This window comes from Molothrus aeneus, chromosome 1 (genome assembly GCF_037042795.1).
Source record: "Molothrus aeneus isolate 106 chromosome 1, BPBGC_Maene_1.0, whole genome shotgun sequence".
Taxonomy (NCBI): domain Eukaryota; kingdom Metazoa; phylum Chordata; class Aves; order Passeriformes; family Icteridae; genus Molothrus; species Molothrus aeneus.
In genome coordinates this window covers 120,463,490-120,535,578 of record NC_089646.1, presented here as the reverse complement: position 1 = coordinate 120,535,578, position 72,089 = coordinate 120,463,490, and the positions used below count along the sequence as shown (strand labels likewise).

The 72,089-nt window shown below is 36.4% G+C and overlaps 1 protein-coding gene across 1 annotated transcript; it reads left to right on the top strand.

The window, feature by feature from the left end:
- Positions 1–31,371: 31,371 nt before the first annotated feature.
- On the top strand, positions 31,372–63,438 carry TRPA1 (transient receptor potential cation channel subfamily A member 1). The gene is given in 28 exon segments (XM_066547154.1): positions 31,372–31,438; positions 31,441–31,652; positions 34,035–34,197; positions 35,275–35,450; positions 37,169–37,276; positions 37,696–37,804; positions 38,142–38,287; positions 39,594–39,730; positions 42,019–42,067; positions 45,067–45,166; positions 46,162–46,262; positions 47,542–47,711; positions 47,826–47,990; positions 48,633–48,747; positions 49,969–50,135; positions 50,990–51,083; positions 52,020–52,079; positions 53,000–53,098; positions 53,892–53,962; positions 54,392–54,539; positions 55,217–55,306; positions 55,542–55,711; positions 57,817–57,946; positions 58,073–58,255; positions 59,195–59,263; positions 59,883–59,993; positions 60,470–60,567; positions 62,335–63,438. Coding segments are annotated over 28 exon segments (3,540 nt in total). The 3' UTR covers positions 62,567–63,438.
- The last annotated feature ends 8,651 nt before the right edge of the window (positions 63,439–72,089 follow it).

Genomic DNA, 72,089 nt, shown 5'->3' with positions numbered 1-72,089 from the left:
ATCTTAACATTGGAGATTTTTTCTTTGGAGAATGAAAAGAGATTTCACCCAAACGTGATGAGGAATTTCTTTACTGTGTGGGTGACCATTCACTGGAACAGGTTGCCCAGAGAGGCTTTGGAGTCTCCCTCACTGGAGATATTCAAGAGCTATCTGGACACAGTCCTGTGCCAAGCTGTGGCAGAGCTCCTGTCCCATCTTTTGTAACAATAACAGCTGCTACAAAGCTTCATCTCCACCCCTCTAAAAAGAGGGCAGCAGCCTTCTTATGGAAGAGTACAAGATGTGGCTATATCACCATAATGAAAGACTCATAGTAATGAACAGCAAGATACATTCTTTATGTCATCTTTTTACTCATTAAAAAAACCCCAAACCAACCAAAAATAGTAGGAAGTTAGTTTAGGGTAGGCTTTTCTTTAAGGCAATTGTTTAAATAATAATTACAGGTCTCATTTAAATAGGATTAGCTGTAACTTTGGTAATGTTCATTACAATTAAATAAATCTAAAATATTTGCAACCCATTGTGGTTGAGAGGTTTTTATATGAGTGTAAAGTTTGAATCCAGGATCTGTGGATAGTCATTAGATTGAGAAACATGTATAAAATTGTAGTCCAGTCAGGGAATAAGTGTATTTAATTAATTTTAAGCCTTCTGTCATGGTACCAGATAAAAAGCAGGTTTAGCTCTGATGTAACTGGGTGGTGGAGAATGGGCTGCTATGCAAGGGTGGTTTCATGAACCATTAAACAAATCACAGACACAACTGGCCAGTAGCAAGTGGAGGGGAAAAGTGACTTGAGCCTCTCTAGACTGTTGGAGAGCTATAGCTCAGGTGCAGAGATATGGGAAATGCTGTGTCATTGTTTATTTGTCAAATATGCTGCCTCTGGCCACATGTGCTTCATGGAAAGGAAGTTTGTAATAGGAATTTTGTAATAGGAAACTTACACTATGCTGTAAATAAAATTCCTTTCATGTAGCAAGCTGTCACCATGAAATAAGACAACTCTGTGAGGCTTTTTTGGTTTTATGCCCCATTGGAGATGAAATACCACACAGCTGCCCACTCAACTCCACCTCTCTTCCCCTAATCCTGGTGGAATGGGGAGTAAAATCAAAGTAAAACTTGCATGTTGAGGTAAGAACAGTTTAATAATTGAAAATAAATTAAAATGTGATAATAATTGTAAATAATATTAATGATAATGATAATAAAAAGGGATAAAACAAGTGATGCACAATGAAATTGCTCACCACCCACTGACCAATGCCAGACTTCCCTTCCCAAAACTGGATCAGCCCCTCTTTCAGATAACTTCCCCCCAGTTTATATACTTGGCATGACATTCCCTTCATTTGGTCTGCTCAGGTCACCAGTCTCCCAGCTGCATTTCCTCCTAATCTCTTTTGTGCACCTCCTCACTGGTAGAGTGTGAAACAAGTGAAAAAAAAAAAAGTCATTGACTTAGGTCAAAGACAACTTAGTAAGAAAACAAAACATCAGTGTGCCATCAACACCATTTAAATTCTAAATCTAAAACACAGCACTGTAACACCTACTGAGAAGAAACATTAACTCTACCCTTACTGAAATCAGGAGAGATGCAAATATATATATATTCATGTCAAGCTGTGAATATTATTCTATTATTTCAGTTAACATGTAGAAATTAGTAATGGAGTAGCATGACAGAAGACAATAATCATCATATACAGCTGGATTCAGTTTTGAACTTCATGCAAAGGGCCTGTTGCCTCACACACATGAGAAAATCCAAGAGATTCCAGCCTGTGTAAAGGACACTGATCTCAAAGGGAGGGACGTACCAAGTGCTGTCAGAGCAGCTGAAAAGGCAGCACCTTTTCTGGCTCCATTGACTCAGTTTCCCCTGATACCAAGTGATAACATAGCCTGGCTACTAAATTTTCAGGCCTTCATCTCCTGCTTTCCCCTCTCTTCCCCAGTTCCTGCAAAATTTGTGAAAGGCAATGTCCATCCAGTTCTATTCTCAACACATGGCCAATAGCTGTTTTCAGCTTTCTAGTGCGTTCCTTTGGCACCGAGCACAGGGATAGGGTTGGTAAGGAGTGGAGGACAAGGAAGCTGCTGCCCATCCAGAAGGGAACGCGAAGTTCAAGGCTCACTGTGCTTTGCAAGCAGGACACCCACCTGGCAGTGATGGTGAGAGGAAGCTGGGTCTCTGCAGGGGGATAGAAGATAAGTAAATAAAGGTAGTGTAGAAAGTAATCTTACCCCCTAAGGAGTTGCAGCTGAACCAATTACTAAAGATTAGGAGCAGGCCTGATGTTAACAGGCCACACCTGTAGCCAATCAGAAGAGTGTTATAAAAGAGTGGAGTGGTGGGAACTGGAGTCAGTTGGCTGCTGTGAGGACAAGGAAGAGTCAGTGCCTAGAGGAGCTGTCTACAAGAAACATCAAGGAGGTATGAAACTCTGGTAATATGGAACCCTTGCAATGTAATGATAATAGAACTCTTGTGCTATAATGATAGCAGGCCTCTGTCCATCCTCTGAGAGCTGCTCTGTCTCCTGAAGCAGTGGATGAAGGATGGGACCTGCCCTCACCTGAGTGGGTTCTAGGGAGGCACCCTGCTCTGAGCCCATGGGGAGATGGGATGGATGAATTCCTGCTTCCAGAGCTCACTTGGATTGGATTCAGCCTAGTCTGAGCTTCCTCATCAGGAGAGCAGATCCAGAGGAGGCTGGAGGAGGCTGCCTGCAACAGGGGGTGACCTGGGGGCTACAGGATGGCCAGGGTGGCAGGATACCTGGGGCAAGAGTAAGGATATGAGCCCTCTCCTTAGATATAGCTATCTCCTTAGATACAGCCCCCAAAATACATGGGAAAGGACCAACAGAGGCTTTTTCTCCCTTGGCTGATCGAGGGTCCTGTGGCACAGGCAACTAAAGCCATCAGCAGAGAAAAGAGGGTATTTTAAGCACCTTGGTGTCTTCAGTGCTGCAGGGCAGGACTCCTCCATACTTCAGACATCCTTTCTCCCTCTGCACTTGCTGAGCTTCCCCAGGGACAAGGGGATGGATGGGGGCTGGTAGGACAGTCCCCTGTTGCCTTTCCTTTTCCTGCACATCTGTGCACAGCCAGCCATTATTTACTCTGAAATATTTGTTTTGAAATATGACAATAGTGTGGTGACATGGTGCAGAAAGTACTTCAGAGTTGCCTGGGGGACAGCAACAAGATTTTAAGTAAAGCTCTTTTTGTTAAGTAAAGAAGTACAAGGACAGGAATGGATAATGCAGGAATAATTGAAGATTAGAGAAAAAGAAAGACAAAACCCCTGAGCTTTGACCAGGAAATATCTTTTTTTCAACAATATTCTCCTACTGTGTAACTAAATTGTGAAAATACTGCCATCATCTGGATGGTTAAAAATATAGTCCTTTTTTTTTTAATACTGTTTGGAAAAAAAATTGAGAAAGTAGTAGCAAATTTTTGCCTAAAATTTTTTTTTGCCAAATCAGAACAAAGAATAAACAAATAGTTTTTGAGATGGAGGACTGTGGTTCCATCTTTGATAATCTGTGGTTGTAAAGATGCTAGACTTACTGAGCAATTCAGATAGCTGTGTGTTGGGGACTTCTCTGTGAAGGAGGGGGCAGATAACTTTAATGAAGCATAAAGTGCTTGTCTGCCCTTAAAGATCTTGCAGGGCATACCTAATTTTGAGAGCAATTAAAATAAAATGCATGAAGCTTTATAGTTTTATTCTGAATGGAATTTCTCTTCAGAAATATGTTTTTTCAGACTTGGAATCTGATTTTTAGTTGGCATTTCCTCCACACACCTTCGTTTCCTGTATTTCTTATGTCCAGTGACAGCAAAACTTGTAGGTATTTACCCTTTAAAAATTCTTAGTAATAAATATTGTCACAGACTGAAATCTCATACCTACTTTGAGGCATAACACTTGTAAAAATTAGTGTTTCAAATATTTTTAGGTAATGTACAAAACTTGGTTCTGCTTATTACATCTGTACTCAGTAAAAGACAGTGGCTTAATTACATTTTAAAATATGAAAGATCCTTTCATGCTTGTACTTGAACAAGTTTGTTAAATGAACTGAACCTTTGACTTCTTAAATTAACAAGGGTATAAATTTCTTGAAGAAAGGAAGCCTGCTTTTTTTTTGTCAATTAAAGAAAAGCACAACCTTCCTACATTAAAAAATAAACAGACTTCTTAATTCCTTAACATTTGAAGTCAATCCAAATGGCACACTGCCAAGATAGATAAAATGAGAAAACTCTATATTTTATATTCATTCATACTAATCTAGAAAATATATAGCTCCCCAAGGAGGGCTGTGAAAATGTCTTGGGAATACTAAACAGACAAACTGCATAGTTTCAGAAGAAATCTTTTCACAAAGGGACTTGATTACCACAGCATCATGATATTGTCAGCAAGCTTCAATGGATCAACTTTCTAGAGTCTTTCTGAAACTTGGAGTTGTTGACTGCATTTCACTTGCCATGTCTATATTTGAGTGTACAGTAGATTTCTTACACTCAGGATATCACACATACACATATATAAATTATATGAGTAAACAGGAGAGGGGGAGGAACTTAAATCTAAAATATTGGTGGCTCCAGCAGGATAAAAACTGAGAAAGTGATTGCAAAAATTGATCCTCATACGTAGACCCACCATTTGCTATTGCATACTTGTTTAAGAGGAATTTCCTTACCAGTCTGTATAAGTTCAGCTGTCTGAAATAGCTGAACCTTCTTCAATGCAGTTCAATGCACTACTACAAACCTCAGGTGCTTTTTTTTATCTTAGGAAAATGAATGTGCATAGAGGCACCCTGAAGAGAAACATGGAGAAGATCTGACTAAGGGATGGAAGGTTTTAGTTTCCCTGTATCTCATTCATTTACCCATGACGTGATTGTTGAAAAGCTGAACACCCAAACCCCACAGGCTTACTGAGCGTTTACCGTCAATTTGAAAACAGCAATAAAATCAGCAAAACAGCATCCAGTGAAAATATATATATCATGAAAACCAGTAGTTTATCATCAGGGAAAAGTCTCAAGAAAATATGCTGCTTAACTGCTGTCTGAGCACAGCCTTGTGATGAAAATGGTATTGGTGGTGGGAACTCCAGAGCTGGCATGTGTCAGTCTGTCCCACAAGCTGCCCTGGGCTGTGTGTGAAGCCCTTGGTACCCTGAGCTGATTAGGATCCTTAAAATCCAGGAGTTGGATCATCTAAACTAATTTTATTTTTAAACCCTGTAAAATATTATTTAAAACATTTTCTTTCTGCAGAAAATATTAGAATTCTCTATCTTTACTAATTGCAGGTCTCTTTTTTCCCTTCCTAGGCTGGAGTTGAAAGCATCCTGCATCCAGTCACCTCTGTGCAGGGCATGGTGTCCTTCCCACAGCACCCTACCAGCCTTCTTGGCTCCCATCCTGCACTCCCTGCTGGCATTGGAGACTGCATCCACCCTCTTGGCTCTTTCCCATTCACCAGGATCAGATGAACTCCTCTGCAGCAGCATTCTGGATGGGAAGGAAGGAGGGGCCTCATATCAAACTAGATGATGCAAAGCTATGAAGACAGAGAAAAGTCTTGTTTTTTGACAGAATGAAAAGTAACTCTCACAATACTTATTCAAGTCAGAGTGCTACTTCACTTCTAAGGAGGAGAGAGGTACAAGTACATTGTTGCATTAATATATTGCTTGCAATTTTTTTTTGATGGTTAACTAAGGTTGGAGGGGAATAAATAATATAATATAAATCAATATAAGAATGATACAGCTGCAGTGATCTATTCAAACTGCCAAGCAGCATTATACAACTTCCCTTATATTTAACTAATTCTAACTTTTTAGTAAAGTCTGAATGCTCCAAATTGAAGTTATAGGGTTTTTGTTTAAAAGAGATGGAGGACTGGTTCCTGATTATGCTCTGCTTGCTGAAACAGGATATTTCATGTAAACTGTGGCTAACAGTTTTGAGCAGATGGCAGTTCCAGGGGTCAAACTGTGATCACAAGGAAAATACTCGAAAACATTTTCTCCTTGTTGAAATGTTGTGTATTCACAAGGAAATTGTAAAATGACTGTTCCATCAACAGGAATAAAATAATCCTGAATGAAGTTTTAAAATAGTCTTTAGGAAATGTGAGTTTTGGCAAAAGTCCTGAGATGAGATTGTTCAAAGTACTGATGCTAGGAAGGATGGCTTGTGATAGGAGTGCTTTAGTCTGCAAAAGAAGGAATGCTAAAGGGAGAAGGGAAAAGAGTAGAAATGCTCAAAACATCTGTCAGACAGGAGCATTCTTATGCTTCAGTTCATTAGTAACCACTGTGAGTGGTGCCACTCCAAGAAGGAGCAGAAAAGCAGCCCATCTCTGACAGCCTTTCTAAACATTGTACAGCCTGTCTCAACCCACTTCTCCAGGCCTTTTGAGGAATTAAACTAATGGCATATTTTTATTTAATTAAAGTGTACCTTAAGTGCAGAGGTGTGGTTTGGCTGTTCAGCATATTGAGCCCTGAAAATTGATAGGCAAAATTCATTTTAATACAGTGAATGCGTGTTTTAGTGAAGTTTAATGAAAGGATTTCTGCAAAGCAAAACAGATTGTTAAACCAAAGCTAAACATCCCTTCTTTTTAGTTTACTTAAAATATTAAAAAAAAAAAAGAAAATAAAAAGATTGTATTTAATGGGTCTGTATGGTTTTGGCTTTCATTTGCTTGTCCCATGTAGAATGTCTAAGTCTACTCTCTCAGCTCATTTCAAACAGGCTAAATCTAATTTGGAAGTTAATGCACTGCTTTAAACAAAAGGAGTCTTGAAAGTAATTAAACCTCTATAGATTGGTATTTGGGAAGTATAATCTATTTGTAGTCTTATGTAGAGAATGTAAGTATGCTGATGAATTTGTGACCTGGAAAATAATATTAATTTTAGAAACTTATCAAAGCTAATGCCTTACTTTGAGTATTGTCCCACAACTTTATCAAAACCTTATTGCTTATTTCTCACCAGCATTGTCTGGAATAATAAAAGCAGAGTAATAGGAAAACACCAAGGAGCCAAGGAAATTCAATATTTATATGTAGTAATTTCTGTCTTTGGCAAATGTATCATATTTCTTAGCATACAAATCCTACTGGTATATGAATGAGCATTCTTTCAGCATCAGCATGAAACAGAAAAATGTCATCTATACCAAATATCTACATAATTTGTAATTTGGGCTGTATAATAGTTTTAATAAACAGTAAACATTTTTAAATAATAATATTAGAAATACCTGCTGTTTTATTTTTACATTTCTCTGAATTTAGTAAACAACAATGGTGTCAACATTGAAATTCTTTTTTTTTTTTCTTTTTAGTAAGAAGCAGAGGGCAAGTGTGTAAAAAGGATCTTCCTCACTGCCAAAAGGAATTTTATCCAAGTCCTGGCAAGATCAATAGTGAATGCAAGTCACATTTTCCTGAACATTTGTTAGAAATATGTGAAATGAACTGCTGGTGGTTTCCTTTTTGTTCTGGACAGATGTGTTTACAAACTACTAGGAAAAGGAATTTAGTTGGCAGCAAATTTAGCACAAAAGTGAACACAAAATGAACAGCGAATGTGTATGGAGATATTTTCGAGCACTTTGAAGGCACTACAGGACTAAATGCAGAAAGCTGCATTTCTGAGTTTTTCAGCTTTTGAACATGTATGAAAATTGACTCTGAATTATTTTTCAGCTTACCTTCTATGTATATTTTCCCATTAGTATTTTAAAGGGGTATTCAGTTAATAACTAGACAGCGTATAGACAGCAGACTGATCCAAAGACACATGCAGAAAAGGGATTGAAACTAGGAGGTTAATTCTAAAGGTTTTATCAGCCGTTTGCATTTTTGCCTCATTAATAATAATAAAGCTATATTAGAGTAAATTTAAAAATAGATGAGAAAGAAGAAAATGATAAGAAAATTTAAAAATTATTTCAAAACACTGAATGAAATGGAGCTAGGTGCTGGATGCACTGCAAAAGACAGAAAAAATACAACATTGGCTCATGGCTCATAGTCCAGACTGAGTATACTGTAGGACATTTAAAGCTACAAAGCCAGTATGAATGAAAGAACCATCAGACAGATACTTTGCTCATCATGACCCATCCTAACGCTGCATCACACCATGAGAACTGAGAGGAAAGCAATCACATAAAAATCCCAGTAAAGTAAAAGGCAACATCTCTTCAGCCTTCTGTATTAAGACCAGAACTTTTTATGGCACATCTTCTTTGATTTAATGGTTATTGCTCTAAAACACTCTTCAGTAATGAACTGAAATAGAAAATTAAATACAGGATCTCCCTATCACCTTTCCTTATTGAAGAAACTTTAATAGTCATAAAATGATAGTATTTTCATCTTTTATTGAGGCTAATAGAACATAAATTCTTTATATTTATGATCTTGAAAATCAGTCCTTGCCATTCCTTCATCTGTGATTCCGTGATCCTATTTATTTCCAGAAAAAATGTTTTGCGCAAAGCAAAGATTATTTCTAAATAAGTTTTTCTGTTCTGTATGCAGAGGTTCAGACACTAGTTACCTCTTATATAGTAGAGGGGGAAAAAAGCATATTGAGCTCATAACTGTCCCTTAAAATAATATTTTTGTGCCTTAAGGATATTGTTACTTCTTGTGGTAAGCGTTAAACTTCTAAGTGGTCAATAATGTTCTTTCTTTTTGTTGAATAGTAGGCTAGACATTTCAATATACTTCATTTAAAAACATTTTAAAATTGAAGTTCTGTATTTCAGCAAGGATGCTGCTTTATAAGGCAATAAAAGCTTTAAGAAAGACTTTTCAAACTTCCACAATAAAAGCAACTAAACCCTAATCCCAGTGTTGCCATGGAGATCTGAGGTTTTGTGTAATAGCTTAGGATGATGGCTTCAGCCATAATTGGAAGCATCTTCCTGAGTTTCTTGACTATTGTAAACTACTTCAGGAAATCATTCCTTTTTGAGTGGGTGAGGAAAATGTCATGCAGAGTCTACAAAATATTTTCTGTTGGCCAAATGGAAGATGGCAAATGAACGCAAGGGTTTAGCCACTCAAACACACTCCGTGATCATGAAAAAGATCCTCAAGATGCCTGTTGCAGGTGTGTGCCTGGCAGGACTTCTGCTCATGTACAAAAGAGCTGTCCCATTGTCCTGCTCTGATGCTCAGCCTTGTCTCTAACACAGCCTTTCTTAGAAAATTCAGTTTATTAATCTATTTGCCTATTTCCTGTGGCTCACCCAGTCCAGGAGGTGAACTTGGGATATTCTCCATGTTTGCTACCCTGGGTTCCTTACAAAATGTTGTTGTCTCTCCCATTTCATTTGAGGCAGTATCTCTTTGTAACTTGTGCTGTGTGTTTTGTACTACTCCTTAGGAGCTTTTTAAATAGCCCACCCATGCATGAAGTAAGAAACTTGTATTTAGTTCTTTTTTTAGTGCAGAAGACATCCAAATCTGTATTTCACATTTAATGAGTGTGCCAAATGGCTAAGCAAGAGGGCAGTTAGGATTCAAGTATTCTCTGGACTCTTTGTTGAAGCCCTTTCAGAGGAAAAATGCAAATTCTTATGGCCATGCAGCTGAAGCACAGTGAATATGTTTTAAGATGGCCAGAAGTGCAATTATACATTTAATGTTTAATGTATACTCAATTCTGAAAATTTAAGTCCAAAATGTGACGGTCCACTAAAGGTGTAAATGTAAAAACAGTTGTTTCTGTGCTTCAGCCCAAATTTTATGTTCTAAACCTCTGTTGGGGCCTAATATTTTAAGACCCTAGGGCCTATAGTCAAAAATTAAAGTAGTAGAGAAGGAGCCAGCTGCTGAGGAGGACTCTTCAAGCTTTTATCCACCTACATTTTTCTATATACATATGCTATGTCCTCATAGTGTATCATTGAATTATAGTGTGGTTTGTGTTTAAAGGGACTTAAAAATCCCTTAGTTCCAAGCCCCCTGCAATGGGCAGGGACATCTTCCACTAGAACAAGTTGCTCAATGCCCATCCAGCCCAGCCTTGAGCACTACCAGAGATGGGACATCCACAACTTCTCTGGACAACAAGTTTCTGTGCCTCAACACCCTCACAGTTATGAATGTCTTCCTAACACCTAATTCAATGTATCTTCTTTCATCTTAAAGCCATTACTCTTCTTGAGTAGACCTGAACCAATTCCTTATTCTCTAAAAAGAAGTCAGCTTGTAAGCTACAGAATGTGCTACAAATAATCCAGTTGGAAATGGTATTAATGCCATTAGCAAATTTTCATAACAGCCTTGCCTCCTGTCTCTCAGAAGAAATTCTTGCAACAGAGCTTAATGCCCACATATATTAAATGGAAAATCTGCTCTCTAACTCCAGTGGGAAGGCACCAGGAATGTAGATTTTTACTTCTATCTTGTACAACAGTGTTCCTCCCATCTTATGTAGTATAAAATAGAAGTTTTAATATGGATGTATGAAGCAAGATGTTGAATTCTTCAGAAAATCTCAGGTATTTTAGTGAACTTTTATTAAGGTCCTACTGCATTCCAACCAAGTGACAGAAGGTAATTTATCTTGGAGAGTGTGACATTCTTGAGACTGAAAGAACTCAAAATTTAAGGTACTTTAAAGCAAAACCAACAAAACAAAATCAACAAAAAAACATGAAAGAGTGAGTAGTGTAGTGGTCATAGTGTAGTGATTGAGGTCAGAAAAATTTCAAAATTGGTTTTAAGTAACTTCTTCCTATTCCCTGTGGAAACAAAGAGTATTCTTTCTACTAGAAAATGTATCTGCACTGGGACATTTTCCTTCAATTACTGGTCTTCAGTTTCAGCATGTCCTTAGCTTTATGCATTTCATACATTGTAAACCTTGCTCTGATCAAATCCTACTGTGGGTAATCCACTGACATCAAGTTACAGAAAGGCATTCTGCTTAAACACTTTGAAAGATTTCCATGCTTAAAAACATGGATGTTATAAAAACTAAAACATTAAAAGGTTGGAAGTAATGTGTGTTTTTATCTAGATACAACTTTAGACTAAACTTGTGTTTAAAATATATCTTTCTCAGCACATTTCATAAAATCAGACTATCAGTTAATAAAACTGTACTGCACTTTAATGGAGATTATGGAGTCAAAAGAAGGTATGGACCCAAAAAAAATGCCTGAGGTTTAATCTGCATTTCAGAGAAAGATTCTATAGGACAAAAGAATAAAGTAGTAATTGCTTCAGATTCACTGGTGTTGTGGTGGGCTTTCTTACTTGTGGCAGTATATCCCACTCATGCAGCTTCTGAAGGTTGACATCTGAGTACCCCCATGTGGGTTGAGCAGACACATTACTACCTGCACATACCCTGGGAACCAGTGAAACAGATTCTGTATATGCAGCTCCTCTTGGCTCATAGCTTTTCTCCTTTGTAGTATTTCGTTATGTCTTTCTTGCCATTTTGGCTTTTTCCTCCACACTCTTCAGTTTAAAAGTGTTTAGTCTTCCTTTCTACAATAAGGAGGAGAGGGGAAACAAAAGCTTGGGTGCTATGAACTCAGATTTACTGTGCGATGGCAGCTCCACTCGTCATGTACAAATGAACCCTGCAAGATGCATTTCTGCTTTTCTGTTTTCACTGACAGTATAAATTGTGTCTAAAGGTCTGACACTTCTTTTATGGATCATTTGGATGAAAATGTTCTCCCATACATGCACTTCTCTGCCTGTACACTTAATATGGACACAACTTTTGCCACGCTGGAATGCGTACATGGGTTTGCAAAAAGATAAGAATATTCAAAGGGTAAGCCTATGGATGGGAAAACATGCAAGGAGATTTAACAACTAAACAGAAAGCTAGATTAAAGTATGGCATCTTTTCACTGTGTTCCTTCCTCTACTAATGTAAGCTCTCATTTCCACGCAAATGTGGCTGAGGAAGTAGATCAGTCTCCTGCAAATGGGCTATGTCAAAACAATGTAAAGTAAGAGGAGCACAGGAACATTTACTGCCTATCTTATTCCACCATAACCCCTTAGCACATCACACCTGGCAGTAATGTAAATATTGTAGTCTCACTTTATTTAAACACACATTTAAAGTATAAATATAAGAAGAGAGAAAAGACCTAAAGAGATGTGTAGAAAAGTGACATCTTTCTCATTTAGAGGCTGATGATTAAACAACAGGTGTTTTCTCATTTGGTTTTTGGTTTGTTTTTTCTTTTGAGATATGTTGATATCTCCCCAGATATATTAGGTTGATAAGAAAATAGTTTATTTCTGAGCACTGGACTGAAAGCTAACGCTTCAGTGAAACACTTTTTCCTTCCATGACCCTATGGAAGTTGTTTGATCTCTCTGCCCAGTCTAACAGGCAATCTGTAAAGGCAGCAGGAAGAATATCTGCTCCCTACCTCAGTATGATATTTGAAATACTCAGTATTTGTAGATTACTTTGAACTAGAGATCAGTCAAGCATGAATACAACTCCCCATCAGGGGCAGAAGACAGCAGCCTTCCACTGCTGTAATATATGGTGGAACCTTTGTCCTGCTCCCACTCATACTTATAAAAGAGTGATTATTTTCTCTTTTCATCTGATTGATAATTTTCTCTTTTCATCTGATCACTTCTGATTTCTTTGTTTAAGAAACATGGTCATTAACTAAATGTGTTTGGTGTATCATCTACAAGAGAATTATGCATTCAGCTACTTGAAACAAGTTTTTCCAGTTCCATAAGGATTTTAGGAGATTTTTTTCTGTCCAGTTTGAAACAAGGAGAGAAGAGAAAAGAGAAGAGAAGAGAAGAGAAGAGAAGAGAAGAGAAGAGAAGAGAAGAGAAGAGAAGAGAAGAGAAGAGAGCCCAATTTTAGTCTTTCAATAAAAAGCGATTTTTTATAATTTTGCCCTCTATATTTCCTGGGGTTTTTTTGGTTTTGTTTGTTTGTTTGTTTGTTTGTTTGTTTGTTTGTTTGTTTGTTTGTTTTTAATAATTAGAAATTTTAAAAAGCTGTTTACAATGGCAAAATCTGTGAATATTTTTGGAAGATGAAAATGAGATATTTTCCATTTTGAAGTGGGAGTGCTCCCCATATTTGAATTTATTATTTCCTGGATTTCAACAGTGACAAGACATAGACTGAAGGAATTGAAGCATCTGAGGTGTGTTTTATTTGCTGAATGAAAACCATAGCACCAAAGAGTTCTCCCATATCCTTGCTGGGTTTGTATTTCCTGATGCAAATTATCTCTGTAAATATTGACGTGAAATTTTACGACCATAGGACAAGCAGTTGTGAGACTGAGGAGTCTTTTTGGAGGGAATTTGATAGAAAACCAGTGACCATAAGTCCTCGGCAGGCTGCTCAAGTGCCTGCAGCTGCCATAGTACAGAGCCTTTCCCCTGTGAAGATGAAGGCCAGGGTGTGATGGTCTAGAGCTCCTCATACCTATGGAATTAATTTCCAGTCAGTTATCTGCACACCACGGCTACTGACAGGGCTGCAGAGATAGCAAAGCAGAGGAAACACTCTGGCCTGTGTTGGACACTGTGGAGTGCAGCAAAGCCAGGAAGCTTATCTGTTGTCTGGGGACATCACACTCTGTAATGTCAATGTCTGCATCACCAGAGGTTCTGGCCAAAGAGAAGGATCCACGTGCAATCTGAACCAGATCAACCATCCAGGAAATTCTACTGTCACTCAAAAGAGCCTGTCCCAGCACCAGACTGTTTTGTTTCCTCAACATCATGAATGTACTTATATATTGCTAGTGCCGTGTGTTGAGTACCAATTTATTGTTAGCCCAATACAAATATTTCATTAATTTTAATTCCTTTTTTAACCTCAGTTTTTCAAAAGACTTAAGTCTGTTTTAGTTTTTCACTTTGTTTATTCTGGGTCATAATATTGACCATCAAAGCATTATTCAGAAATTTTGTTACTTTTTGCTTTATACTAGAAATTCAAATTGAGGGGAAAAACCCTCAAAATTCTTTTTCAGAATATATGGAGAAAAAAGCAGCACTTACATGATATTTCTCATATGAACCATAAGAAATGCATGTAAGTATTTTCAGCCCAAATCATAAGAGGCCAGGCAGTTTTGTGATGATGGGTAAGGGGACAGCTGGTGACCATGGGGAGCTTCAAGATTTCATAGTCACTGCCACTACTAACATTTTCAGTTACATTAATACAGTTGTTCATGGCAGTTACCTAAACATGCCAGTGGATTGCATAAGTATCTGTTCATCCTGGTTTCAAATTATGTTTGGTGTTTCTCCATCCAAAGTTTACATGAGCTCAGTCTCAACAATCACAGAGTCAGAGGATGAATAACGTTGGAAGGGAACACAGAGGGTGACCTGATCCAACCTCCCTGCTCAAGCAGGGTTATCCTAGAGCACAGGGCACAGGATGGTGTCCAGATGGTTCTTGAAGACCTCCAGTGATGGTGCTGGATAAGGACATTCTGTACTAAATCATAGAACATGCACAAAAGATGAGAAGACATGGTGTCCTAGGTTGTATACAAATTTTCAATTATGCAAGATTTAATGGCTGGAGCTACTTCCAAGTTACTACAGAGAATATAATGAATGTTACATTTGCCCATATCAATACCTCAAAATCAACATTTAAATTGCCAAAATTACTTAGTCTACCTCATGGGAAAAACATTGTAACATTAAACTAAATCCTCAACTACTTTGAAATGCAGAACAAAAACCTGGAATAAAAGGCCCTAAGAATCTGTTTTGAATATGTGTTTCAAATGTTCTTTTCCAGACAATACACAAAAATTATTAAGAAAAGTTAATAGCTAAAGTTCTGTGGTTTATTATTTATTATGTTGATGGAATAATGTATGAGACAATGATCTAGCTCTACCAAATATTAGAAACCTAAGTCCATTCCTAGCTCCATCTGACTTTGAAGCCAGTGTGATGCTAAGTACAAAGTGTCTTCATGGATTTGGACTTCAAATTTTATGCTGCTTTTAAGTTGTAAGCTGAATTTTTCAAGGGATGCAAAAAAATAATAAAGGTTCCTACTGGTACATTGGCCAGAAAGTGAAGGTCAAAGAAAACAATAAGACAGAAAATGTGACAACCAACATGGAGGAAGCTAAGGAACTCAGCCATTTTTTCACTTATTTTCAATGGTAATCTCTCTTCCTACATGTTTCAAGGCCTTGAACCTTAAGGCAGTAGCAGGGGCAATGAAGTCCCTCCTATTTTAGGACAAGACCAGGTTCAAGACCGCCTGATGAACCTAAGCATGTATCACACTATGGGACCTGATGAGTTGCATCCCAGAGTCCTGAGAGAATTGGTTGGTGTTACCAAGACACTCCCAAGGATATTTGAACAGTCATGGAAGTCAAGCAAAGTCCTCGGTGACTGGAAAAGGGAAACAGCAAGCCCATATTTTTAAAGGGTGGAAAGGATGACCCTGAAACTACCCACTAGTGAGTCTTATCCCAGTGCCTGGTAAGATCATGGAACAGATCCTTCTGGACATGTGAACAAGCATGTGTGATGGGGAACGTACATCAGATGAATAAGTCTCTTCACAGATGCTGTGGACTTTAATGAATACTTACATGGATAACATGAATCCTTACATTAATCCTTTCTCATAGAGGCAGTGGTAATTACTCTCAGGCCAGCATGGCACAGTTAAAAGAGTGGGGAATGAAAAAAATGCTTCAAAAATCTTTTGAAACCACTAATTTTTGGTAAAACTGGTTCTCTGTCTATTTGACAGACTTATGTACTCAAGGGAGATAGTATTCCTGATCCTGAGAGCTACCAACCAAAATTATTATGTATCCAAGAGTCTCAACATACCCTTGAAAGAAGTGTGAAGATCAGCCAGCTGAGGACTTCAAACACAGACAAAAGATGTTTATAATTCCCTCAGGGTTAAAGATTTCAGGTCCAGGTGTCTTGGTGGATCTGGGCATATGCCAATGTCACAGTCAGAGAAAATATGGACATCTTAAAAGCCTTCATGGCTTGGATACACTAATGACTTGTGTTTGCCACCCCAGGGAGTCACTGGAAGAGAAGATGACTGAACTTGAATCCTGTCAATGCCAGGCAAGTGTCCAAACCAACAGACTCATTTTGCTATCTTGGGTGTTTTTTTTTTAAGTTCTCATGTTTAGAAGAGTTTTGGTTTTAATGCACTGTCTGGGACATCCATGGAAAAGTTGGATACCTTTTGCTGGTTTGGGCTGGGGAAAAGTTGGAAACACAGAACTTTCAGTTTCCTCAACCTAAACCAGCCATGGGTAAGCAATGCCCTGTGCAAAAACGTATTGTGGTTTTAGCTTAAAAAAAAAAAAAACAAACAACAATTTTAGATAGAAAAAACGTTTCAGATAGAAAAAATGGTGTAGATAGAAGAAAGAGTTTTAGATAGACTAAGCTAGCAAAACCTTTCCTATTTTCCATTGCTATACTGCACACAGTGCACAAACTGGGTAAGAAATTTTCTGTTACTGCTGAGATCTGTAATTATTGACTTAAAAAATTCTATCAAGAAGCCATTATATTTTAAAAATGTGTTTTTAGACTATAATCTGAAAATACTGCTATGGCAAAGGCCAGTAAAAATCACCAACCCACAAGGACTTACATTAGCTATATTCTCTCTTTACTCCTACTACCTCCTATGTCCTACTTTGACCTGGATTTTAAGGCAGGTGAAGTGAGATCTGTGGGTTTGTACAGTGCATAGGGCCAGGAAGCCATGATTATAACATCTGGATTTTGCCTCTGAATGAAGAGCAATTGCTTGGGGAATCTGCTTGCACTATAATTGGATATTGTGTATAATGGACTGTGCTGTACTTGAATTGTCTAGTTTCAGATTCCTTTGTGCTCAAGCATCTGCTCTTCAGTAGCCTAACCCAATCAATTCACAATTCAGCCTAGAATTACTGAATTTTTTCTTGTTTTATTTCTCACATATTGTGCTACCATCTTCCCTGATGCATAGCAACATCACTGAAGTAAAATTTCTCAGTGCAGTCCTTTTTGTAGCCACAGGCTTTGGTCAGCTGTTGAGTTGTCAAGTCATAGCAATATTTTAGCTGCAATTTTCTGCTGCTTTCTTTTTATGAAATTAAATACTTGCCCATCTGGATCATATATTTGGCTTATATTACTAAGACTTTCTTCTGTCTTTCTGAAGAACATTAAGAATAGCCCTTTTTTTCATGGAAGATTATATCACACAGTTTGGAGCTGATTACTATCAGATATATACAGCTGTATAACATACTACACATCTTGGCCCCATTTAAAAGCAACATATGTAGCTAAATGTAAATTTATAAATGCATATGTATAAATATTTTTCTTTTGATTATAAATCTTGGGACATTTTAATCTCTGGTCAAAACACACATGTAAATACATTTTTTAAAAATACAATGGTGAATGTAGTTCACATTAGCTGGTGAGAATTTCAGCCACCAATTGTGACAGATCCAACTTTTTTTCTCTTCTGAACAAGTAACAGCCACAAAATTCAAGTATTGACTCTATATTGGAAAAAATCAAGATGTTTAAGATGGATTTAAAATGGAAACACTGAGCCCATTAGCTAGGACAAACAGTACTGAGAGAGAATTTATTAGATCCACCTGGTAGTGGACCTATTTGTAAGGAATTCTAATGGACTGGCATGCCATATTGGTCTTCCTAAGAGGAATATTCCACAACAATCAAGGTTTTACTCTCAATTCTGGACTGCATAACTGAGGCTATTTTCTTCTATTACTGCTATTACTTTCCAATTACATTGCTCTATTTCCTCTTTTTCCTTCAGTTTGTCGAATCCTGAGGCACAGTCTATAATGATTATGCTGCTTTCACTAATAAGACATTCCACTGAACTGAGGTTCATCAGCTTTATTGCCCCAAACTTGATAATTGTTTTATATCAGTTCAGTGTAGGTGGCTTAAGCAGACCGATGGCTTTGTGCAATTGCATGTCAGGTTTTCTTTTCTGTCATTAGGGAAGTGCAGACAGAAACTGTGTGTATGTGTTGAACACTTCATCATCTGGGATTTGCTTCTTGCTGTATTGTTTCCAGCAATACAATTTTTAATTTAGACTGAATCGGGAAGTAAATGAAGTCAGTTTACTGTGTTTGTAAGACTACTATTAATATCCAAGCTAATATTTACAGTCCTGACACAATCCACGTAATAAAGTTTCTACTAACACTATAAACATTAAAAAGGACCCAATGTAAATATTTAAATCACACAGATCCTCATCCAGCTTCAGATAAGGTATATGGAGGTGACAGATGCAGACAGTATTTCAAGCCTGATAGCCAGCTTCTGACAGAGGCAAGGCATGACCTAAGGCTGATGGAGAAGTTGTAGAGCCCATCTTTCCATCATCTGATAACTTAGTTATTATGAGCCAGTTGAAAGACATGCAGCATTTTCAGACTTTCAGCTTGTATATCTGAAAATCTTTTAGATACAAACATCTTACAAATCTCTCTAAAATGTTCTTATTTTTTCAGCAGCTCTCACTTGTATTTTCATTTTTCATGGCAAGGCATTCTCAGCTGGAGTGACCAATTATCTTTGCATATTTTTAACAATACTTTAAATGAAAAAAATATTTTTCAAATGGCTTCTGACCTTGACTAAACAGAATGAGTCACACTAACAGATCTGGTAATGCCTGTAACCAGATGTAAACATACTGGTGTCTTGTGACTTCCTGTGCAACACCATTGACTGGCATATGGCTGTCATCCTATTTGTGGCTCTGTTTAAGTAGTACAATCACTATGGGCTCTCCAAACACACATCAGGAAGTTCAATGCAGTGGGCAAAGCTGGCAAGTAAAGCATTTCAGAGTGTCTAAGACAGTTATAAACCTTTATTTAGTGGAATATTTATGATGCTTTGAGCAGCCTGGTCTGGTGGAAGGTGTCCCTGCCCATGGCAGGGGAGTTGGAACTAGGTGATCTTTAAGGCCCCTTCCAACCCAAACCATTCTACCATTTACTCATGTGGGGATCCATGAAATGTACCAATAGGAAATAAAGCAAATTGGCTCCTGTCATGGATACAAAAATACCATAAAACTCTGGATTGCTGGGCTACTTATAAAAACTGACAAGTATTTACAAATCAATTCATTCATCATCAAAGAGGAAGAGACAATGTAGAAGCAGTAGTGGCCAAGAATTCTCCTTATCTCCCCCCTGACCTGCCTCCCTCTCCTTCCTGCCTTCTGCCAGCCTCACTCACCCTTGGCCTCTCAGCCTGTCTTCCCTCTCCTTCTTTTCTTCCTGTCTCCCCTGATATAAGGTTTGAAGTTTTTCTTCTCATTTTAGAAATAGCTGGTATTATACATATAACCTGAGGTCCTCTGTGTACTTATGAAAGATAGAAACTTAACACTCTACTAATTTTCTGTAATTCACATGCCATTCCATGAAGCTTCTGACAAAATGAGAGATTTTACAGTTTTTTCATTACCTAAAAATCCAGCGTCATTTCAGTGAAAATTACTGCTAGAATGCTCTATAACAGGATCTACTATTTTCCAGCAACTAAAGAGTGACTGTTGCAGTTTAAATGCATAATTACTAAATAATAACTTAATGTTAGTATAGGTTTTTAACTTCGTAAATACTCCCATAAAATCTACCGGTTTTGACAACAGCAAATATAATGGTTAATAATAGTGGAAACAGTTAATTAACCTCCTTCATGGTCCTGAGACAAAGTATAACTGAAGCTTTTCTGAAAATCTACTTTCACATCATAGTTCATACAAATTAATGTAAACATATATTTTGACATATAAGTTTCTTACTTGAAACTGAGCAAATTTGGAAAAAAGACAAATAAACTCTGCTGATTGCTAATTTTAATTCCTGAATAAAAATACATAATGTCTCTGAGGGTCAATATAATATGCTCAGAGAAATCATACAAGCTGATTAGACATAAGAGGAAAAGAAATTCAAAACAGCTCATACTACTTTAGCACTGAATGTAGACTTTTAGATAAAAACACAAATATTTGTGAAGTACTAGTAGCTACATAATTGAAGAATGAGTACTAGTTGCTTTAATTTCTTTAGTTTTGAAATCAAAGATACAGTTTCCATTTCCATTGAAGGTATCCTTTTCTGGTTTTCCAGGTTGGTGAAACTGCAAAAATACAATGGACAGGTTTATTTACCCTGTATTTGAGAATCTGAGTATTTGAGAATCCTGTGCTAGGAAAGGAGTGGCTCGATGCCATCCTGCCTAGCCAGGGCAGTTGCAGAGCATGCTAATGTTCTTGGTGCTGAATCAGTAACTCAAACCCTGGAACGGCCGTTGTATTACTGGAACAATTTTGATTCTAATGAATGCCAGAAATCGCACTCAAGAAGAAATGAAGGATTTAGAATTTTTTTAAAGATATCTTCCAGTTTGGCAATAATAGATGGGGTGATTCACAACAATCTGTATTGAAGGAGTTCTGTCAAAATTTTAGAATTCTTTAAAATACATACTAATGCCTTAAATACACTGGATAAAACACTTCACACTGTCATCCCATTGAAATCACCTGCATTTGTAGTTATTAGAATTTTCCCCAAGTAAAAAAAAAATTGTATCCAAGAAGCAAGGGTTTAACACACTGTTTGCAATGTGATATTAACTATCATAGTTTAATGAAATTAAGTGATAATTAAATTCTACATTTAAAAAATCTGGTTCTTCATGAAAGTCACATATTCATTGAGAAGACAGCACAGTTCAAACAATAAGCTTGAATTAATATGGGTTTTATCTTCATATACATTCTACATAATTTTAGTAATAATTATCTTGCTTCTTGCTTTGAAATCTAGTGCAGTATCTCCACTCCAGAGAGCCAAAATGAAATCATTAGGAGAGGAAAAAATTGTAAAATAAATGAGCAAATTAGCTAGGGTGTGTTCAACTGGTTGTATTTAGACAACAATTCTGATTAAAAGCTTCTAATTGTGAACCTTCCAAATCATTTCACCTTTTACAGTGCTGAGCACCTGGTGTGTTTTGTCACTGAGCATGCCCTGTGCATAGGTTTCCTCATCTTCAGTTTATAATTAATTTCATTAAAGCACAACTTGCCTTCAAGAAAGGAAACACTTGAATACTTTTAATACTTTCTTAACTCCTCTTTGCTCTCCCTTCCTCAGAGCACCACCATATAAAGACAACCTCATAACCCCCTTTATCCTTTTATTCACTTTTTTTAATGTTTATATAGTGAATCTATGAATCTCAGCTCTGTACATACTAGATGGCATTTGTAAAATTTTTCCTCTGACTTTGCCACTGCTAATCTGATTTTGGTGCTGTAATAATATTTTATCATTTCTCTGATGCAGTGTACTTTGCTTTTCTGCTTCTCTGTATACATTATCACCAGCCTACCCATGACACTGCTGATTCCATCCCAACCTCTCCCTTAACTTGTGTCACTTCAGTGACAAGAAAATAAACTTTTCACAGGTCCTTCTCCTAATCCTTTTGTGTCAGTTTTAAAAACTGAATTTTTAAAAGTGGGTAAAAAATATTTAAGTACCTAATACCCATTCATTTGAGCAGGGCTTACCTTTAATGTAGCACTTATTGGCTTTTAAATTTCAAAGAATGCTTTTGATATTCATATGACAAAGTATATAAAGGGTGCTGCAATATTTATTTCCACATGTATGCAGCCTAGGCACTCCTCTAGCTGACACAGTTGTATCCTGGAGATTTTCCTTCATCATGTTATACTGTCTCTTCCTTGCTTTTTCCTTAAGAGTGGTATCTAGGAATTAGGGGCCTAAACATCCTTGGTGTATGGGTCCCAGCAGTTCTCAGCCCTCATACTTCATATGTAAATCCCTACCCCCAGAGGTATATGGGAACAGCTGACCATCAGTTCGACCATCAGGAAAAGAGACAGACAAGGGAGACATCTTTGAAACACTCCTAGTCTATGTTTGAGTAGTCAAAAGCATTACTTCAATCTCAGGACAACAGAAAGGGTGCAACAAGTTCATTAGTCCCATTAAATGTTCTGAAATTGTCCTAATGTACACTTGGAATTCTTGAACACGCTGTTACTTGCATAGCTGCCTATTTTAATAATCACAGAAGGCAAAACCTACAAATTGCCAATTTGGAAACTGTAAGAACAAACAGGTCTTGAGAGGCTATTGGAATTTTTGAAAAGAAAATCAATGGTTTGGTTCGCTGTAAAGGGCTGTATTGTCCTCTTCCAAGTAAATCAGAACATATCAGTATCAGAGAGGGATACTTCAGTGAGGGAAAGATAGCTTAAAACAGAACACGGTGTTGATCAAGAGGAAATTATCACCCCTAGATCATGAATAAATTTAATTTGGGAGTTACAGAAACATCCCTAACTATGAAAGCAGTAAAGTATTAGAGAAAAAATAGAGAAAAGAAATTCAACAGGTTTCAAGGCAGACACTGTTCACCTGGTGAATGATATGGTGGGAACACCTGGACTATCAGGTGACTGAATTTAGTGAAAATCCCTTTTTAAAAAATTGTTCATTTTGAAGTTTTCTAAAAAAAAATGCCATGGTGACTTGACTTTTTAATTTTGAGAAAATTAGGTTTTCTAGCTGACAACCACTATTCAATATCCACAAAATTCCAACCATCTCCACCTTAATAAAACAGTGCACTGTAATATTTATAACAACAGTCCATGAACACAATAAATTTCATGTCTCAAGCACTGTACAGCATCACTGGAAAACAATTCAAACTGCACTGGTAAGTTCACAAAGTCTGTCAAGACCATTCTTTCTTGGTTCCATGCTTTTAAAGATAATCATGTGGTGCTGTAAAACTTCAACTAGCACTTAGACTATTTTTGTGTTCATATCTACTTTGTATTTACTGAGATAGGGACTTCATCTCCAAAGAGACAGATAAATAGAATTACATAGTGATTCTAGACAACTTTTGTAGGGAGAAATGTCCACGTTGCTTGACTGTTGAGAAGTTATGAAGCTCCATCTGTCTCCTCAAGTCACTAAGCAATCTGCTCAAAGCCAGTACTAGCATGACTGAGTGGCAATGCTTGGTAGGTTTCAGCAGGCTGGGCAAAGATGAGCTGCAGAATGAAGAGCCCCAGTCATCCTTAGCCAATGTCAACTAAGAAGACTTTTCTAAATGTCTTTAACTAAAAATAAATTTAAATAAATTTTTATTTAAATTTAGAATAAGTATTTTATTCTGAAGATTTTATTACTGTCCGGCTTCTATATTATTGAAATGGTAGAAAACTTGAAAATGTTACTCTCTGAACCACAACCCAATCCTTTGTTTGAGAATCAGCAAGGCTTATGGATTCTGAAAGAATATGAAATCACACAAAACTTGTATTTGTGATACTGCTTGAAGTATATGAGTTGTTTTCCCCCGACTGCACAATTATGTATTCTAGTATATGTGGTAAGACAATCAAAAACTTGAAAACTTGTAATTGATAGGTGCTAGTACAAGGAAACTTTGTTCTTTATCAAAATGCTGACCACTGTAACTATTTCAACTTCAGGAAACTGTGTAATCTTGCTTTCAGTCTAATGCAGATGGGGCTAAGGAGTCCTCTGAGAATTAGCTCAAATGAGCCAAGCAACATCGTGGTACTTTGAAAATAAAGTGCGGAAGACAAAGTAAGATTTATATTTCAAAGAGAAAGCATATGCAATTCTTACACTGTTCCATATTGCATTAGGAATTGATCACAGTCCACTACTTTTTATATGGTAATTCTAATTTTTGAAACATTTATTAGTAAAGTGAATTTCATAAGTAGGCAGTTTTCCTCTTCAGTGATGTTTAGATTTTCCATTAAAGGCAATTAGTTCACTGCAAATAGGTAAACAAGCACCCTCCAGTGACTACCTGACAAACTGAAACTACTCTAAGATATTGCATTAGAAAAAAACTTCTTGTATGGAAGGTACATTTGCAGCCAGAATTGAAATGGGGTTGGATTAGAGGTATTAAAAATAGAGAGCTTCAAGGATGCCTTGATGAGCACTGATGCTCCTCCCACACTGAGCAAAGCATACCTGCCTCTTTTAAATAAGCATCTCCTTACACAAAGTGAGCCACCAGATGACACAACTGGTGGCTTCACCTGTTGTGGCTTCACAAGAACTTACTGATGTAAACATCAGATAAGGATTCAAACAGTCATATCTTTGTGTTCTTTATATATGTGTTGCTTCAGAGAGAAATCATCTGCAAACTTCTTGAATGGTAAGCGTAATATAGTTTTCGCTCAAATTCTGTCACTCAGATTTTTGTTTGGCCTATTTTTCTTTTGCTTTTAGGGAGATTTTTTTTTTGTTAAAAATACAACATAGAATTTTTTTGATTCATATTGAAATGTAAATTTGGCATAATTTCAGATAATTGGAAAAATGTTTATACGTATTTTAGTTGATTTTCATAAAATCTGTCTTTTAAAAGTAGGAAAGGCAAGTAATATACAAATAATATTACATCCCTTCCTGTTCAGTATGGACTTTACATTTCTTTTTATTGGCAAAAGCTTTTCCACAATCTGTATTTTTTTTCTTTTTGGCCACCATTTATTTTCCCCAAGATATCCATATGAAAAAAAACATTCTAAGTATTGTAGCTACCTTAGTGGTAGATATTAACTATATTTCCAATTGATGCTTGTAAAAAAGGAAATATTTAATTAAATATGCTTTAAATAGAATAAAATAGATCATTACTGATAGGACTCTGGTCATAGTTTCCTATCTACTAAATATGAAATAGAAAATATATTTCAAACAAATACCCATATCTACTCCATCTAATAAGCCTACATAACCTCATCTTAGGCAGTGAGACACAATGTCTGACTGATTTTAACTTAAGTACCATCCTTCAGTTAGGACAGGAATAGCCAGAGCTTGTGGAAATCAAGTCAATAGTCAACAAGTCTTGAAGAAGAGCTAAAATACCCAATACTGTACTTATAGCAATTTCATTGGTTTTGCCTATTTCTTCTTTCCTAAATTATAGTTGTTTAAACTGACTAATTTAAAACAAGACTATGTATTTTCAAATTTTTTTAGATTCAGTTATGTGAGCATCATTTTTGCTTCATTATAGATGTAACCATTTCCAAGATAATGTTTTCTTTTATTATGTAATAATATATATATATAGCCTATGTGCACCATATAACTTACCTTTTAATAATTTTTGATTAGCCTTTTTTCTAACCTGATAGAAATATAGTTTAATATACCAAAAGTTGTCCTCCTGCTTTCAGTGCAATTGCACGGGTGATTCATAGAGAAGAAATAGAAGTGATACAGAAAACTTGCAAAACACATTGTTGGTATTTCAAAGAAGTGAACACCTGAGGTATAACTTGACAATGAAAATAGAAATTGCATTCTATTTTGAAGAACATGGTACAGTCTGTGATGATCCATAGAAAGCACTTATGAAGATTTCCAGTGTTGCCTGTTTCTGCAAAATAGATTCAATGCATTATTCCCAGTTACTTAAACAAGAGGGTCAGGTTAACCACTGGAAAGTCAGGATCCATGTCTCTCTTTAGATATCAGAAACCATGGAAGTGCTTTCAGAAAATGTCCTTAAGAAAGTTAGAGTTAAGTGAATCCTCTTTGTTTAGAAAAGAGAAAATATAGTCAGCAGAAGCTAATAGGAAGACAGACTTTGGATAGATAATATGAACAGAAAGAAAATAATGTCAGGGGAAGAGAAGAAAGAGGATTAAGAAGACTTGAAATATAGAGAAGCCAAGGGAGAAGAACAGAAAAGATAGATAATAGGAAGGATAAAGAAATTGTCATAAAAATGAGTTTGAAATGCCAAGATGAAGATACTGGAGATCATATGTGCTGTTGCTTTACTAATGCGGTACTTTTCCATGTTTGAGATTGTCATTCTTCATTTTCTATATTTGCAAACTGGTGGCAGGGGAAACATCCATGACATTATCCAAAACTAGTTCCCAACAACTTATAGCTTATAGCATGAAAAGGTTTGAGCTCTGGTATCAGCAGTGAAATGTACACTGCACTCTGAGGAAATATATGACAAAATGGGGGAATTCCAAGACAGCGAGCTTAAAATTTACTGCATATTTTCATTAGAAAATATGCATGGAAACATTTGACAGAATTATAAATATTACAGTTTATATAATTGTGATAAGAAATTATTCCTACTTATTTTGTCCTTCTGTTACTGCATATGGTAAAGACAAGTACATCCCAACAGAGAGCTATGAATTACTAGGACACATTCTGGCAGGTTTTCCTTCATGCAGTCATTTTTAAGAACTTCCACCTTTAAAGACATTTATCAATAACAGCTCAAAATCAGTAACCACCAAAAACTATATCTTAGGAAGGACAAAAGTGACCTAAGGCTCTTTTCAGAGACAGAAAGAGAGAGTAGAAGTTGTCTGATCAAGATGTTTTTGTAGAGGACAGATTTGGCTGGATAGGATGTCCATAGGAGAAAAGGATTTCTAAAAGGACAAACTAATGAATGAAAAACACTATTGCAATGAGGATGCTGTGTTCCCTGACAGGAAGCAAATATACAGGAGGAAAATTCTGTGGATGCATATTAGTGATGCCTTGGTCATGTAAATCACAGAGCTGCTGAGGAAAGACCAAGCAGCACAAAGAAATAGTGTTTCTGAATGTATTACTGGTCATCAAGAAAGTGCTTGAATTAGATTGCAGGTGAGATTTGGGTTTCTGAAATCTAGGACTGTCTTGCCCCAAACAAACTCTTGTCTTATTCTCACATGTATAAATACCCTGAGGCACCAGTATCTTCAATCTGATGTAGTTGAAGATGTCTCTGCTCATTGCAGAAGGATTGGATTAGATGCCTTTAAAGGTCCTTTCCAACACAAAGTAATATTTAGTTCTAGATATTTTATCGAGATTGTCCTTTTCTTCCAGATATGGTACAACTGAAGGTATATCTCCACAATCTCCAAAACCAAAATAAGTTCATTCAAAATAAGCAGTGTAAAGCATATATTCAATGTCTTAGTCTCATTGGGCTGAGGGATCAGAAGTTTTCTGAAGCCTGATAATTCTGTTAATCTTAAATTTCATGGTTAAGGAAAGCCCAGGATAGAGTTCTCCAACTTCACAGATGGTTTCTGGGTCTGGTCAGTGGTAACTGAATGTGAAACCACAAAACCAGTGCTGAAGTCAGGAACAAGAAGATGAGTTTTCCAGGGTGGTGGAGAATCAAACATTAGCACTTTGACCCAGTCTGTGGCTGATCATGGGCATGGGTCCAACAGGAGGAAGAGAGAGCACCACTATCAGAAAGCAAGCTACCATTTGGTGACCGTGATTGTTTTCATTATGAAGTAGAGAGAATGTTTTAATCTCTTTAATTTGAGGGAGAAATATGATGCCTGCCATGTAAGAGGCCTTTCACTTGTTTAAAAGGTAGTTTGCAAGAGATTGTTCAGATCCAGCTTCACAGGAGGATTCCTGAAATGGGTGACATAAGTCACCCCTTACCTGTACACACTCCACTCTGAAGCATCCAACTCACCCAGGGACAAGGGCTTACATTCAGTTTTGCTACCATACCCCTAAACTTCTAGATCCAGCATAATGTTTTTTCTCTAGGAGCTAATTTGAAGCCAATAGTTTCTTCAATTAATTGCTGGGCTGCGCTGGATACCTTAGGAAGTACCCTTACCAAGACTGTTCTCGTGGAATGACACCTGCTTATTAAATAGATAGTAACCATAAAATCAATTTATACTTTCTTTCAAATAATTTTATTTTATAATCAGATTTACTCTGCAGGACTCTACTTAAATTTCTTCTTGCCCAAAATAGTCAGAGTAGGACTCAAAATCTGTAAGATATTATTTCATATCATGTTTTATGATTATAGAAAAAAAGGCTCTGCAGTGTAATAAAATTAATTATTGTTTTCTATACCCCCTTTTTTATTTTTTTTTACAATTAGGCATGTAACAAACCTGTCAATAAGTTAAATCCTTCTGCTGAGCATAGTAGCATATTCCATACTACAGCAAAATCTCAATAACAAAGAATGCAATGAAAAATCCATTAGACATAAGTGTAAAGTGTTAGTCAAGTTGACCTCGCTTGTTTGACAATGACAGTAGCATTTTTTTTTCCTTGGTAAGTACGTTTCTGAAAATTTGTAGGAAACAATACATTCTTGCTTGTCAAGGCAGTAACTCAGATTAATTTCTGAATGGCTGCAATCAATATCTAAAGTGGCATCATGACTTCGCTTGGCTTACTGAATTAAGCTGATTCACTAAAACCTAATGATCATTTTACACATCATAATTTATATCATACTGGCTCCAAATAAATCACTTCCAAAGCAAAAAAACATACAGTGCATCCTTTTCATTACTGCCACTTGCTTGAATTTATGGTTCCTGGGTCTGGAAAATTAACAAAATTGCAGTACTGTGTTACTCAGGCTCCAGTATTCTAATGGTGCATATTTACTGTATATACAATTTAATTATTAAACAATCATATTTTTAATGAAATGCTGTGGTATGATTACCCTTAGTGAATTTTCCTAGTACTAATGGATCCACTCCTTCCATTAGCAAGATCATGTTTGAAATAAAATGGTATAAATGTATTTTAATCCACTCTAGGGAAAAACAGCTGTAGGAAGGGTCGCTCTTTGACTACTTCTGTGAATTAGTTCCTTATGTCAAATCATTATGCAGAAATAAAAGCTGTGGTCAGACCACTTAAAATTCCATTTGAATCCTACTGGGAATGGGAAACCTTTGTACTATTTTTCATACTCTGAACATTCTTCTGAACACTTACTAGAAGACTAAAATGTAGCAGTAATTTTAAAAGAAGGGAGCAGTATTATCAGATTCAAGCAAATTAGTAAAGCTATGGCTGGTTGAGGTTCATGACTTCTATTGTTTCACAGTATTTCTTGAGCTTAAATTGAGAGGATTTTAAGAAGAAATGGATGACAGTTTTACTAATTTTTACTGATATTTCAGTGACACTTCTATTTCCAGATAATTATTCCTACAGAAAACGGCATTTATTTTCTTTATACAATACCCAGATGTTGAGTTTAATTTCTCATTAAGAGGACTGTGAGCAACAGTCAAGGCCAGACAGGGAATTCAAAGGGATCTCACCACAGGAAGGTGAACATGCTCACTAACTGGGGATGCTTCTAATCAAGGCACCATGAAAACAATGGGAAATACAGAGATCTCCTCCAGTGTCTTAATCCCAGATCACATAATTAGAATCTCTGCAGGCACTAAGTGCTAGTTTTCCTGAATATAGCTTTCTTGCTATAGTATAAATATCCCTGTTCCTTTTGGTCCTAATTAATGATGATGTAGCAACAAAAACATACCTTAATGCACTGCTGTTTGCAATACCTGTGGCTACAGCACCTTATGGGAGGAAGTTTTTGTCTCATTTTTAAATGTTGCCTGATAATTGACAGGAATGTGGGTTTATACCACAAGCACTTAAACCCACCCATTTAGTCTTAGAACTATTTTGGTTTATGGTCTTAAGGCTACTTAGTTAAGGATTTGTAATTTCAGCAACTTACAACAAATAATTCTGGAGTTACAGGCTCAAAAATAACAGGATCAAAATAACAAACAGCATTTGTAGAGAGAAGTCTGGTGTTATGCACACCAGTGAAACTCTCTGAAGGAATCAGCAAGCAAAAAAAGGTACAAATGAGGCCAGAGATAAGTGGATTTGGGAAAGTTCTTCAAAAAGGTCCCTCCCTGTAGTCTTTTAGTGAAACTAAACTGTCATAGGACAGGCAAGAATGCTTTTCTGAATTGGGTTAAGCATTCAAAAACATGGAGTAGGGATACAACTTTGTAAAGCAAGGAGGTTCCTTGGGACCCCTTAAAGTCAGTGATGACATTAAGGTGCAAAAAACATTCTGGTGACTTGGAAGGCACTACTGAATTCTCAGAATGACCAAAAATACAGATGATTGTGGCAGATCCCAAAAGATTTGTGATGAAATGTCAGATAAGATTCAATGTTGATAAATTCTAGCTAAGTACCCATAAGAAACATAACTCTAACTAGCTTCATACCTGAATGCTATTTATTGATACTATCACTAGCTAGAAAAGGGACTGTGGTGGAGAAAATTTATATGTAAACTCAGCTCAGTGGCATACAAAAAAACCCAAATATATTTGTGAACATTTATGAGAGGAATGAAGAAAAAAATCAAACACTACTGCCTGAACATACCTTAACCATGTAAGTCTTCCCATTCCATTTCTAAAGGAACATGGAAAAGATTCAGAGTAGCAGGATGTGGCTATTCAGAGATAAACAGTGGCATCTGTAAGAAGGAAAACCACATGTACAAGGCCCCATCAATGAGCAAAGTGCATCAAAGTGCATCAATGACTTTGTGAAATAATGAGCACTAACGGGGATGAAAGAAAAGGGGGAAGAACTTTTATTTTTCAAAATAAAAACACTAGGGCCCAGTAAGTGACGACAGTGGTAAAAGAAAACATTTTTTTCACAAATATGTAATGAAATTATGGCACTTAGTGCCACAGGATGTTGTGGCACAGACAGTATAAAAAGGATTTTAAAAGGGAATGAGCGAAATAATAGAGAATTGCTTGTTGACAGCTATTAAATAGGCTATATGGGGTGTGACACTTGGTTTTGGCAGTCCTTAAACTGCCGCTTGCCATAAACCATGAAAACACAGGCAAAAAATCACCTCCTGTGGCTCCTACTGCTGTTCCCAACCCTCTGCCCCTTCCACTACCTTTAGCAGGGCAACTCATTTCATGTTAAGTAAAGTAATAAAGTAATACGAGTTACACGTATTTCCGTAAACATTGATTCAGTTACGGGCTCTTTAGGATTAACCCTTTGAAACACCTCGCGCTCCTTCTTTCTCTACTCCTCCTGCAGCTTTCCTACACCTCCCCAAACTGTCCGGTCAAACAAACTCTGCAAGAAAATGTTATGGCTACACAGAGAAGCTAGCAGTAGAAAACCCGACGCGCTTTTTTCGGGGCGGGAGGGCAGCGCAGGGGCAGGCAGCTCCCCTTCAGGCGATGCCTCCCGTGGGGCACGGGCGCTCCGCTCCCGCGGGGCCCGCCCGGAGCTGCCCGCCCGCCGCGGCAGCCGCCGCCCGCCGGGATGCCCGCCCCGCCGGGATCGCCCCCGCCTGCTTTCCCTGCTTTCCCCGCTTTCCCCGCCTCCCCCGCCGGGCCGGGGCCCGGCCGTCACTCGCTGTGTCGCCCGGCAGGTCTCCGGAGCGGCCGGGGCGGGCGCGGTTCGGAGCCGGGCGGGCGGGCGGCATGAAGCGCTCTCTGCTGCGGCTCTGCCGCTCCCGGGAGAAGGCGGCCAACTCCAGCGCCTACCAGGGCGTCGTGTGCGAGGCCGATGCCGCCTCCGTCGCCTCGCAGGATGTCTTCAAGGTGCGTGCTGGGAAAGAGGGATGAAGGGGGAAGGTGAGGTGGGCGAGGGGGCGGAGGGTCTCTGGGCAGGGGTGATGTCCCAGGGATCCATTCCTCCGTGGGATTCTGTCCCCTCGCTCAATGGACCCGGGAGGGAGGATCGGTGCGGGATGGGAGACAGGCTGGGAGCGTCCCTGGCCGTGCACAGGACACTGAGGATGTGCAGTCCAGGCTGAGCAGCAAAGTAAAGGAGCCGGGGAAGGAGGATGTGGGTGGCAGGCTGCTGAGGCTGAACTCACATTTCCCCTGGGCACAGGAGGAGACCCCCTCTTAGAGGGAAGCCGAGGTCACGATGGAAATGAATAGATCATCTTAGCAAAAATGATACAAAACACTAGAACTGTTACAAACGGAAAGGGAATCCTCAGTGCAACCTACACGAGTGATATTGCAGGCAGAAAGACAAAATATCTTCTCATTTTTAACAGAGATTAGGATGAGAAGTCATGTATTTGTATTGCTGCTTGGGAGACCTAGACCAAACTTTAGTGGAGCCTTTTTAAGCATAAGAATAATTAAGCAAAGGAAGAGTTTGTTTACAGGATGGAAGACTTGGATAACTTTGGAGATTTTTAACAGCAGCTTAAACAAATTTGACAAAGTTTGTAAATTGGTTTAAATACCTCCTGAGGCCATTTCCATTCTCATATGTTTTCTGTGTGCTAGCTGGAGACCTGAGCAGCACCTCTTCAGCATAATACGGCTGGTCACTCTGGTGGGTGATCTGTCACTACAGAGCTGTTCAGGTACAGGGCAAAGGAGTTGCTGTTGTTTAAAATAGCTTGCTTTACTGAGAGCACCAAATTGACCTCTTTCTTCCTTATTTTGTTAGTGAAACACTGCAGTACTGGCTGATAAATCTTACTTTATCTTACTTATTCAATAGAAATTATAATCATGCCAGATTTTGTCTTACGCTGAGAAATAAATCCAGTGTTAAAAGTAGAAAAATGTGGTCTTGATCAATGGAAATAATAAAGGCAGAATGTTAGAAGAAATAGAAAATACCGGGCTCTCTAATAAGGTTTTCTTAGACAGCTTTTCGGTGTGTTTAAAATATATAGATACTGCGTGTGTAATTGAGCTGTTATTTTTGTGACAGTGGATTAATCTTAAATATCTTTTCCACAATTATATCACATGTTTTCAATTACCTTTTTCTGATTGCACTGTTGAAGCTGATACCAGCCCCGTATTTGGCCTCAGTCTTATAAATGTTTAAACACATTTGTAACATTATTGACATGAGTAACCTCACTGAGGTCAGTGGGACCATTAAGCTGAATGAAGCTAAACACGTGCTCAAGCACATGAATGAGCTTGCCCTGTAATGCACATTTGCTTATGGCTGGCAAAAATTGTTGAGTCTTTGACACTCAGGGCATCCTGGAGAGCAAAGTTTTCTTTTTCAGGTGTGAAGTGATTTTAGGGAATTCCCTCTTTTCATTCTTTGCTTACTTATACACCATTTGAAGGTTTGCATTACTTTAGATAGCATTTTTCTCATTTTTTTCCCCACCCAATGTATTTGAACTGTTTTACTTTTTTATTCTCTCCTGATTTTTAGTGTCTGTTTCTTAAATTCCTGCCCATTCTACTGCAATCATGTTATTCTATCCCTTTACATAGAAATATGGGATTTTAATAGCTTTAACAAAAATATTTGGAGAATATCATAAAATAATAAACAGCAGAGTTTCCGTAGTGGGCTTCGGTTGTAAAGCATAGTACCTGGAATGTATCAAGCTGTCAGTGGGCTCACTTGGAAGATACTGAGTTGTTTCAGGCTGAGATAATAGTCTGATGTTCTAAGCATGCTGCTGAAATTAAAAAATATATTGGTTTCTCTGACACAAAGAGCATCACAGAAGCCCAATGGCTGAACTTGAAAGCCAAGAACACAGTATCAATGTCTGTAAAAAGATCTAAAGAAAGGAATTTATCAAGACTAGTTATTTTCCTCTCTGTTGGATTCATTTTACATGGCCACCACTAGAAAGAGTGTAAAAACGTAAGGGATGAATTTGCTTGAGATTTTCCATTGTAAAGGAAGGATCTTGATCTCACTACAGAAGAGAGAACAGTGTATTCAGGATGATTTTCAGTTTTGTTCATTTTGCACTGTTTCTCATCTGGATCTTTTATTGCAGTCACTTAAACCAATAACCAATCAGAGTTTCACTGTTGGCTCAATCTGCTCAGGATTTGTGAACTTCTGTATGAGCCCAAACAACTGGGCAGGGGTTACTGACGGGTAACATGCCCACAAAATCACATTACAGCATTGCTAACTTCCTGCCTTTTAGGAGAATGAGAAAATGAGGATGTTTTTACCCAAAACAGGTTATTTCAGATGGAAGTGCCTGTAGGCTCCGGAGCTTCATTAAGAAGAATCGTTCTGGGCTTACAAAAGTGGATGAATTAAATGCCACCCCACTGCATCACGCTGCAGAAGGAGGACAAATAGAACTCATGCAGTTGATCATAGATGATTCTTCCTATGAAGGTAACATGTAGTTTATGAACTACTTTATTTAGCACAATAAAAAAGTTCAATAAACAAGATGTCCATTACCCAACTGAAATAGGACTGGTAAGTGTTATCTCCATTTATAGATTCAAAATCTATTTCCAACTGTCTGCTGCAGTTTGCACTGTCTCAGGTGTGCTTTGGGTTGCTTTTGTTATGGAGGACTATTTTCTCTCTAATGCAGTGAAACAATATGTCTTGCTTTGTTTGACACTCAGATATATAGACTTCAGATGTGAAAAAGAGAACTGCAATGATTGAACAGAGGACTTGACTTTCTGTCTTCCTTATTCATGTTATGTGTCTCTTACATAATAAGCATTGTGAATGACATCAGATTCCACTGATAGACTGTATGCTACTGAGTAAACCTACAATGGCCCTGAACAGCTTGGTTTTTTTCACCTGTTGATGGCCAATCTAATTTTAGATTAATCCAGCCGGAATATATATTTTTTTTATTTTTAGTCTGTCATTTTTGTCATAATGTTTTAGGATATTTGTAGAAGTTTATGTTCAGTTTTCAAGCTCAAAATGTATGTTTAGAACAGACCACTTTTTTAAAATTGTGTGAATGGATTTACCTTTGTGTTCTGAAGCAAAACAGAGTAGATATGATCTTTAATTTTTTTACAATTTGCAAGCACTCATTTGTTACCTCATATTTAGGTTATTTGCACTCATTTATTCTGTGCAGTCTCTAAAGAAATTGCTGTGAAGTCAAATAAAACAGGAAAAAGAAGAATCAAGTAGAGAGGGAAATCAAGTAACTCTTGGGTGAGGAGAAACATGTATAATAGTGGGCAAGAAATAGACAGGTGTTTCACCACTTGCATTCCTCTCACCAATACTGTATATTCAGCACAACATTTAATCAATTTAACACAATGCACTGCATCTCATGAAATCTTTTCCTTTCTCTTTCCAAAGAAATGCAGTAGCATGGACCTAAACCTGACACTGAAGACATCTTTTTTTTTTAGTGCAATCAGAATATTTGATGGTTTTGCTTTGTTGTTTTTGATTTGTTTTGTTTTCTCTCCTTTGATCTAGTATTAAATGTGATGGATTCTTCTGGAAATACCCCGCTGCATTGGGCCACAAAGAAAAACCAGGTCGAAAGCGTTCGCTTGCTTCTCAGCAGAGGAGCCAATCCAAACATTCTCAACTCCAATATGATGGCACCTCTGCATATGGCTGTCCAGTCCCTGCACAATGAAATTGTGAAGGTAGGTCTGAAGTCTGCCTAAATATACGCACTTGATGAGTAGCTCAGGAGCAGCCATGTGCAGAGCACCAAGGCCTTGTTGATATATGCCTTATCTCCTCATGTGCTTTCTTTAGCAAGCAGGATGTGTAAAATGATGCCTGTAAAAATATTGGTGTCCTCTTAGCACTGCCAGTAAAAAGTAACTTACTGATTTATAGAAATACTGAAGTTAGTGCTATAATAGTAGCTCTTATGTTTCACAGAAAATGCTTTTCGATTTTTCAGACACAAGGAACTTTCTTTAAAGGTTTTTTTTTTTTAATGGAAACTTTATGTAGGCATGTGTATTTCAAATTATAATATTCTGTTTCTTTTTTTTTACAGTTGTATAGGGTCTCTTAGAAGTATTAACATTCTTGAAACTAGTGTATTTTAAAATAAAAAACAGATTAAAACTAGTCAGAAAGCACAGTCCTTAAAACCAACATTCTAATAATCAATTGAATGGTAGCAGAACTAAATCTGCAATTAAAAATCACAAAAATATCTTGTGATGAAATTACCAAGGTGTCTAAGTTGAACCTTGTAAAACAGTGATAGCTATGAGATTTTAAGCAGCATAATTTTTAACCATTTGTCTAAGTGCAGTGAGATTTTTTTCACTTCATATGCAGCATTTTTAAGTTCTTTAATTTTTTAGATGAATACAACCTTAAAATTGCAACACTTCCTTGTCTCTTTAAATTTTTCTCTTTTTCTAGTTCATCCATGCAAAAGAAAGAAACACATGTTATCTATATTCAAGATAAATAAAGAGTTCTTTGGAAATATTTCAGTGTCCTCAAATCTTTTACAAAATCTGTATTTATTATGAATTAAGAACAATGAAATCTGGAATCAATGACATTTTTAAAATGGGTTTTTTATCAGCTTCTGTGCTTTGGTTTTTGTCTAAATCTGTGCTCTCATTTTTTCTCCACTCTTTTGTTTATTCAAACTAATTCTCCCTTGGTTTTTATTGCCAAATTGCCTGAGAGTGATTAAATGTACCAGTTCCTCTAGTGCAGAAAAAATAAATAACTGAAATTACAGAAAGACAATTAAATAAATATGTAGCTAGGGGAATAAATAAGCCAGTATGGTCATTATAATTTCCAGATCCTTTGCTTCTCAAAAAGTGCGGGAAGCAACCATAGAGATAATTGATCGTACTGATGGTCCAGTGTCAGCTGTTAGCATAGAGACTGGAGCAGGAGTTCAGGACTGCAGGGTCCCAGTTTCATCAAGACCCATCTCCCCTCATTTTACTGTTCAATTGAGCAGATTTCTAATTGTGCAGATTTCTATATATTGCCACTTGCCATGGAATTTTCCGTTGAAAACTTTGGTTAAAAATCCTTATCTACGATGTGCGACAGAATATACTTTCTCCCATTATTGAGAAATTGTTCAATCAGACTTTAAAACACTTTGCAGCTATGTGCAGAGTTTAAATTAGTTACCTGGCTGCCCACTGGAAAGAATTGCACTTCATATCTGTTCATATCTGCATTTTTCACCAGTATATTTTAGCATTCTGTAATTTTCCCTCTCATCTGCCCATGCATTGTGGGCCTTTGGCATGCCAAACAAGGATGTTGCAAGGGTTCTATGGGTTGTAAACAACAAAAATAATGGAATAGGCTTTTATTGTTGTGTTTGACTTATGATTGTCTGAATGTTTTCTTAAACATTTAGGTTTTAGTCCAACATAGCAGTACAGATGTTAACTTGGAAGGTGAAGCAGGGAACACACCTATAATTGTAGCATGTTACAAGGACAATCCTGAAGCACTGACACTCCTGGTAGGTATAATTATCCATCATCTCTTGAGATTATTCTCTCTACCTTGATGCAGAGTGATTCTGTTCCTGGGTTTGGTCTTTGTTCAGTGCAGGAAGGTTAATCATGAACCTAGTGTTCAACTGGCTTTGCATGGGTTACTAAGAATCTTTAATCTTTTAAGAGGGTATATTATATCTATAGCTATGTGACTGGCAAACTCAAGCAAAAAAGCTGATTTTGAAGGTCATGAAAACACAATGAAGTCTATGCATTGTATGGCTACACCATGCAAAAGATACTTGTATAAATAATCATAATCCGTATGTATTATACATTAATAAAAGGAGACAGCTACCCAGGAGACTATATCTATAATAGCATATTCATTTGTCAGATTTTTCTGTATGTCAATAAGCTGTATTGAGACATTATTTTTCAGATTGAAAATGGAGGAAAAATATGTAAACCAAACAAAACAGGATGCATGCCTATCCATGCAGCAGCATTTTCAGGTGCAAAAACATGTCTGGAAATTCTGTTGAAAAAAGGTAAATACAATGTTCCCAAGTAGGGAGTAGCAATTTGCTGCTTTAGTTCTCAAATACCTGTGAAAACAAGCAATTATAACTGTGCTTGAACTTACAAGATGTTATTGCAGTTATTCCTATGGATGGTTTAGGCTGACAACTTTTGTATGATTGCAGCAGCAAACTAGCTGCTTTCCTAAGTGTATGTTCATCCATTGCTAAATGACAGATGTGACAGGTTCTTGTTTTGAGAAGGGAGAATATTATTGCACACTTAACATGCTTGTTTTGAAAGCTTTTATATCTTCTGCTATGTCATTCTCACTTTAAAAAAAATCCATTTCTTTTCATCTCTCAGGTGAAGAATTGGGTCACTCTGCTAAAACCCACATCAATTTTACCAATAATGGAAAGTGCAGTCCACTTCATTTGGCAGTTCAGAGTGGTGACCTCGAAATGATTAAAATGTGCATTGAATTTGGAGCTCAAATTGATCTAAAACAGGTAAAACTCAGACTGGAGTGAAATGTATTTTTGATAAAAACCTAGTTATCTCTAAATCTCTGAGTGGTATGAAAAAAAGACGAGCAGATAATCATTGTTCATTCTCTCTTCTAATGCAAAGCAGAGGGAGCAGAAAATGAAAGCAAGTCTTTGGTTCAAATCAGGCAGAATGTGATGTTTCTTTACACAAGTTACATTGGGTCATCCTTTCCCTGAAGTGGAATCATAACTCTGACACTTTCTGATCATTCTTCTCTATCATCAGCCTTGCCTTGGCCTTTACATTATCCGCTTTCTAAACAAACACAAATTTGTGATACGACTGCTGCTTCAGGGTGTAGTACTGCTGGTGTAAGGGTCTGTGCCCACTTGCATTCATGAATAAACATTTTTAAAAATATCTATTGCTAATCAAAATGTTTGCAAGGATGAAATCAACTCATGAGAGCAAAAGTAAATATAGTTTTGCCTTCTTTTACTGGTTTGATTCTTTGAACACACAGAATTTTCGAATGAGATGATTTATGCTACTAATTTTGTGATGGGTAAAACTGTTTTGAGAATGCTTAAAAGCAGTCTCAAAATAGTTTTTGAGAATTTTGTGGATATTGTGTAAAAGCCCATTCCAATGCATTCACCAAAATGGTCCTGCTCCAAAAATGAGATATATATCAAAGCTTATTAGTCCCATCTTGCTAAACAAAAATCCCATTTTGGCAAATATTGTTCTTTTCATCTGTATATTGCTTAATTATTTTATAAGTCTGGTTAATAATAGTTTTATAGCATACTGGACAATGTTATTTTTTACCTGCAGAAAAGTTGATTTAAGAATTACTTCTAAGGAGGATTCAATTTTAGGAAGTAAATGAAGTTTTAAAATAATGCAGTTTCTGTATAATATAGGCCCATTTGTTTGCTTATTCATTTGTATTGGCCTAGATATGGTTTTCTGTATCTTTTATTTGATTCATCTCCTATTTTAAAGGGTGCTGCATCTGTCTGGATTTTAATTAAACTACAAAAGGTTGTTAAGAGTATAATTATCTCAAATCTTAGGGACTTCGTATAGAGTGATAAGAAGCTTCATAGTAATCCCTTAAAACTATCTCTTTAGTCTTTTTTGGTTTTGTCAATCCCTTTAGAATTCCACTACAGTTAAAGACTAAAGCTTTATTGCTTGCACAGAAATTTAGGCATTTATCAATTACAAATCCTGGGCTGGTTCACTAGTGTGTTTAGTAGATTGGAAGTTAGGTTTCTGAGGTTTAAATATTTGTATTTTGTCTGGTTTCCCCATTTATAGAATGAAAAATGCACAGCACTTCATTTTGCTGCCACTCAAGGAGCGACAGAGATTGTAAAGCTAATGATGTCATCCTATGCTGGGGAGGAATCCATTATTGATGCTGTCGATGGGAATAAGGAAACATTGCTTCACAGGTAGGAAACTGCTGTGCCAGATTTCATTATGAATTGTGAAGCATGATATTCCTAGTTTATTCCTTGTGTTTGGAGCACCCTTCCACATAATCTGGAACTTCTCCATGGTGTGGGAGATGGTTGTAGTGCAGTATGAAAGAGGAAAAGATTTGGTCAGAATATTAAAAATCTTGGTGATGATACCAAAATGAAAACAGTTCCAGTTATCTTGGAACCATGTCAAGGAATGGTCACTACAGTTTGCATTGAAAATTTACTCCAGTAACATTGTAAGGGAACAAGTCTGTGGAACTGTTAACATCTTCTGACAATGTGGAAGAAATGCTCTTATATAATCACATGATGTTCTCCAGAAAATGAGTGAAAAATAATATGAACTGTTTAAAAGAATATTTTCCTTTATTTTCAAAAGGAAATATATACCTGATCAAGTAAAAGGAAATGTTTGTACGCTTCCCTGTGACTTCGAAGTTGCAGAGATGGTGTTTGTGTATGTCCTAATCCTTAAGACTTGTAGTCTTTCATACTCCATTTAAACCCAGAGCACTAGACTGTGGAGAAGTTTCCTAAATCCTTTGTAGCAGAAAGGTACTTAGTTAAACAAGCTGGCTCCCAACTCTATGGAATATAATATATTTCCCTATCTATACATTTTTTGCAAGAAAAATATGTTTCTCTGCATTTAACTGTAATAATTTGACAGTGTTATTCTACAAGTTTTACAGTATGAAGTAAGTGGTAGAAGCAGTGGATATGATTGTTCATTGGACACAGTATAAAGTGGAATGATTCAAAGATAATTGAAGACATTAAAGAGTTTGTTGTTAAACTAGGGTAATGTTTGGGTACACTTGGAAATGTTACCATGGCAGAACACGATTATAGATAAAGTGATGACAGAATGCCAAATCAAATTGTGCAGACACATGTACTATTTAATAGATAACTGGCTGCCTTATCTCTGAAAATTATTGTCCTTGAAAAAAGCTTGGTTAAAAGGACAACTCTATTTTAGTCCCTGTGTCTGTGAAACAGTAAAAATGATATTAGCAAGAATCATCATGAACATAGAAAGTCACCCAGATATTGCAGAATCTAAAAAAAAAAACAACCTGAGTAGGAATGTTAACTTGTTGAGAAACAAAGAAGCAGTGAAGTATAGGTAGCACTTGATGCTTTTGCATTCTTACTGTCATGTTTCCAACTAAATATTTCATAAAATAACTTTGCTTTCTCTTCAGTCACATTGGAATTTATTTTAGCATTTGTGAAGCATTCAGTATTAATGTGTGGCTGGAAAGGTCCACTATAGATAATGGAGGCATCTCTACATATTTGGAACCATGACTTGATTTTTAAAATATGTCTTTTGAGCAATCAGTTCTAACTATAGTACACCCAATGTTTTATTACCTCTTATAATGCTAAGGCAACTGTTATCATCTGAGATACAGTACAACCTTGGAACTGTCCTTCTGTGTTGCTTATTAAGTCAAAATATTTTGCAGAGGTCTGACTTGTGGAAATGTTTTGTGTGTGCATATTTACTGTGATATACTTTCATGCTTTGACCATTTTTTTCCTGTAATATATAATTCAATGCCTTACTGTAGAATAAAACCTGAGAAGATTCCAAATGTATAGACAGCTTTAAAATATTTTTGATAAATAGCATAAACTTTTTATAAGTATAAATAACTAATGCTACTGACTATGCTCCAAATGCCCAATTTATACCAATTAGTTTGTTCATAATTTTTCAAGTAGACTTGCCTGCCACAGTCAGAATACATGCTTAGACATTGCCATTTTAACCTCACACTGGCATTATTGCACAAAATACTTTTGTACTTTTGTATAAAACCAAATTATTTTTGAATAATGAAATTAATTTGAGGCTCCAGGAATGCTTGAACAAAACTGCATATGAAATTTATGGAATTCTGTACTGACCTTGTGTGGCACATTGAATGATCTGACATAAGAAATTGCTGTTTCTCCTAAAACTCAGTGGTAAAGTACCTGTTTACCTACCAATAAGGTCTTTGTTTCCTGCAGTGAGTTTTCAATGTAATAACTGAAATGCACTTAGTTTGAAAAGATAACGCCATGCAAAAATATAAAACCAATTTATTAAGATGAATTATGTAATAAGGGTATACCTCTGTCTTTTTATTTTAAAATTGATTTATTTGAAAATATTAGAAAATGGAGAAGAGTGCTATTCTTTGGCTTGAAACATCTTTGTCCTTTCTAATATTACTGTATTTTTGCATTTTTCTCTACAGAACAGCACTGTTTGATCATTATGAACTGGCGGAGTATTTGATTTCAATGGTAAATATTTAATCAAGCAACATATTTAGAGAGATTATTGCTATCTATTGCTGCAGGTCTGCGTAGAGAAAATCATAAAGTAGAATGTGTTCTCAGGTATAGGCTAATTAGATAGGTAGATATATGCATTTCATAATGTATAATTGAGAGTTACATTACAACAGTAGTTGTTGATCCATAATATCATCCCACAGTTACAGAGGATGAAATCTTACATTTTTATTTCCATTTTACTAACTCAGAAAAGTTTCATAAACATCTTTTACCAGATATAGTGAAGTGGTCTGGTCATTCTACACTCTTCAGACATGAAATATAAAAAAAAAAAAGGCTAAATATGCATAGAATTTCATCTGACCTTTTTCAAGACATAAATAATTTCTTTAAAGAATGTTCATATGATTACTATGGGATAACATAGCCATATATCAAAGTTTATGTATGATCTAGAAAAATTTTTTATTCTGTGTGGTTTGGTTGTATTTCTTCAGTGAATAATTATGAAGAATAAAGGGAAGAAATATAATCAGGCATGCTACTGGCTATGTTCCCAATTTGTCCATAGCTACTGGCTATGTTCCCAATTATGTCCATTATGTCCATTTGTGCCAATTAAACTAAGGCTCATAATCATTTTGTGCCCCTCTCAGCTGAGGACATCTTCAGAAATCATCAGATTTCTTTTTTGTTTTATGTGTGTTTTGCTTCATTTCATGGCAATTATACTAAAAGCAATTATCTCCTACATACAGTTTTGCTTTTCTCAGAAAGTTTGCTACAGAGATTTGATTTAGTTAGAACTAGATGTTGGGCTTACTTTTGATTTAAATATGAAATGGTGAGGTTTGACTACTCAAACTTGTCTGACAAAACAAACTGTCAACAAAACTTATTACCTGAGAAATGCAGGTAAAAGTTTTTGCATTTGGAAGCTTATGTGTGCAAAACATTTTGTCATAAATATCTTTAACGCTGCATTTGCTAAGAATAAACTTTCGTTCCTTGAGCACAATTTGACGAGTTTGGCCTCTTCCATAGAAGGCTTGCTGAGAGTTTCTTTGGCTTTCCATATAAAGTATGTCAGGTTTGATGCTTTAGGACTGTTTTAGTTTTCCCTGTCTAGGAATGGCTCAAAATGTGTCAGTGGAGTGTTAAATGTACAACGTGTGCTGCCTCCTCCCTTGGACTCCTGGCAAGATCATTGAGTTCTGCCTCTGCTGGGGTGTACATGAGTGTGAAAAAGAAAAGGTGCAGCAATGTTACTGCCTGAAAGGACTAGCAAATTCCAGTTCATAAAGGTTTTCCAGTTTTAGGAAAGAACAAGATCTATTTATTTTACACATTAAATATTCACATTTTGCTCAAAATAAATAAGCAGTAATTTTACATATTTTCTTCCTGTTTTTTGGACTTTTTTTCCCTTTTGCTTCTTTCATCTTTTCTAAAAGGAAAATGAAAGATTAAATAGGTATAAATAATAATTGATATTTACAAAATTGGCATGATTGTTTTTATATTAATATCTGTTTAATTCATTTATGTTAATGCATTTGGGGCAACAGAAATGGAAAATTAAATGAAGTTCAAAAACTATTTTCCAAACTCTCAATTTAGTTGTATCATAAATGTGGTAAATATATGTTACTTCTTACTGAGATAAGTATTTATGAATGCTGCAAAATTCATTTTACTGAAAGCTGAGCAATTATGTTAGCTGGTGAGAAGGTGATTGAATATTACATAAGGAGCTAGAAATTGCTGCCCTGTATTCATTGAAATAAATGAGACAATTGGATAAAAAAGATCTGTTTCTTAATAAAAAAAAAAACTTTTAAGATGTTGTCTGACCTTGTAGAAAGGTACATGGGGAAAGGGTCTTGCATATATTACTCCCAAATATTTAATGAACATACATTTTAAACTCCCTATTCTCTTTGGTAATCTTTGCACATTTATTATGTGCTTCTTATTACCACGTTACAGGTGTTACCATCCTGGAAAGTAAATATTACTTAGGATTGTGATTAATTTTCTCTCAAATTAAGACTGGAACCAAAGATGGTTCAAGTTAATGGAAAAACTGCCATCATTTTTTTTTTCAATCATCTTTGGATATTATCTGAAATAAAATAGATTTTTTTGTGTACTTTGTTCAACTCATCAAGTTTGACTTGCAACTCGGTATCTAGAAAAATTGATATCCAAACTGTCATAAAATATACATACATCTCATTGGTTCATTTGTGTGTATCTTCCTGTTCCCTTGGTGGGATTTTTTAGATAAATATGTTTATGCTTGTAGTAGTACTTTGCTGATATGACCATGGTGATACTGTGACTATAGTGACCATACTGTCCTGGCAACATGTGTCAGTGCAAAAGTAGACATCACAGAATAAAATATGCCCCTGTTAATACAGCTGCTTTGGCATCAAAATGGACTTGGTTCAAACCACTTGTGCTGAAGGATAGAAAACTAATTTAGATTGAACTATATTAATTTCTGGATGCATTATTTCTTGAATTATGTTCATACAGTGTAGAGGTTTAGAAAGATCTTTTTCTGGTAATTGTTTGATAGGTAAGACCACATCATTGAAAGGGCTACCATTTTTGCATTTTTCCATAGCGTCAGTCCTGGTATTTTCAAGTTAGAATTTTATATTGAGAATACATGGAAAGGTTCTCTAACAAAAGATGATAAGCTGTAAGTTAAGTACACCTAGAAGTAGGCTGCTATTATTTCAGCATCTGAATATTTATATAAAGATGACTGGACTGTGGTTGATGGTTAGAAAACCTGGTAGTTTTATGGAGAGATGTAATGTGTTTATTTATTGATTGATTTATTTATGTAATGTGAAATTATTTATCTGGACCATCTGGAATTACTAAGAATGCCTGTATTTCTGCTATACTTAAAAAGGGCAAAAGGGCAGCACCATTTTAAAGTTTCATTTATTCATTGTTCACCATAAACTTGGAATTCTTTTTCTCAGGGGGCTAATATTGATAGTGTTGACATAGAAGGTCGATCCCCACTTCTGCTGGCCACTTCCTGTGCATCATGGAAAATTGTGAACTTACTGCTTTCTAAAGGTAAAAAGGAATATACACATTATCTATCTATCCATCTATCTATCTATCTATCTATCTATCTATCTATCTATCTATCTATCTATCTACTTTCTTTGAGCAGGGTTCATTCATTTTAAAACTCTACATCCAGCTTCCCTCTCAATTTGACTTCACTACTTCAGCATCCAGCCCAGGAGCAGCTGAGCTGAACAGCTGCACACTGCTGGTATCCCCTGAGATAAAGGAAAAATTGGTGTGATGATTTCACCCCTTTTACTACAGCATGAACAGGCTGTAGAACTATCTGTGTGTGCCATGTGTCATGCTTCTCAAGGTGGAGGTGGCACTGGCAATCCATCCCTACTCTCCTTAGCAGATCACAAAGTAAACAGAACTGCAGAATAAATACACCACTTAAACAGAGCTGTGTTTCATACCAGCAATCATCTTTAAATGTTAAAGCCCACCATTTAATCCTTATCTGTGGTTTTATAAAATCACAGTCACCTTGAAAACTTTTGAGCTTTATCTCTTTCATTTGCTGCATTTTTGTGCAACTTAATGATTATTACTGTATTTCCTCTTGTTAATAATATAAATTATTTTCCTTAAGAGCCTTATAGTAAGTTTTGAAACTGCAAAAAGGCTACAGCTTTAAAGATTAGAAGAGGTGACTATCTGCATCTTTAAATTTCCTCTTGATTTGTGGGTGATCAGCATCTTGGAATGTAAGGGCCCCATATAAAACTTTGTGCTGCTTAGATGAAATACAAAATGCATTCACACAAAATGCTGAAAGCTGAGTTTCATTAGGGGTGATTTTTTTTGGGAAAAAAAATTGTACATTACAAGATTGACTTAAAATATTATTTTATAGATTTATAAGAATTATTTTATAAAATTTTATAGATTATTAAATATTTGTTCAACATTTGTTCCTTTGTCTTAAACATCATTATGTAGTGCCAAGAACCAGCATTTTGAAGTTGCTGGTGTTTATTTCCATATTTATTTAGGAGCAAATGTGTCATTAAAAGATCATCTTGGTCGGAATTTCTTGCATTTGACCGTATTGCAACCTGGAGGATTACAGCATCTGAATGAGAAATATCTGCAGGTACAGCAAGCATCAGTTTATGTCTTTGTGTTACCCTTTCTAGGAAAATGTAAAGAAAAAAGCAACTACCATTTTATTTTGGTATGTTTGTAAAAATTTTTGATAATTGTTAAATAGTCCAGTGTCACAAAAAATGGTTTGAAGAGGTACATATCACATATCTCTCATGAAAACATTTCAAAGCCAATAATACAGTTTTCTTATTGCCAGGCAAAGGAATAACATAATCCCATAAATTATTTTGCTGTTGGGGGATTGAATAGCTCAAGAGGTAGGCAATAAAATATAGAACTTTTCACTTCTATTTTCCCAGCTTGCATGCAGCAACGCCAGGAGACATGCTCATAATCACTCAAGATCTAGAACTTTATGAATCGTTTGCAGCATATTCTGCAGGAGCTTTTTGTGGACTGGACCATAAAGAAGTCTTGGATTTGGTTTTTTAAAATATTTCAAACATAAATTTGTATTTGGCTATGTTGAAATGAAGCAATCATATTGATAGAGACCAAGCTTGCCTGAAAAATTTATATTTGCTGTCCTCCAGAGCTCCAGAAATAGCATTTTAAATGTGAATCAAATATAACTCATCTTACAACATGCGATGAAATCGGTGAACACCTTTGATTGTTATTCAGAATGGGTTTAACCTCCCTTTTCAGCAGATGTAGTGAATCTGTTTCAAAACAGTGATGATAACCTTCAGCATTGACTTTCTGATTATTGATCATATCAATAATTCAGAGAAATAAGTGGATAGGATGGTGGGAGGAGTTTTTTAGTTGTGTTAAGAAAGGTTGTAGAATAGTGTTAGACAAGGAAAATGGGGAAATGAAGATGAAAAACGGGAAATAAATTAACACTGTAAGACAGTGAACTGCTGGGTTTTGACAGTCAGAGGTTTTGCTACTGACTATAGACTATAAGACTGCCTTTAGGTTTGGTACAAGCCTTCTGCTGCCAGCAGTGAGCATTGCATTGGAATGGCAGCAAAGAAGAATTTCTTTTATTGTGCTGTGAATGGGTTGCAGTGAGGATGCAGGATGGTAAACTCCTGTGCTCTTTAAAGAGTAGTCATTTGAAAAAATTGTGACCCAAAAATCAGCAGATAAAAACAGTGCTCTTTGTTCCTAAATTTTATTTTAAGTTTATTTCTTATTTTTAGATACTGCTTTAGAGTATTAATGCTATTGTTGCAAACTATTAGAAACTATGGAGCAGAAGAGATATAGATGTAATTCTGTGCTTTTGTTTTTGGGTACCTCTTGGGGGATAACAGATGGAGCATATTAAAAATCTTGTAGTGGATGAAGATAATGAAGGATGCACTCCATTGCATTATGCATGCAGACAAGGTGTGGCCCTCTCTGTAAATAATTTACTCAGCCTCAACGTTTCCATCTACTCCAAGAGCAGGGACAAGAAGTCACCCTTACACTTTGCTGCCAGGTTAGTAGCACAGTCCAGGCCATGGAATCCATGTCTTGCCTTTCATCCCTGTGTCTCTGACATTAATTTCTGTGCATTAATTTCTGTGCATTAATTTCTGTGCATCTTGCAAAGCTATGGGCGCATCAATACTTGTCAACGACTTATCAGAGACATGAAAGACACAAGACTTTTGAATGAAGGTGATAAGAAGGGAATGACTCCCCTTCACTTGGCAGCCCAGAATGGTCATGAGAAGGTAGTTCAGTTTCTTCTGAAGAGAGGGGCTCTCTTCCTCTGGTAAGTATACAGATTTTCATTCATTAAGTCAAAAAAACCCCTATCCCCCTATGTTTTATGTTCATCTGCTGGGAAGTTAATGCAATATAAATATAAGTACAGTATATTAAAATAATTATTATATTCATATAGGCAAATACAAACATACAGTATAAGAGTATGGTTATAAAATACTTGTAAGTCAGAGACTAGCTAGCTGTAAAACCAAGGCTTCTAGTGCTAGGGGAACTGAGGTTTCTCTAAATCCAGCTGAGAGAAGATTATTGAACATTTTCATGTGAAAAAAACAATCGGTTTGGAAATGTTACAATCATTTCAGCTTCACTCACAGGCTTGAGAAGGGTTTCTTAGTTCACAGGCGTTCTGCCTTGCACTGTTAAGTTCTGCCTTCAGGTCAAAGAGCCTCAGATCTCAGAAACAGATGAAAAGGGAGAGATCTAAGTACTATTATTGAGTTGAACCTTCTGCTTCTGAGTGGTGCATTGATCATCACATAATATTTGACAGAATGTATGGACATCTCTGCAACAGTCATGCCAAAGAAAAGAGGTCGGAATCAAAGGAACAGGCATTTACATTCACTTTAAATTTATAAAAAGCTTTTTTATTTATAATTTCTAATTTTATACCATTGCATGTAAGTGATTATAAAGGCTGGACAGCCCTGCACCATGCTGCCTTTGGAGGATACACTCGCACAATGCAGATAATTTTGGATACTAATGTGAAGTGTACAGACAGAGTGGATGAAGAAGGGGTATGTGTTAACATTATTTGTTTCTTGTCTGCTGTTACTTCTAGAAGAAATGTCAGGGCTAGGCTATTGGTAGTTTTCCACTGTGCATTACATGCGTAATATTTTATTTCCTGTGGCAGACTCAGTGATAAAAGATTTCTTGGATAAATATATGATTGCTGAAATTTTTATCCAATTCTTTTAAGCAGGAGATAAAAAAGATTCAAATATTCTAATAGAAGACATGAAACACTGAATGTATTAGACATGTTCCTCTTGCCCCCTATACAATGCAAGCATATTTTAGCAATGTAGTACAAACACTGCTAATGCAAATTTAAAGAATTTACACAGATGCGAAAAAATCTGGTATCAACTATAGCTCATTAACATGTTGTTCGAAATCCACTGCACAGTGATGTCCAACAAAAACAGCACCTGTCTTGCTCTGGAGATTGGACAGATGTAGTGTGTTTTAGGTCAAGACAGAATCCCTTTCAAGGATTGAAGGCCTCTTGTATGAACCTGTCCCGTCAGAAATACAGGGTGACCATTTTAAAGAACTGTTTAATTCCCAGCACAGAAGCTGTTGCGAATTTCTCTGAGAACTGGTGTTGAAAATGTTTAAAGTACTAGATTAGAAACAAATCTTGATTATAAATTTATGAGAAGCCTTAACTTCAATTCATGAGAAGTCCTTAATTTCAATTGGAAAAATCTGTGTGCAGATTCTGTGCTCAGAAGACTCTCAAATGTCAGTTTTAGTGTATCTTTATTCCTAAACCACTGATTCCTTTACTTTTACAAAAAATCTAAAGAAAAAAATATTGAAAAGAAAAAGTACAAAATTGCACTCTCAAATTTTCTTGCAGATTTTTTTTGTATGAACACATCTGGATATGACTGGATGCTTCTCTTGTTGATTATCAAATAAGGTGTTCTGTGTCTGTAGATGCCATGATTTTTTACCTCTTTGTGACTTGAAGTTCATTAATTACAAAACTAAAAGATATTAATGATCTTACCTATAGTGAGTTTCCTCTTCAGATTTTGCCCTAGTGTAGCTGTAGACATAAAGAACATGTCTGTAATCTCTGTCAGAATCTGACAATATTCCAGTGTTTTGTGTTGCTAGTGAAAGCATTCGAGACTTGCAGCTGAGAAAAGCATGTGGCTTTTCAATGTGGGACAGCATTGAAATGTGCTTTTTTAAAATTACTCATGTACTGCTTGTCTGCACAGAACACAGCTTTGCACTTGGCTGCACGAGAAGGACATGCAAAAGCAGTGAGGTTACTTCTTGACTATGGTGCAAAAATTCTGTTCAACAAAGCAGTAGCTTCTTTTTTCCATGAAGCAATACACAATAGGAGAAAAGATGTGGTGTCTGCTGTCATTTTGCACAAAAGGTAAAGCATAGAGAAAATGCTTCTTGAATTTTTTTGCCCTTGTGTTTTGTTTTCATTTTCTTAAATGAGATTAAGTTCTGAAAAACTGTTGTTTAATAAGTAAAACGGAGTACTTATTTTACAATTCCAGAGGTTATGTTCTGTTCTAATCAGCACAAATAAAAAATGGCATAATTGTAATGGACATCAGATATATGGCAAGTTGCTTTTCATATTACATTGAGTATTTGGATTCTGTGTGTAAAAGACATGTAGAAGCCATCAGAAATAATTTTGACCTTTCACATAATGCTTTAATGCCTATAAAATATTAATAAAGATGTGAATACAACGGAAATCATTCAAGAGATTTAATTTAAAATCATGCTTTTTAATGTTGCAAATATTTTAAAATGTAGCATTTCAACTGCAGTTTAGAATATTTTAGGTTAAGGCATAGGGAAGCCCCACTTTTGGAAAAAGCAATGCACCATTGCCTAATGATGACATCTTTTGGTAAGAGTTACAGAAATACTGACAGGATTTCACTGTATTTATTATTATTCGTGTAATTTTGTAACCCAAGATTCCAAAGTTCGTTCCAGTTTCATATTTTTTTAGGAGGTCTTAGCATAATTGAAACATTTCTGTTTAATTGATAACAGAATTTAACATGAATCATTCTTACAGAAGTGTCCAGAATATTACTCAACTACTCCCCAGACAGCTTCGTTTCCATTTAATAGTGCATAAGATTAGCACATTATATATTATGCTTTTCAATATCTTAAATGAAACTCAAATAATCTAAAAGTAGTTAATTTAAAGCAGATTTAATTAATTAATTTTCTATTATCTGAAATAATTTTTTGCAGATGGGAAGAAGCTGTTGTGACTTTCTCTCATTCTTCCAGTGCCAATAAGTGTCCTTTGCTGGAAATGGTTGAGTATCTTCCCGATTCATTTAAAGTAAGTTTTCTACACATGTTAAAGAAATGACTTCACAAAATAGCCTTTGTTGTACTGCATTCATTCTTCTGCTTGCTGTGCTCTCTAATACGTATTATTATAAAATAGAAATAAGTTCACAAAATTATTTCATAGTATTTTAGTGATAGTTTGTCCAGTTTAAGTTCTGTATTAGAAAAGTTCCTAGCTTCCTGAAATCAATGGATTTATAAAAGTAACATAAAAATTATGTATAGATGGAATGAGAGTCGTAAGTGAATTGGGTTCAAAATCATCTGAGATATTTTCATTCTCTTAGCTAACTGCTAAATGACACAGCAGAAATGATTTTTAATTAAAATACCAAGTGGTGCATACATATATCACTGAGGGGTTATTGGGGACAGGCAAAGGTGTTGCAGAGACTCTATCATCAGAAGGCATGAAAAGGCACTTTATTATTAAAAATCTGTAGTTCTTATAGAAACAATGGTGGACCTAAGACCTGACTGGCTTTTAGGAATCTTCTCTCACATTATTGGTGAACTATGGATGGCACACTCTGGAGAGCTAAATCTATAAACAGTGGTTACAGAAAGAGAGATAATAGTTGTTTGAATTCTTTCCTCTAATTTTCCCACAGCTTCTAAAATCTTGGGAGAACTATGTCTCTATCTGTTCGGAGGATATGTGATTAATACATAGGTATTCATAAACTATTCACACTTCATACTGGTAAACTGGCATATAGCCTTGTAAACTGCATTTACATTTAACTCATACATGAGAACTCTGAAATTTTACGTCTTCAAAGCATACATCATAAAATCTGACTGAGTCATCACTTCTGTTAGCTGATCGTTGTATTTGACAGTCATTTTCTTCTGGTCTAAACATATTCTTTCTGTTGAATATTGCCTATTTTACCTTAATTTACTTTTCTGTTCCTCTGCAAAGCTGGTGTTGGACAACTGCATAATTGAGTCTTCAGAGGAGAAGACAAGTCGAGACTTCTATGTAAGTAGAAGAAGTCTGGGATAGTACAAAACACATATATTTTAATGAACATGTCAAGCTCATATATATATAAGGTACTGTTGTAGATTAATCTCAGATCTAAACACAGACCATAGAAGACAGATTTTATCCCTTGGACTGTAAATAGTTTGAAGTTCAGTTTCTGTAATCTTCATGCTTATATATTTTAATAAGTGTGACATTAAACTTCTACAATCCATAATCTATCTTTGCTGTGATAATTTTTTCAATCAAGCTGGGTATCAGAGGTTATGGGTATTTCAAAATAGCAGTGAGAGAAGACATGCAATATCTATTTATGAATATTGAAAGTATGTTTATAATAAGTAGTGCAATTGTCATCCATGATTTAGAGTTCAACATGTTTCTTTGTTTTGTAAATACTTGTCCCAAAATCTTAAGCAGTAGATTGCTTTTAATGCCAGGGAGACATGAATGTTCTCTAGTTATGTTACCTTTGAAACCATATTGAAAACCACCTTATCAATGATTATATTGGATTGTGTCCACATCATTAACAGAAAACTTGCAAATTTTTTGCTACTTTGCATTTTCTTTATATTGTATTATCAAAGCCATATAACTTGTAAAGACAGGCTTTTCTTTAAAGTTGTCATTAAAAAAAATCATGGCTATGAAAATGACCTTTCTTAATTGTAACATTTTAGCAAGAAATGTGCACTTTTTATTTTAAAATTCAAAATGGCTGTTCATTTAAACACCTTGCAGTCACAGATGTGTATCTTGATGGCATGTGTTCAGCTAACAATGATATACATCTTGATTCTGACTACCTTGACACAATATGCTCTCTAAAAGACAGGCTTTTTGTATTAAGAACATTATCTAAGACTGAGATAATCATTTGCATTATATTTAACTTCTGGTGTATTATATAGATTGAATACAACTTCAGATATCTTCAGTGTCCCTTGACACTTAACAAGAAAGTAAAGGATGGTGAAGATATTTTCTATGAACCACTTACCACTTTAAATGTAAGTTTTACTCTGACATCATTGCCTGCTGTCTTGGTTTAGATAAAATGAAGAGGCTTGAATTTTTCATCATAATATTTCTTCTCCAAAGCCTGTAACTCTGTATATTAAAAGTATATTGAAATTAGGTTCTAAGTAATAAATAAAATTTCTTTAAGTTTAGATAAAACTGTGAATGCTCAAGATATTGTGCTGTATGTGCAGGTAGTACATCAAAGAAAACCACACTCCAGTCATTGTAGTGACATGCACTGGAATGTAAGGCACTAAAAAACCTGACAGACTGATTTGTTTCATATGGTAATTGCAAAATATTTATAATATGAAACAAATTTGCTAGTTTTTTGCATTGCCAATCTGTTCTCTCATTCTTTGTCAGAAAATGTCTATATAACAAACTTTCTGGCTTAATATATTTACTTTTTGGAATTCCTATTGGCAATTGGTTGTTATACAGTCTAATAATAAATAAATAAATAAATAAATATTTTTCTCATTAAATGTAAAACTTGGTCTCACAGGTGTAGTTGAAAATAGGCTGTATAATTTTTGAAGCTTGAAAGAGACTAACGGAGCCCCAGCAGAGAAGCTGAATGCCTTAGCAGGCAGAGAGGGCAAGATAGGGATGGGTTTGGGCCAGAGTGCTTAATCAAAAGAACTTTGCAATATCTTACACACATTTTAGTTTTCATTGGGCTAAAAATCAGGTAAAAAAGGTGACCTAGCCAGTTTTGTAAGCACTTTGCTGGCCTAGATGAATTGAGTTTGACCCTTCTGTATTTGTGTTTTGCAGGCCATGGTGCGCCATAATCGCATGGAGCTACTCAGTCATCCTGTGTGTAAAGAATATTTGCTTATGAAATGGTTGGTCTATTTTAGTGGATATAAAATATAATACTGCATGTCAAGATAAAGATTATTTTGCCTGAAAGTTGTTTATTAAAATGTGCATGTTTATAGAGCTGACTGGGCAAATGTCTTTTCCATAAAGTACCACTTAGTATTTAGTAATTTTTTTTTAATATTTACAACAAAGGCAGCTACTATCTTTGTTTACTCTTTGTTATAAAATATATAATAAGGTTGCCAAGTAAAAGTGAAAGGAACATTATTTCAGAGTGGCAAATACACTTTTGTCCACATAAGTGATGAACACATTCATCACAAAGGGACATTTCAAGAAATGTTTATTTCCTTATCTTGAAGACTGTTATATTTGTTATTGACTGTTAAATTTGAATGCATGCTCTTCTAAATTCGAAGTGTTGTAACTTTAACGTTCTCACTTTCAAGGATGGCCTATGGGTTTCGAGCACATTTAATGAATTTAGGCATATATTCTCTTGGTCTCATCCCACTGACTCTTCTGGTCACTCACATACAACCAGGAAGACCTTTGAATGGAACAGAGCTCTATGAAGCAAGACCATTAGAATATGAGGTACCTTTATTAGTAGTTACAATCTGTTTAGGATTTTTACAGCAAAAAGGTACGATTACTTAAATAATGTCTAGATTAATTTATGATCTAGCAATTCTATGGAGTAAAATCGAAGTATATATTTCTAAGCATTCAGCAGCAACCTCTGCTGACAGATAATTTTCAGTTTAGATAATTTTCAGTTCTCATTTCTTATTTTTTTCTGAGAAATTTATATTTGGTACATGGTTACTTCAGATTTTTCTCTGAAGTGAATAATTTTTTTTTCATATTGAAGAAAAAATATTCTTATGAGAGAAAAAGCATAGAACTGAAACAGGAACTCAGAAAGCATATGCTAGTAGAAATATGAAATAAAGTAAACTCAAGGGATATCAAAGGTTCCTGAAGATATCCTGATGTAAGAAAAAATGATGAGATCACATATACAGCTCAACCCAGAACATGGATTTCACAATACATATTAATTAAACAGAATATAGATAGTAATAAGTATATGATTAAAGCTAACAGGCAATATAATGTATATATAATAGGTAGAGATCAAATGAACATTCCTTTAATATTTTCTAATTTAATAATTTAATAATTATAATTAATAATTATTAATTATTAAACCAAATAATAATTTAATTTAATAATTTTTAATTTCTTTTGTGCTCTGATTTTTATTGCAGGACTCATACTTCACAAGGGTGTGTATGTGTTTAGTTTTAATTATGAGTTTACTGGGCATCTGCAAAGAAATATTTCAGCTGATTCAGCAGGTTAGTACAGAGAGAAATAACATTAATCAGACAGTGTACTTGCATGGCAGTTTGTATGATATTGGAATGAATCTGTTTTTTTTCTGATTAGAAGTCAAATGTCAAGTTATACTTTTTAAATTATATATATAATGATTAAAACTGATTTTAAATAGTGAATTTACATAGTGTATTGAACTCAGTGTTTTAATGATGGATGACTTGTAAATATTAACCTTTCTCTCTTAAATCCTAGAAATTGAAATATTTGTTGGATTACTCCAATCTACTGGACTGGACCATTTATACTACAAGCATAATTTTTGTGTCTTCTTTATTTATTAATACGCCAGCTCATTTGCAGTGGGAATGTGGAGCAATTGCTGTGTACTTGTCTTGGATGAACTTCTTGCTTTATCTTCAACGGTAAAAATTTTTACAGGCTTTCCAATAAAATATTTTAATATTTTCAGATGTTTTACATCTCCTAAATTGTGACAGATCAAAGTTGAGAGACCTATTTTGTATTTTTATTTTTTTGAAACTATAGAAGTTTCCAGATTAGGACCATAGGAATTTTTTATCTCTGATGAACTGTAGAGTCATTTTCAGTGTTTTTCATGTAGAGCATCACAACATATGTTATAGCAACTATAGAAATAACAATTTTAATGTTAATTAAGCACAGTCATGCTGAATTTTATAGTTTTTAAAATCATCTTTCACTAACTGTATAGACTTTGACTTTAAAAGAACCCAGAAGGATAAGAATTATGAATGGCATAAGGAAGTCAGGTTTTATGAGTAATACCCGGGAGAAGGTAAATTCCTTTATCATTTCCCATATTAAATGACATGTCTGACTTTATGCCGTAGTGTCCTGTAAAAGAACTGCAATTGATGGAATTGTAAATTTCTTGAGTTGACATCATGTCTGTTTATTGCCCTTAATTATCTTAAATCTTGTCACTGGTACAATAGTGTCCAAGAGTTATGAACTGCAGGAGATCTGGGTGGAGGAAAAAAATAGTGTGGGTGTAGTGCTTAAGACTAATAAATTACACACATTTGTGTCTGAGCAGGACTGCATGTGGTAACACTGCATAAATGTTTTTCTAATTCAATTCAAATAAATTCAATACAATTATTGTATATATGCACTAATCATCGCCATGAAGTCTTGCAGACAGACAAACACAACATTTGCTGATTAATTTCAGGGTTGTTTTACTGTGGTAGGGATGTTTAAGGACACAGTTTGTGAGCAGAGTTAATGTCAGAGAGAGGACCTTTATGGTCTTGCCTCTGCTGCAAACCTCGTCCCCACTCCCCCAGCCCCGTGTCTGATCTCAGGTGACCAATGAATGGGTGTGTCCTGTCTGCTCCAGGCAAAATGGGGGTTGAGCCTAAACAGGAAAAAGTAAACAGATGATTGCACAGCTTTTCTCCTGCTGTTGGATGAAATTCCTTCCTGGCCTGACTGTTATTTCAAATGTGTTGTAGTAGAACTCTACACATAATTTTTCCAACTCATTCAGGCTCTTTTCCCAAAGCAAGCTGTGATTCCATTGACTTCAGCTGTATTTTGCCTAATAAATGCCTTATAAGTACGAGAAGATTGGGTTTGCTCTATTTCCAGCTTGACCTTTTCAATCTTGCACATAATGTTTCAGAGTGAAAGATACCTACAGGGATTTTCACAGTTACTACTGTGAGCTTAAAAAATCTCTTGGTCCCTGGATTTGAGAGAGGACATAAATTCACAAGTTTATGTTTGAAAGAAAAATAATTTAATCTGCTTTATGGTAATTCCTGTTTTGATATTTTGTTTTTGTGTTAACCAAGAATAGGAGAGGCCTGCCAACAACAGATTGTTGTTCGAAACACAGGTGTCTTAAAATTATGCTATTCTCCTTCTCTTCCTGAGCAGTGTGTTTCTTTTTGTTTGCTTGTTTTCCTCTCTTTGTATTACACTAAAACTACATAATGTTTCACATCTTGTAAAAAGTGCAATCTTTTAAATCAGGCATGTGGCTGCTGCATAGATTATGGTGCCAGTTGTCCCTTGTTCTGGTTGCTACTTTGTTCTGAGAAGCAGAAAAAAGTTGCATAGCTTGCTTATGTTTTTATTCTGAATGCAGCAGTGGTACAATACTGCCTATGCCTATGGAGAGAATAAATGTCATCCATGAAAAATACTATCTTGAAAATTGTGCTTGTGCATTAAAATGTAAGATTATGCAGTTCAGAGTTGCTATGTGTAGGATCACTTGCATTCTTTTGGATGTGAAAGTAGAGCAGGTTTGTTACCATCACAGTATCTCTCAGAGATACTTTCCACAGAAGAAAACCAGTGTTACTTACTGCCTTACAGAAATAACTGAAAGGGACTCAAACTTCAGTATTTAATGGTTTAGGGGTAGACTTGGTAGTGCTAGATTAATGGTTGGAGTTGATTATCTTAGAAGTCTTTTCCAAATTAAGTGATTCTATGACTGATTCTATGACTTTTTTGTTCACTTATTGCCTAGATTTGAGAACTATGGAATCTACGTTGTGATGTTCTGGGAAATTTTGAGGACTTTGATTCGGATTGCTGTGGTTTTCTTTTTCCTGATACTGGCCTTTGGGCTGAGTTTCTTTGTCCTTTTGGGTTCACAGGTTAGTTCAATACTCTAGTTAAGTTTTTATCATTATAAATATTATCTTTGGCTAAAGCATCTCAAGACTTTATTTACAAATTTCATCAGTTGGGTTTTTTCTTTATTTTGATGTTTCTTTTTGCAGCAAACCTACAGCACACCTCTGCTTTCTGTAATGAAGACATTTGCAATGATGCTGGGAGACATTAATTACCATGATGCATTCCTGGATCCTTTACTAAGCAGTGAATTGCCATATCCATTCCTGAGCTACACAGTTCTCATTATATTTACCTTGCTTATTCCAATCCTTCTTATGAACTTACTAGTAAGTATAAGTTATTTATTAATATACAAAAGTGGTTAAACACTTTTAAACAATTAAACAGTTCTAGTGTATAGAATTACTTCAGTAAGTGACAGCCACTCATTATTTAACAGATATTTTCAGTAACATATTAAAATGTCCCCGCTCTCTGCACTTGTTTTCCATCCAGTGTTTTCCCATCTATTTTCCCACACCTCACTCCTGCAGGAGGATTTTGTATATATTTAGGTAATAACTTTGATGGGATTTCAATTGGAGCTGCAATGTATTATTCTGAGGTCTTGATAAAGAAAATTGAGGAACAATGATTTTTGTTCAATCTCTTGTTGTATCATAACCTAACACTAACAATAATTTAAATTATAAAAATAAAGCCCAAAAAGCCCAAATTCAAATCTCCACTGCACACAAAACAGCAATCAGAAGTAGTGATAGAACTAACTAACAAACCTGACCTGAAAGTTAAGAATCAGAAAACACAATAATGGTGGAAAGGGGAGAAAATATGTAATATATCTTCAGACATGTTCCATTGAATATAATTTTTATTTAGGAAATCACATTTTCACTTGAGCTGGGCAATAAAAGTCAAAAACCTCGTGCTTTTTAAACTTGTTTATTGCAGCCATGATTCTACTTAATCAAGAGATCAATATCTTGGTTTCTTAATATTCCAGCAGCAATGAAGAATGTAAAAGAAGGGATGTTATTCTTGGCAAAAGTAGCACTTCAGTGCCTTACCAACAGAGTGTTGTCAGTAAAAACACTCTCTACATTTATTGATACATATTTTACAAATATACAAAAAATATTTCCAAATTCAAGTGAAAAAATAATTTAACTCTCTAGAATATTTTCTTTTTTCAGTGTAAATGAGAAATACACTTGAAATCACAGACTATGAAAAAGTAGATCATGAACTATTTCTCTTTCTTCTAGATTGGTTTGGCTGTTGGTGACATTGCTGAAGTACAAAAATATGCTGCACTCAAAAGGATTGCAATGCAGGTGAGTAACAGACAATGAAAGCATCCAATGCTGGAAGTACATATCATTGCTAGAACACCTTTTAGATAATTCGTTGATTTGTCATCACATTCCCAACTATCTTAGGAAATCTGTAAAGCAAATTGGTGAACATGGCATCTTATCCTGAATCTCATTTTCACTCATATGAGTCATTGCCAAGGAAGTGTATAAGCAATTGCATATTTAAGGAATTTTTCAACCACCAGTTCAAGCAATTCTGAGTTTTTCCAAAACCAGAATCTCAAAATCAGTTACTGCAAAGCCTGAAATTGCAGTTTTCTTTTAGTAGAGAACCTAAGCAGTGGAAAGAAGGTACACAAAAATCAAAAGGATACCAAATTCATTCTGCTGTACTAAATTCTCATTAGTAAAAAGAGTGCACATCTGTGTGGAGAAATTAATTCTGCTAAGATACTCAGTACTGGTTATAACAATGTATTTTTAGTGTCTGGGCTGGACCATTCAGATATTATACCACTGTTTGCAGTGTGGGGTAGTACTAGTGAATTGAATATAATGGCTTGATGGTTATTTTCACATATAATGTGTATTTATCTTAAGTCAACATATCTCATTCTAAATGCAAAACCACATTTAGGTTAATCTTCATACCAACTTAGAGAAGAAGCTGCCATTTTGGTTCTTAAGTCGGGTGGACCAGGAATCAATCACTGTATATCCCAACAGGCCAAGATACTGTGGATTTATGGTAAGATGGTGAATATTAGATAGAAGGATTCTTACCAAAAGGGGAGGTGATTGAATTTGTACACACATTGCTAAGGACATTGTGTTTTTAACTGACATCAAGGGAATTGTGATTAGACCTTGACTAAAGTCAGTGAAAATGATAAATCAGTTTGAGTGCAGCTGTATTCAGATAAAATTAGTGTTTGAGTACTCAGTGCACTGTAACTTTATTAAGTAAGTCAAGCTACAAAAGATGTTCAGATAAAAACTAGAATTACTCCCTTTTGGCTTTTCTTCTTTCATTTGAGCTGTTGTTGATAGACTGAATTTTCTTATAAAACAAACGTTTTAATATATAAGCAAATAACATCATAACAGAAAATATTTTCAATGTTTACACTGTGTGAACAATGTTCACATATTTAATCTGTTCACATATTTATTCTGTTGTCAGACTATAGGATCTATTTAAGTTTGGTTCCATGTTTCGTTTAGAGCGTGTTCCAGTATTGCTTTGGGTGTGAGGACTCTACCACGTATGCACAGAGCCCTGATACTACACTAGAGTTGGAAGTTCTGAAGCAGAAATACAGGTATTTTTGTGATATTTTACAGTTGTAAAAATAAGTAGAACCAATATTACAAATATACTCCTATTTTTAAAGGTATTTTAAAGCTCCATACTGTATCTAAAAAGTAAAATTCTGTGTCCCCAGCCCAAACCAGCGCAGCTTGTTGCTCATTAAAGTAATCTGAAGTAATGGAGAAGATGGATTTTCATTTTAGAGAGTTGCAAATGGAAGTTTTCAAGGGTTATTCAGAACTCCCAAGTGATGTAATTCCAGTTGATTTGCAAGTATACACAATCTGTTACTGACTTTTTACTGGGTAAATCAGATTCAGATTGTTTCCCCAAAAACTGATTGGTATTGATTCTCTCTTGAACAAAGCATGTTTCCCAAAGCCTTGGAAGGAATTCTTTGTACTTTCTTGATTTACTTGTAATACCAACATATCCATAAGAATGGTTTCAAAAAAGTTTTCTGTGAATGTACAACTAGAAAAATATATTCTCACTCAGTCTCCCTTTCCCCTGACTTGTTTTCTCTCCATTTTTTTCTGTTCCCTTTTTTTTAAATCTACCAAATTTTTGTCTGCCTGCACAGAATCAGATTGACTATTTTTTTTTGCATGAAAGACTCATCGAGAGTTGAAGCATGGTGAGACTACACCCTACAGATATAGGCAAATCATGGACTTTCTTCAGATACATACTACATCATTATAATATAAAACAGCATAAAACAGACTCTTCCTTGGTTGGGATTTTTTTCCCTACAGAGAAGGAAGAAAACAATAACTTTATAAAATTATTTGCAATAGAATAACTTGTGACCTTATCATTATGGAAAGTCATATTTAGTACTCTGAAAATATTGACTGAAAGCTCTTACTACGTTACCAGTGTGTTTTTATCAGAGTTCAAAACTGAGTTCAGTTACTTCTGAAGCTAGTGTCAGTTCTGGGTGTATGTATTTTTGCATTTTGGTTTGGGGCAGGGTTTTCTTTTGCTTTGCATTTTATTACTTGTGATTTTCACATATTTTAAGATGTATTACCATTTCTTGTTAAAAAAAAAAAAAACAACAAAAAAAAACAACAAAAAACCTAACTATATCTAAAGCCCCTCAATTGTTCTTCACAAAGAACCTTTTCAGTCACACCAGATTTCTTGTTGTAATTTTGTGAGTCTAGACATTCAGAAAAGTAGATTTTCAAAATGCCTCTTTGGTAGTTTTATAAGGACAGTTTCTAGTCACAATTTCCATTTATTTCTCTGTTTCCTTAAAGATAACAGATACTGTGTTCTGTATGTGTGATGTTAACTTAGTTTAACTACTTCATTGCATCAATTGCTCTTTGGATAGCACTTTGAAAAAGGTCAGTAAGTGACTCATCAGTATTTCTCATATGCTGTAAAAGTGGTTGTGAATTACATACACCTAATGTTTTTGGTTGCTGGCCTTTTTCTTACCAGACAATGAAATAGGTTAATAGGAAAACTTTTGATAGAGCAGTCAACAACTTTATTTTAAGAGTGAAGTTGCTTCTATCTTAACTATATATTAAGTTAATTTTCACAAGAACCAGAAATTTGTTCTTTAATCCTATTTCCTGTAACATGGAGAAGTACTTCAGCTTAAAGAATTAAATGTATTCTAAATAATAGTCTTTGTTAGCAGAAGGGTTTAGTTAAGTACTGTCAGAAGGGTGAAGTACTGTCAATTTTTGCATCTGTAATTTTAATGACCGAAATCAAATGACAAAGCCTGATGCATATTTGTTTGTTTGCTTTTTAGGCTCAAAGATATATCAACATTGTTGGAAAAGCAACATGACCTCATTAAACTGATTATCCAAAAAATGGAGATAGTTTCAGAGGCTGAGGACGAAGACAGCAATGATTTATTTCAGCACAAATTTAGGAAAAGGCAGTTAGAGCACAAGAATAGCAAATGGGATACAGTGTTAAAAGCTGTTAAAACAAATGTGCCTAACCCAAGCACAGAAAAGAACAATAGCTTCTTCTAGACTTGGCTATGATATCATGTTGTATTATCATTTTGTTCTACTTTAGGGTCACTTCTCTTATTGTCTTTGCATAATGTTAATGTGATACATCATGTACTCGAGTATAAAAAAAGGCCAGATCCAAAACCAGGATGCAGGTGCTCAAAACAGTATTTAAAGAGACTGGAGATGTCTACATCCAAAACTGTGATCCTAAAAGTGACTGGCTAATCAGGAAAGTGCCTAACTCAACAGAGGCCAGCCTTGCTGTCCTGGCTTCTGTCTAGATCTGTTCCTGGGTTTGGCCCTAGTACACTTAGGTCTGTATGTAATTACATTATTTCCTGTTACAAATATTTTTAGAATTTCTAAATTTTTAGAAATTAGATTCTAGTCATTTATTATTCAGGTGTTTGGAGAGAGCCAATGGGCTTTGTGTAGCTTAAAAAAAAGTACAAAACTAATCTGACAGAGTGCATTGGAAGTTTTGCTGAGTAGGGACTGCAGGATCAGGCCTGAAAGGTAGGAAATAAAGGATCATGAAGTTGTAATGTTAGGGAAGAACTGTGTTTTTTCTAGATAAGTGGAAGCAGTTCACAGTGGGATCATTTGTACTAGCATGCCTGTAGCAATGATAGAATGACATGTTTAGTATTAGACATTTACAGCTTGCTGTCCTTATACTGCTAATGTGATTTTGGCCTTCCTGATAACCTGAAACTGATCTTGCTACTTTTATCTGCACTTTGGTTTTATTATTCATTTACTGAATATTCAGTGCATTATGTAATATATGGTGATATATTAAATTTAGTAAACATTAATTAAAATGTGTTTAAGTACCTGAATATATTTGTTTCAAAACCAGTGCTAATAAACTAATTATGACTATGCATGGTTGTAAGGCTGTGTGGTCTGCTTTTGAATTCAGACATTTTCTTTAAGAACTTAGTATACATTAATTCTTCTCGCAAAACCCAATTATGATTCCTGTTTATTTAAAAAATACTCACTAGGAGGTAATTCTCACTGTACAGAACTTATCCAGTCTTCAGAAAACGCTGGAAGCTGCACTGTTAATTAAATTAATGTGACTTGTGCCTTAAAATTGCCACAGATGTTCAGTAGGCAAAATTCTTTCTCACCCAACTGCTCTATCCCAGCTTTGAGACTTGAAATCCTTGCCAGGTAAAACAGAGAAAGGAGGAGGCTGTTGGAGGAGCAGCTCTGCTCCAGGGCAGGCCTGTTGTGAAGCAGTGAAACAGGAAGAGAACATGTAAGCAGAGTCAGCAGAAAAAGTAAAAATGTATCTATAGTCTCTGAAATTGTTGTGGCTCCTAAAGTCAGATCATTTTTTTCCTGTGAAAAAAATGTGCAGGTTTTCTGCACTGCTGTGCGTCTGCAGCTCCCTCTGTCAGTAAAAAAATGGCCAGGTTCTCAGGATAAGGCCAAACTTGAAAAATGTAATAATAGCAATTTTAAATTCCTGGCAGTCTGTGCCATTAACACTAGATGGCAGTGAGTGATAGCATTTTTGGGTGAGTAAATGGGACCTAAATGCAGTGTTTTGAGTGAAGAACAGTAGTATGGTTACAGCAGGAACAAAGTAGTCAGCACTCATAGTTTTAAAGTCTAAGCCTTTCAAGCCTCTTTAAACAGAACTCTGAGACCTTTATATACAGCTGCCTCTCAGCTTTCCTGAGTGTTCACAATTTGAGAAAAGTTTTCTTTTCCAATTTTACATAGAAAGATAGAAATAAGTTATTTTATAATTCGAAAATATTACAACACTGAATTAATGACTTAGCTTTCTATGTAAATCATCAGACTAATATTATTTAATTGTCATGTGATAGAACTATCTAATAGAGCCTTAGTAAACTGATGTAGAGTTTAAGGAAAAGTACAAGTACAGCTGGAATATGAATCATGATTAAAAATTTTTGTAGACTGAGCTGAGGATACTGAGCCATTTGAGCAATCTCTAGAAGCAATCCTGATAGAATCATTATGGTTGGAAAAGACCTCTAAGTAAGGTAAAGACCATTGAGTACAACCATTAACTTAACACTAAACCATGTCTCTAGGCACCATATCTACATGTTTTTTAACTCTTCCACTGATAGTTATTTCATTTTCCTGGGCAGCCTGTTGCAATGCTTGACCGCCACCCTCTCAGTGAAGGAATTTTTCCTAATATCCAATGTAAACCTCTGCTGGTTAGCTTGAGCCAACTCCTCTTACCCAATTGCTTGCTGCATGGGAGAAGAGAGCGACCTCCACCTGTCTTGATGTGTTACATGGTAGGTACAGCTAAATATATGTTAACCAAAAGTGTTACAATGTGAATGTTTGCATTCACACTTAGGGATTGCTATTCAATGGAAATGTATCCTCTGGGTATGGATATGGAATCTGCAAACTGTGATGGATGTGTATCTGTATTCAATACTCACCCACTTCCCTTCAGCCCATATGGAAGTAACACCTTTTCAATTGGGGTGCTGGCAGTTCTATAGGCACTCATAGTCGCTGTATATCAAATATTGCTGATAGTGAGGGTAAATATTCCATTCCATTTCCTGCTGCTCATCAGTGCTATCACTGTTTTCTCCTCAAGATGAATGGCAGCATGGTTCAGGCAGCATCTCCTCCTACCAAAACCAGACCATTACCATAAGCTCCTGGTGGGAAGACTGATTTGTGCCTCATCTGTGTGACACACAGGAGGGTCACAATTTGGGACAAGAAATGACATTTCTGTCTATGTTGGTAGTCTGAAACAAGATGGCAATCCTTTGCAGAAACCAAAGATCCAGTTGCCTGCCTTTCTAGCATCAGACTCTTGCTGATAAGGATGGAGTGGCAAAATACTTTGCCCATTTAAATTAAAATTAGCTAGAGCAATAAAATACATCCTTAGCTGAAAATCTGAAGTGCCCAGATTTGAAGTGGATTAGCGTGAGACTCTTTTCAATATATAAGAAATAACTTGCTTCAAGCTGTCTAATGTACATATTGGTGTTCTCCATGATATGCTGCTGGAACAAAGACAAAGCCACTCTGTAAGTGAGTCTCCATCATTTTTTACTCACTTTTTTTCTTAAAGAAATGGCCTTGAATTCTCCTTGCTCTGTTGTATAAAACCATTTTGTTTTCTGCAACACACTGAAAATGTGGCTTTGTGAAGCATTTCACAACAAAATGCTGTCTGAAAAATTGTGTTGTAGAGGATTGGTAGGGGAGAACATCCCCACTCCCCAAAATCAGCTGGGAATGATTTCAAACCCTTGAGGGCTATACATACTAAGAAAGAGGAATCTATATGAACAAAGAGGTGGTCCTTCTCACTGGTTACATTTTTTGCTTTGTAAGATGAAATGCCCATAAGCAGAGCATGTAGCAAGAGAAAGAAAAGATGAGAAAATATACTTAATCTGTAGAGGAGGACCCAAGAGAGGAAACCAGAGGCAGATTTTCCCTTAGGTTAATGGCCTTTTACCCCGCCCTGTAGGTGTAAGGAATCACTTAGGCTACAACAGGACATGCATCAGTTGTAACCTGTCTTACAGACTGGCTTTACCTTGTCTGTCTGACAAGGGGTCTCACTGTGGGCAAGAATTAGGCCCATGTAATGAGCAGACAAAGTGTAGGAGTGTAGCAAACCTCACCCTGGAGTTACAGTCAGCAGGAGAGTTTTTTGAGCTTTCTCTTTTAAATGAGAAACTACAAAGAATGACACAGGAGCTGAGAAAATCTCTGATACCAAAAGTAAGAGCACTGCTTTAAAGGCAGCATTTTCTGAGCAGTAAAAAGATACTGGTTGGTGCCAAAGTGTAAATCCATACTGACACAGGCACTGCAAGAGAGATTTGTGTGAGCCAGAGCATGGGTTGGTCCATGAACAGTCCACTCAAGCACATCTGAACCTTTTAGGTAAAGATATTTGCATCCTTATAGAAATGCACCAAGACAATTTTACAGTAATCACAAGAGAAAATGCTTCAGATGCTTGAATGTATCAGTGTTGTAGAGATTAACTCTATCCCAACTGAAACCAGGACACTCAGGCAGGGGAAAATCTCAGTAATGGTAAGATTTGGTTTAGAGCACAAGACAGGAAGCAATGAAAGTGATGAGAAGTGATGCATTTTATGTTGTTTCATAATTGGAAATCACAGCTTTAAAAGCAGAGCCAAGTTTATAGCTATTCATCTCAGAAATTGTTAGTACTGTTAGTGTTTATTTATCCAGAGACGTGACTGCAGTCTAAGAATTGACCAGCAGCAGGAAACAGGACTGTGAAAAACAGAAGGTTCAAACAGGCCAGTAATTCAGAGTAAAAAATAAAGAAAAGGAACTAGGACTAACATTGACATTAGTGATCACATTAGAAAGGACAGAAAGCCCCAAGGTACCACTGGCCCATCTGAGCACAACAGTGCTGCTCACAGCAATGTCAAATTCAGCTGCATTCAGCCACAAGGGATCAAGGATAGGGAGACTTAAGAACATTTAAACTTTTAAAAGCAGAAAGTGTGCTTCTCAACTCAGTCCTGATGCTAATCCCTGGAGCTGGCAATATCCATGGGAATGGTTCAGCAAGGCAGCATGGATGCTGTGAGAGATAGCCGTAATGTACCTCAGAGTGGCCTCTCATCGCCTCAGCTGACTCACTTCCTGCAGAATCAGATTTTTCCTTTTCTTGGAGTATCTGCCTGGTTTGTGAGATAATTACAGTTGTGTTAAATGGCTGAAAGTAATCATGGTTCAATGCTGCCACTGACAATGTGACTCCCACCCCAGGCAGGGCAGTGCATGGAGCTCTGGAACAGGCTGGAGTCTGGCACTCCAAGGACCACCTGAGAGAGACATCTCCCCTTGCTGGATTTTAGTTGTGGTGGTGCCAACATGCAACAAAATGAAAGGTGACAGCTTGGATCTCAGATGGCTCTAGTGAGTCTGTAGGGTGCTCTGAATGTGCTGACCTCATTCACTTTTGAGGAGATGTAGGATTAGTGTTTCGAATCTGTGTCTGGTCTAAGTTTGGGCCCTCACTATTTCTCCCTCAAGAAATCTGGCTGATAGCCTTGTGAAATGTTTTGTGGACAAGTTTCACACACTAAGGAAAAGTTAGGGAGTCTGCATCATTTCAGCCTTTAAACTTAACCCAAAAAACTTTGATACTTAATGGAGCTGGACTGATTTAATTTCATTTTATTTAGATTTTATTCCCTTGCTAGTTAAAGTCTTTTTTGAGTATGTAAAAAAAAAAAAAAAAAAAAAAAACAACAAAAGACCTCTGTTATTTCATGTTTCTTCATAAATTTATAAAACTAGCCAAAAGCTTTCTCTATTCTCCTCTTTCCTTCATCTGACTCAAATAAATGATATTTTGCTTTGAAAAGTTTTCTAATATTTTGTAACATAAGCAAATAAGTACTGGGGATAAAAAAACATACACGCTACAATTAGGTCAGATAAGGCAGAAGCAGACGGCCACAGTCAGAAGAGTGCACATTTACCCTCTCACCCACAAGTGGAAGGATGGAGGGGCAAAAGTGAGGCTGATACAACCACAAAAACCATTTGGACTAGTGAAAGAAAGTGTTTCCTGCATAAACTTCTTACAGGAATGCAAGGCAGAAATACACATTTCTAAACACTGTAAAAGGAGCTTAGAAAGCAAAGGTGTCTGCTTAAATCCACCTCTGCTGCCCCCAAGACACAACATCCACTGTGGCCTGAAGCTAGGAAGTCTCCAGCTTCTGAGAGATTATCCTAATTGTTGCTTCACAGCAGCTGGGGTGGATCTGCAATGCCACCTTTGCCTGAGATGAGTTGTGTGGTAGCTGTGGTGTAGCTGTTGTCACACAGAGAGGTCTCACACAGGTGGCACTAAGGATGCCATGTCTGAGTCCCTCCCCCTGGCCATAGCACACCCTGAGGTGCACAATCCAATATCACTTTCTCCAGAAAGCACAAGCAAATGAACACACACTGTTAAAATAACTGTTTTCTTAATTGTGAAATCGATAGATATGAACAGAGAGGCTAAGAAAAAACAGCGTGGAACAGTGAGTGTCAGATGAGGAGGAGCTGCAAATAAAAAGCATAGCTGACCCAGCCAGGGGAGGCAGGCAATTATGGCAGATCTTAAAGGAGGGGAGAAAATGTGTAGACATGTGTTACACTGGCTCAGAGGTCACCTGGGACCTCTGGGTTTGGGACAGCAAAGTCATCAGTGCTATTAAAGCTTCTTAAATTTCACTGGTGAAAGAAAAGGCGAGGCATAGTGGGGGAATTAAGGATGGAGCCAAGAGTCCACAAGGGCTGTGAGTCACAAGGGAGGTTTTTATGGTTTCCAGAAGAGATAAAAAGCATCGTCCACTTATCTGAATAGCAACAACAACACACCAATTATTCCTGAGGAACTCATAAAACATGTATTAATGACTCTAGAGTGAAACAATGGAATCCTCGTTCCAGCATGCATATATTCTGATGTAAAAGATTGTTTTTTAATGTCTAAAATCCTAACTTACAAAATAGCCTTTAAATAAAGACTGAATAATCAGTAAGGAGCTTACTGTTGAATTTTGAAAAAAAAGCAATTATACCTAGCTAGGACTTTTTTCTCCTAGACTTTAAGAAAAGTGAAAACTTCTGATAAAAGAGGCTGAAGGAAATAAAAATGAACATCATAGAATCACAGAATGGCTGATGTAGGAAGGTGCCTCTGCAGATCATCCAGCCCAACCCCCCTGCTAAAATAGGTACAACTGGAGCAGGTTGCACACAATCTCATCCAGACATCTTTTGAATATCTCCAGAGAAGGAGACCCCCACAACCTCTAGATAGCCTGTTCCAGTGCTCTGTCACCCTCAGAAGAATAAAGGTTTTCCTCTTACTGAGATAGAACTTCCTACATTTTAGTTTGGGCCTGCTGCCCCTTGTCCTGGCCCTGGGCATCACAGAAGAGTCTGGCCATTAAGATAAATATTTGTATGCATTGGTAAGATCCCCTCTCAGTCTTCTTTCTCCAGGCTAAACAGGATCAGCTCCCTCAGCCTGTCTTCATGAGAGAGATGTCCCAGCCCCCTAATCATCTTTGTAACTCTCTGCTAAACCTGCTCTGGTAGTTCCTTGTCTTTCTTGTACTGGGGAGCCCAGAGCTGGACACAGTACCCCAGATGCAGCCTGAATACCACACCCATGTGATGGGAATTGAGCCCTCACCCAGCACAGGCAACCTGCTCTGAGCCTGTTCCATGTCTTCCAGGGCCATCTGTTTACCTGTAAGCCAACAGAGTGGAATATGCAGTTGCTCTGCTGCTTTACTCAAATGGAACTGAGAGCCTTAGGGTAGTTTACTTCAGATACCCAATTTTTTGTTTGTAAGAGGTGGTTTTTGCAGTGACTTTACTGCCACATTTACCCTTCACATTGCCTAGGAGTTTGGGAAATGCTTGAAGGTCCATCTGATTGAAAGTTGCAATCCTGGTTCCTGCCAGGGGACACACACTGGTACTTGCACCTTAGTTAAGGTATGGCATTCCCAGCCTGATAAACTTTAGAAATACTGGAGAAGTCCATGCAAACCTTCCAGCAAATTATGCCAGATTTCAGAGCATGTGTAGGATGTCTGGACACATCCAGAGGAAAACTACCACTGACACTTTGCCCTGTGCTACACAATCCCTGACCAAGACCATTCTAATATGAAGAAGTAGCAGACCTGTGCTCCTGCCAAAGTGTGAGTAGAGTATGTGGTCCCTTGCTGCTCAAAAAGCCTCAAGCTGCCGTTCACTGCCACCAGCGCCATGCTAGCACAGCACTTGGCTCTCGGCTTCTATCAGCAGAATCAGGTCAGCCAGTGCAAGCAGGAACTCAGGGGGATGTGAAACACAATCACCAGGCCTCCCATCTCCATTTGTGGGGTGCACTTAACAACCAGCAGTCAGGAAAACCAAACAACCGATGCTGCAGTGTGAGTTATATATTCCAGGACAAAAATTACCTCCCAAAGCTGTGGTGGCCCTGGTGGCCACCCTGAGCAATTAGAATCTTCTAATCTTCTGTAGAAACTGACCTTCTGGCTTTCACTGGTTCAGTGGCCTGCACTCTTTCTGCAATGCAGCTTCAGAATGTTTATAAGAATATGTATTACTGTGGTAATGTTATAAAAATAAGAAGATATTTTTCAAGATCACCTTCTGTACCAGAACCAGCAAGGCAAGGCAAGGCAGTGACTGGCAAGACTTGTAGCAGGTGTCACAAGTACTTCAACTTGTGTGGCATTTCCCAAATTGAGGCCATATGATATTTTCTGAGAGGCTTTCAGGCTTGCAGAGCCTTGTGGATGCCCTTTCTGCAATGCCACAGCTTGCCAGCATTTGTAACACAGCTTGCAACTGTGGAAGTGGAGAGATGGTGAAGCTGCCTCAGAACCACCAGTGACTCTTCATTCCCCCATTCATATTTTGCTGTTAGGCTAAATAATAGCTGCACAGAAGTAATGACCATGGCAGAAAGTCACAAAGATCATTGAAAACAAAGTTGCATTTTTACTACAGAGAGTTTGAAATCAGCTCCCAGAGGGGGCTCAATGTAGGCAGCAGCCTGGAGATGATTCAAGCATAGTCAGTAAAATGGGCCACTTAAAGGAAAGCAAGTCCCAGTAGAGAAGGAGAGAAAAATAGAAAACACTAGACTATTCTTCATAATTCCTAAATTAATTCATTTGTCATTTCAGGCTAAGATATGCCTTGATTTCTTTCTCTGCCATTCTGACCCTGAACAAGGCTCCAGGCTGTCCAAAGTTTCCCTTGGCCCTGCACAGAGCAGTGACGCCCATCACAGAGCCTTGCTCTGCTCACAGGGGACTTCAGACAATAATGGCCACCCACAGAAGGTTAAAGCAGGCTCATGGAACCCGATTCACCCTTTGTGCAGGTGCAGCAGGGCTGGATAAGCAATCAGCTGACTGTGGACTGAGCTGGTGACAGGGCTGGCAGGCCTCTTCTCACCCCTGCTACATCAGCCCATTGCACACTGGACAGTCCTTGGTAACTGTAGAAACTGACCCTTAATAAATTTTCCTCTCTTTTGTTAATTTATCCTGATTACAGATTTGCCTGCTGTGGTTGTGCATAACCTGGCCAAACATAAGCTGACTGTAGCCAGATCCCCCCCACACACACACCAGTTTGGTGTGGCAATCTCTGGGAGCAGTTAAAACCAGTTTAATTATTTCTCTGTTGCTGTGGCTGACAACCATAGATATTTTTTATTTCCTAGCCATGACAGAATTTTTGTTTGCTATTTTTCTTTTCTTTTTCCCATTAAAAAACCTGTAGTCTCTTTACATAAAGATTTCACCAAATGCAATAAAAGTTCCCCTTATTATAACCTACATACCACTACCCCCGGGACCCTCTTTTTCCTGTCTCAATATTCAGTAGAAATGTAAATTGGATATCTGACAGACAAGGCAGTAGGATTAGACTCTTAGCTCCTGTGCAAAATGAAGAATTAAATCTG